Below are 72,089 nucleotides of genomic sequence, written 5' to 3'. Positions count from 1 at the left end.
TAAAGTCTACTAATAAGGTGTAAATTATATTTGACTTGTACTGTTGGTATATAATAAGAATTCAATGGTCAAGGCAAATTGATCTGTATAAAAAGTTAAGAACTCATAAAAATAGCAAATGACCCCTTCTCCCTCTATGCGTTCTTTGATAAGCCATAGGGAGTTTTAGGTATTCTTTCTCCCCTGCCTCCAAGGTGTATTTTGTTGTAAATTAATTGTAGTGGAATTATTGATGAACAAGTCTATCTGCTCCTTTCACTAGCTGACCTTTATAATCAGGGATTGTCTTTCTACCGTAGTGTCTTCTGCGATTACTGGACACAGTGTGCATTCAATAAGAATTTGCTCAATATTTTGGTATTGTTTTGATTTATTCTGCATGCAAAGAGAAAAGTCAAACAAATAAATGATCTTGCTCAAGTCTTTAAAGCCCTGGACAATAACAGTGGGACACTTATAAATCAAAAACTTAAAAGACAGACAACAGCCTGGGAGAAAATATTTGTTTCATATATTATACAATAAAGGGAATATTCCTAGGGGGGAAAAAAACCTACAAAATAAGAAAAACAGCCAAATAAGAAAATAATAATAATTGAAAGATATGAACAAAAAATACAAATGGCTACTAGCCATGAAAAGATGATACACTCTACTAATTATCAGAAAATTCAAATCAAAACAATACTGAGCTATCATGTTTACTTGTTTTATGGAACAAATTTTAAAAGGTTGATAATAACAATGGCTAGTAAAAATGTGGAGAAATTGCTACTCATATATTTTTACTGAGAGTGTAAAACAGTACAGTCCATTTTGCGGGAAGGATTTTTCAATTTCTAAACTATTAAAATGTAAAACACATGTGTCCTTTGAACTAGCAATTTCACATCTTGGAATTTACCTTAGAAAAACACTATACAAATAAACATATGTATGAATGTTTTTGGCACCATTTGTTATGTTAATGAAAAATTTGAGGCATTCTAAATATCTATTAATAAGGTGAGGGTTAAATAAATTGTGGTCTGTCCATCTGCAAAAATCTGTAGTCATTCAAAAAAATATGTTGAATATGTGTTCATTTACAAAGAAATATGTCTGTTACATAGCATGGTGTAAAAAGCAAGGTTTTTTTGTAAAATATATCATCACAACCGGTATATATAGCACGGTGAGGCAGTCAGAGACTTTCATTTTATTTTTATACATTTTTACATTGATGTTTCCACTTGATAATTTTTAAAAACTTAATGTTTTAAAACTATGAAATGCAGAGAGAGGACTTTGTGTGCTTAAAGTAAGATCTGTAACATTAAATATGTATTTTCTTATCCTAAGTAGTTTTAAAAAATATAATACATACGCATGCTTCAAAAAAAATCACACAATATAGGTGAGCTTTATGTAGCAGTGTGGGTACTTTGGGCTAAAAGTAACAAAAGACTTGAATCAACTGACTGAAAAAAAATAATGCAGTTCTTATGTGACATTACAGTATGTCAAAGGGAGAGCAGCAGGCTCGGAGCCTGGTTAATTTAGCAGCTCGCAGTTGTCGTGAGGAACTCGAGTTCTTTCCAATTCTCTGCTTATCTCAGATGGCTTCAGTGGCCATTCAAATATGGCAACATCTTCACGAAGAGGACAGAGGACATAGTTCTTTAAGAGGACAGAGGACATAGTTTTTTCTAAGGAGTGAGAGGTGCTTTTCTGGGGGGAAAAAAAGTGCCTCTTTTACCTTGGGAGCCTTCCTTTTGCATTCCATTTACCAGAATATACCATGCAAAGGAAATGTGAGTTTTACGTAGACCTGAAGTTAGGGTTCCCTTAGGAAGAAAGGAGTGAATGGGTGCAGGATAGTCAACCAGGAGTGTCAATTAGAGGGTATTATGATAAGGAATAACCCTTTCCCTGTTTATGACTTTTCCATTTCTAGTCCCTCTCATGGGAACAACTTTTAACTCCTTTAACTACTCCTTGGATAGCTACCCCTATATCTCTAAGCGATATACTTATATTATTATATCTTGATTTATGAATTTTAGGGTCCACCTATGAAATTTAACAATTTATTTACATTCTCCATCTCTAATGCCCCTCTTCTTCCAAACATAATTGTCATTATTTTTGTTTCCTCTAAATATTTCCTTTGTAACTAACAAAAAATATATTTACTTTTTTAATTTCTTATTCAACAACCAAAAAGCAATTTTGTATGACTCCACACTTTCTCAGCTGAGATATTAGCCACTCCCACCATTTCCTTTGGCTCCGTTCCCCGACTACAAATCTCCCTATTTCTATCATCTATAATTTGATTTTTACACTGACATGTTCTAAACATTCTATTAACATAGTTATGTTTATTGTGCTTTGGATATAGATTATTTCTAAAGGTGGAAAATTAATAATAATGTTTATATTAGTACAATTATATAAACATTGTTCACTGATGTTCCCTCTTGTGTAAGCTTTCTTTTGATACTTTTGCTTTTTTTGTTCTTGAACTATTTGCCTTTATTATATTCTCAATTATTATCAGATTCTTCATTTATCATTTATTCTCCGTAGTTTCATGGCTGCCCCCTCAGTGTGATCCCTTCAGGAGCTCCTTCCTCCTTCCATCAATCTGGTTGCTCTGTGGGCAGCTGAGCTTGTGGGACTTTCTTCAGTGGTTCTCCTGGCTTAAATCCTCTTTTTACTAAAATTCATGCCTTTCTCTTTTTTTGGTACAAATTCATTCATTTTGCTGCAGAATATCCTCAAAAACTCCTGAGAAAATTTACTTGGGAGGTTGAATTTCTGCAAAGAGTGTTATTGTGATACGAGGCTTGTTTGATAATTTGGTTGGGTGGCATATCCCATTCCCAACTTTAAAGACGTTGTTTTATTGTCATCTAGAGTTCAGAGTGGCCATTAAAAAGATAGGTGTTGTAATTTTGAATAAGAAACACATATGCACATACATGTAGTTTCTCTGAAAGCTTTTAGAGACTTCTCTTTATCTGCAGTGTTTTGAAATTTCATACGGATAGTCCTAGGAATGTATTTTTTATTCATTTTCTGTAGATGCTGAACCGTTTCAACCTGAATGTCCATGTTCTTCTGCTACAAGAAATTTTCTGCTGTTTAATATTTTTGATAATATGTCTTCTCATCTGATTTTATTGTTCTTTCTTTCTGAAACTCATTATTTAGGCAATATACTTGCTGGATTGATTATCTTTTCAAAAAATCCACAAAGTTTCTTTCTTATAGTCTTTTGATCTGTATTTTCTCAAATATTTTATTTACTTTCTCTTACAAACATTGTATAGTGTTTTTTTTTAATTTTAGCAACAATTTTTAAATTTCAGGAGCTTTTTATTTTCTTCTGTCCATTTTTTATATCATTGTATTTTTTTCATGGATATAATGTCTTCTTCAATCTATCTAGGATGCCATTTAGAGATTTTGTTTGTTTGTTTTCTTTTGTTTAGTGAAATCTCATTTTTCTCTGAGGCTAATTTTTGTCTTTACTTTTTTCACTCTCACACTGCAGGCTTTCCACAAATACCTTTGTTTTTCAGTTGAAACATAAAAGTTCACTATGAGTTCTAGTATAGAGACAAGTATTCTCGACCATCAGTGTTTTCCCCCTATGGCGAACTGGTAGGGGTTCGGCTCTGCCAAAATGGCAGAATATAAAGAGTTTTGGTGTGGATTGACAGCTCCCACACCATCTATCCTAATTTCTTTTAAATAGCTACTTCAGTTTCTTTGGTTGTAGTTGCAATAGTGGTGGTGGTTGTAAGTAGATATCTTGATGCCAGTCATTTTACTTGAGATAAACTAGGTTTTGCTCAGAATTTAATTTTTCTGTTGTCAGTCCCATAACTTTTCTCTACCTTCAATAGTACCTGCCATTTCTGAGTCTGAATCCCCTTCAGGGTTCTTCAGAGAAGATAAGCTACAAGATGGGCCATAAGTTTTTCCACATGAACTGATAGCTGTGTTGTCCAATGGCCAGCTTCATCAGCTACCAGCTCTTCATCCCATGTTTGTCTTCCAGAAATCTATTAAAATCTCTTCTCTGTTGATTTCTACGCCCCCACACTATTTTCTTATTGTTGTAGGATTTTATCTTCTTTATTCTCTACTATTATTTTAGTGGGGTTTCATGGGGGATGGGTAGGAGAGAGAGAAACATGAATTCCATCACCATTCAGAACCAAACATCACAGAGAAACTTCTGAAGATAAATTTTCATCTCCATTTTGACATTATGTTTACAGAAAACCCATTATCATGCAATATTTGTTAAATTTTGCCACAACTTCATGAGTTGGACAAATTCATCTCTAATTTACAATTAACAAAAATCAGATGCAGTAAGACTGACTTCCTCAAGGTCAAAACCCTAGTTAGAAACACAAAGCTAAGTATTGTAATTCTACCACCAACCAAACAACTTCAATGAGAGGTCATAGCTTTAGAGATGTGCTTTCAGTCATTGACATACGTATTTCAGAAGGTATGATGGCATCAAATAAAGAGGCTTTGGCCAGAAGAGTCAGGAGGCCTAAATCTAGTCTTATTTCTTCTAACTAGTCAACTGCACCTCCATGGACTTCAATTTCCTCATCTGTAAAACAACAGGGTCAGACGTGATGACATTTCCAAAGTTCTTTCCAGCTTTAATGGTTGATATTTCTATAACCTTAGACAATAGGTATGTCCCTAAGTTACATTGTTTGGAACTTAACAAACATTACCTTAGAAGTGTTTTTTGAGCATGTTGCTGTGGATTTAAGTATACAATGCCCTGCCTTTAGTGGGATGGGCTTCATTAAGAATTTTCCCAGGGCAGCAAATTAAGTCTAATAATATTTAATAGTGAGGACTCTTGCCTAATTGGAACAGTCATGCTCACTTAACTGAGATGCCTCTAGGTGATTGTGTGCCATATCTACAGAATTTGAGGTGACAAGAGACTGTTGATGCTTTGGGCTTCTTCAAGTAATTCTGTTAGTGCCAAGTCATCAGAGCAGAACAGAGAGAGAAAACTCTTCTCCAGAAACATCATCTCTCCTAAGTGAGAAGAATCAGTTCTCTCAGGAAGATTACTCTTTAGTTCTCTAGTAAAGATCAATTAGTAAATGACACTCTTGCTTCTACAAAGAAGGCTACTCACCAATAGGCTGGTCTAGTATGTTGAGTGCTTGACATAAGCGAGTATGATAGCAAACACAGTTGTATGGAGTCTGCCAGAGTGAATCTTATTATCTGCATTAAAAGACAAACCTGCATGGACAAAAGAGACAGGAGTTGAGTGTGAGGCTTAAGAAAAGGAAAGATTTCAATACGTACACACACATACACGCATGCTTCTTTGCTAAATTGAAAAGGAAAGCACAGGGTCATGGTTTCTTCTTTACAATCTCTATAACCTCAAAAGAAGATGCTGAATTTAACACCTGACTGTTTTTAGCCATCAGTCTTCTCTCTCTTTAGATTAAATAAGGTCTCTGTTTCTGTGGTGTCTTAAATTGTTGCAATATTGAGGTTTGTTGCCGTTATAGTATAAAAATCTTGACTTTTTTCAGTGTAGTTCATTCTATCTCCTCCACTTGGCAATATTTTCATTATAAGTAGCATTTAGGGACATTTTATAGAGAACTTTATTATTTTAAGATCTAAAAGAAAGCATATTTAAGTTTACTCTCTCTCTTTTTTAGACACATAGACCTTTGAATTGTGAATTGATTACTTTCTGGAGAGACTGTGGCTTTATCTAATATATGTTTATATCCTATAATAGTGAACAGGTCCTAGAATAATCATAATATTTCCTGAGTTGTTGAACACTCCACACATACAATTTGTTCTTAAGACAAATAATCCCCAAACCACATGTCCCATATAATCGTTATAGCTGCTAACAGCAGACTCACACTAGTTAATTTATTTTTCCAGAGGGGTGGAGCCTTTAGATCATTTATTCAACGACGTTAAAGGTGTAAGTTTAATTATTGCTTTCCAGCAGCTTACATTACATTTGGGCTCAGTAACATCATTGAGATTTCTTCCACCCAAAGCAGGAATGTTCCATGCCCTTGATTTAACCCCTCTTACCACTGCTCACCTACACTATTATTAGGAAAAGTATTTTACAACTCATTGCTAATGTGGAGGGTTACTTATCTCACTTAGGCACTCGCTGGAGCAAGAGAAGTGGAAGTTAAAGGAGCTACTAATATGCTGAACTCAGGTGGATTTCAGCACCTGAAAGAGACCTGAGTGACTCTTTAACAGGAACAAGCATTCACTTAGGACTCCTCTTTCCTTTCCCTTTGGTACCTCCTCACCTCTATGTCTGACCTGTAGTGAGGAGTGAATTGACAGTTTTCACTCCAATGGCATTCAGTAATTTTGGATATAATAAAACATGCACTAGCTTGTTAAAACAAAAACAAAAACAAAAAAACAACAACACAAAAAAAAACTATGGTTTTGATTTTTAAATTTTATTAATTTGTCCTTGTTATAAAATCTTTAGTTTATGAGACAATGAAGGTATGTTTCATACTAGTTTAAAATATTTTAAAAGACATCAGAAGATTGTCTCAATTTGGAAAGCAGAGTAATTATGCCATTTTCTTATTCAAGACTGTATTCCCAGTAAGGATTCAGTAAATGACAATTATTGATTAGATAACTGCTATAAATGTATTTTATAAAATAATTCATATAATACTTTATCAGTATTCTGATCTATCTGAAGACTGTTAAGAATGACAACTTTAAGTATTAAATAAATTGCTTCAGGCCAGAGTTCAGTCTTTCTCTCATGACTATATGTTTTACATTATTTATTCTTCTAAATAAGGTCATCCTATTATCTACTGAATTCCTAAGAATTTCCACTTTGAAATTCAGATTTATTGGATCAATTTATAAGGTCAAAGTTGTGCCACCACTTCACAGGCACAAGAATTTCCTCAGCTATAGGCTTAGATTACATGTTGTATGCATTCCACAGAAGAGTTTTAAATTTAATTTTGGACTTTAAAAGAACCTGGATAGGAGCAAGAAGGATTGTGGATAGAATAATGGGGAAATCAAAGTGAAGCGAGACTCAGAAGGCTGGTTAAGTTTAAAGAAGTGCCTCAGTTACTAATTTGTCTGTGACCTTGGTTTCCTTAGAAACAGTATCTTTAGACCTCAGTTTCATGAGCTTTATAATGAAGGCACTGAAATCAGTCTCTCTGGCCTTATATTATGGTGTCAATGATTTTTGCTCTACTCTAAGATCACCTTATAAAACTATGGTGATATGAACCTAAAAGTTGGTAATGCAACAGAGGTCATTTTGGGATTGATGAAATATTTAAATATATTTTATAAATATATTTAAGTCTAGCAAAGTAAAGCAATGATATGAAAGCATTTTTACCTTTAAAAATCTAGCAAAAAATATAAAACTCAAATCACATTTAGTTACACGTTCAAATAATTGCTTTATTTAGAAAAATACTTTTAAGACATTAAGAAAATGCCAGTAAATCTCCATATTTATTTTCTGTTATGGACTAAATTATACCCTCAGAATTCATATGTTGAAGCCCTAACCCCCGATGTAACTGTCTTTGAAGGAGGTAATTAAGGTTAAATGAAGTCATAAGAGTGGGGACCTTATAAGAAAAGGAAGATATCTCTTTCTCTCTCTCTCTCTCTCTCTCTCTCTCTCTCTCTCTCTCTCTCTCTCTCTCTTTCTCTCTCTCTCTCTCTCTCTCTCCTTCTCCCTCTCCTCTCTGTATGCACACAGAGGAAAGGCCATGTGAGGAATCAAGAAGAAAATGGACGTCTATAAAGTAGCAAGGGAGGTCTTACCAGAAATGGAGCTGAGACAGTCCTTGATCTTGGACTTTCCAGCCTCCAGAACTGTTTAGTCATGAAGTCTGTGCTATTTTCTTATGGTAACCCAAGCTGACCAAGACATTCTCCATATTTATTTAAATGCATAGAAATGAAAATAATATTATTCTGTAGAGGTCCATATGAGTCCTCAGAATAACTCTAAAGCCATTCTGCCTGGAATGTTTGGCTAAGTGGAAATAATGGCATTTCACTGGAAAAAAAATGACTCCATTGGGTTGTAGGAGGGAAGGTCTGACTCTTGTAGAGCTCTTATTACCATAAGACTTTGTGGAATTAATATTCAGGTAATGTATACCACATGTGTTATTTTAAACTAAACAATGGCAAAGTCTATCTGTTAACAAACACTCAACATGATCTCTTAAGGTTCATTTTGTCCAAGAAAGAAAGGTGTATAGGTGTTTCCTCCAGAGTGGAAAGTACTATGGATTCTCCTATAGGGCTGCAATGTTGTCACTACTGGGTTTCTTGAAGTTGCCGAAGTTGGTCTGTCTTCTCTCACAGCAAGTAAGCATGGGACAGCAAAAAATATTACAGAAATCAGAGATGAATGTTACCTTCCTAATTACTAGAATCAAAAGAATGTAACTGAGTCATCCTCCACAAGCACAGAGAAGCTAAAGTTTAAGTGACTTGCCCACAGTGCTCATTCACAGGAAATAGAGAATGAAAATCTGAAACCAAGTCTCTCGAATTCCATTGTTCAAACTCTTATCCAGTTTACTACACATAACTCCTTTCTCTACATGTGGAGAATACTACTGGGCCTGAAAAATGTGTGCCACAAATTCCATGGCATAGCAAAATGCTTTATACTGTCCTATCTATAATGGGGTGCATATTACTCAATGGAAAACAACCTGAAATATGAGATATTTTTTTAAAATAATAAGGCCATTTCAAGAAACTGCAGGTTATGGGGTAATTCTTTCCCTTTTTTTGTCAATCATCTAGGTTGTGGACAAGTCAAAATGTATGTCCAAGAGAAGTGAAGAAACATATTTACTTTCCTTGGCTGGTTCTCATTTTGTTATCTTTTATGGAAGTGCAATCTTGAAAGAAAAATAATGATTTAGTGTGTGATCTTTGTCAAAATCATTTGTAAACACTCTTCCATGATGGAAAAGAATCACCCTTGAAATAAACTAAAACACAGTTATTTTTCTTAACTGAAAGTATTTGCTTCAAAAAGAATTTCAATTCCCTTTCAACAACAAAGATGCTATATTGTTTTATTTGTAACACAGGGTCATTTGGGGAGAAGATAAGTAACAACAAAAAGCAATCTCCAAATGTCTAAGATCATTAAGCTTGTTCCAAGCTTGTTTGTCTGAAATTATGTAATACAGATTTTAATGTTACTTAAACTTGTTTTCCATTTTAAACTCTTTGTCTTATAAACAAAATCCACTACAGGTAATTACTTTTAATTGTAGTTTTTCAGGTAGTTTCTAGTATCGAGTTTTTTACTCCCCCAACAAACTGGTAATAAATTATTATTTTGAACAATTCACAACTTGAAACTTTAAATTTTTGTCACAGTATTTATCAAGAAGAATTCCATTTATAGTTGACAAGTAATATCATACTCTCCAATAGATCTTGTGCGTATGTTGTGGTCAGCCAAGGGAGTCCTTAGGTAAATTGTCTCAACCTAATACCACAACCCTATAGCTTACAGTAAAAGATAAAAATGGCAATAGGACAGTAAAAGCTCAGCAAGGATTCAGCTCATTCTGGGAATGATCTTAGATGGCACATTAAATAACAAAAATATTTAATTCATTTCAAGTTCTGTTTCTCTTTCTTGGAGTGAGATCTTGAAAGAAAATAATAAACAGGAAAAAGTAAGAAAAAATAAAAATATCTAGTATGGAATTTTAGGGATCTTGAACAAATACTTTGTTTACTCCTCTGATCAGTAGAGATTACCACTTTGGAAAGGTGAAACTATATCCTATTTTTTTAAAAAATAAAACTGCTGGGGAACAGATATTATAAGTTACCACACTAATAGGTAAAAATTCTTCCTACATGAAATAGTTCCCTTATGTGTTTCCTGAATTCCTCCTGTTGCACCTTCTTGTGTATTCCTCTCATTTAGTTCTCAGTGAAATGAGGTCCCTTGTTAGAGGAGATGAAGAGTGTCTAGTCACCATGTTTTAAATAAAAATTTTTCATAGTCTTGATATTAGGTATTGTATCTAATTAAACATTTTTTGTCTCCATAATTAATAATCTCGCTTTCCTGCATCTTTCCTCATTTCCCATTTCAAAATCCCTAATTCACTTTGAGAAGTGGAAGGAGCAATAGAAAGTGATTAATAGTTAAGTCTCTAGTCACAATTCTGCCACACAATAACTGTGTGCCTTTGGATAAAATACTTCAAACTTTCTGAATTTATCAACAGTAAAATGTGGAGTTTGGACAGAATTATCTCTAACTATTTGTGTCACTCTAAAACTAAAGTTCTGATGTTTCCCTGAAATCTATCTAGTTTTCTAGATTAATTAGGGAATCTAGGACTGGACATAGCATACTAGTGCTAAGTGTAAAAGTTTTGTCATCATTGTGACTTGCTTTATTACTATTTCTGAATCTTAGTCTCACAATAATATTTTTAAATTACCGGACTTCGATGGTAAAATAATCATTTTATTATCCATGTTAACCTCAAGGCTTTTTGTCCTGTTAATCTTGCTCTTGTTTATTAACTTTGAATATTTTAGCTTTGTTTTTAAGTACCATGTTTCCCTGAAAATTAAGACCTAGCTGGACAATTAGCTGTAATGCATCTTTTGGAGCAAATATTAATATAAGACCCGGTATTATATTGTATTGTATTGTATTGTATTGTATTGTATTGTATTGTATTGTATTGTATTGCATTGTACTGTACTATACTATACTATACTATATTATATTATATTATATTATATTATATTATATTATATTATATTATATTACATTACACTATATGATATTATATAAGACCCAGTCTTATTTTACTCTGAGACCAGGTCTTACATTAATTTTTGTTTCAAAAGACGCATTAGAGCTAATGGTCCGGCTAGGTCTTACTTTCGGGGAAACACGTTATATCAGCTGAGGATATAACTAATTAGCATTTTGTTTGCTACTGATTATTCCTCCAACATATCATTTTACTATCATAATCTGAGAAACCATGGACTGACCAACCTGTTCACCCACCTGGCAATACATCATTTACTCCCTTAATTATTATTCTCACAAATCACTAAGGAAAATATTTAGCAGTATCAGGGCTGCTGCTGGCCCCAGAAAAGTACCACCAGTGTTGACACAGATTGTCTAGTAAGTTCTCTGCATAATGACCGTGAGTTGTGTGATCCATCTAGAACCTATTTTCCCAACTGGCTTATTTTCCATTTGCCTGTTTATTTGAATTATACTTACTGTATCTACATTCTGTGGATCTTCTTTCCTTGAGAGATAGAAAAGCATCCCAAGCTGAGAGGATGACACCTAGCAACCTACTTAGATGATATATGACAAAAGGAAGCTTACCATGGAAGGAAAAAGAAAAAAAAAGCAACGAAAAAATCATAGCAAACTGAACTATATCAATCAATATATTAAATGTAAATGGGTTTAAATCTCTAACTAAAATCAGGGATTATCAGAATGGATAATAATACAAGACCCAAATATATGCTGCCAATATGAAATACACTTTAAATACAGAATCACAAATACTTTAAAAGTAAAAAGATAGAAGAAATATAAAAATACTAATCATAAGAAAGTTAATGTGATTGTATTTATATCAAAGTAGGCTTCAAACAAGAAGTATTATCCAAGATAAAGAGGAATACTTTATAATGATAAATGATTGAATTTATTTTCAAAACATTACAATTTTGAATGTAATACACCTAATAACACAACTTCAAAGTACATGAAACAAAAATTGACAAAAGTAATGATGAAATAGATAAACTCACAATCATCACTGAAGAGTTTAACAGGCACCTCTCAACAATTCATGAGAGTTCATTTTTAAAAATCAATAGCAATATATAAGGTTTGAACAGCACTATCAACAAGCGACCTAATAGACTTTTATAGACTAGTACATCTAACAGATGCAGAATACACAGTCTCTTCAAGAAGACATGCAATATTAAACAAAAAGGTCAATGTGCTAGTCTATTAAAAACTCTCAATAAATGTTGAAGGCTTGAAGTCATAGAGTATTTTATCTGTCCCCAATAGAATTATATTAAAAATCAATATAAAAAGACATCAATAAACTCTTTCAAATATTTTGGATATTAAGCAACATACATTCAAATGGCCCATTGGTCAAAGGAGAAATCATAGGGAAAGTTAGCAAATATTTTGAATGGAACAATAAAAAAATACAACATATTGAAATTTGTAAGATGCAGCTAAAACTGTGTTTAGAAGGAAATTCATAGCTTCAAATGCTGTGTTATTAGAAAAACAAGAAATGTGTGAAAATAATTATTTACGCTTCCACTTTAAAATTCTAGAAAAAGAAAAGCAAATTAAGCCCAAGTAAATGGAAGAAAGGAACTAATAAAGGTAAGAGCAGAAAACAAGGAAATAAAACTCAAATAAGAAACTTAACATATTTGGAGGAATCAAAAGGTGGTTCTTCCAAAAATTTAATACAATTTATAAACCTCTATAAACAACTAATCAAAAGCAAAAGAGAGTAACAGAAAATACCAAAAGCAAGAATGAAAGGAACTAGCACTGTAAGTCCTATACACAGTAGAAGGATAATAAGGAAAATATTATGGACAGATCTAGGCCAACAATTTTGAAAACATAGATGAAATGGAAAAATTCCCTGAGAAACATTATTTCTAAAACGAACACAAAAAGAAATATATAACCTGAATAAGAGTATATGTGTTAAATAAATTGAATTTGTGATTAAAAATATTGCCACAAAATTTTTTCTGGCTCAGATACCTTTGAGGGTGAAATGTATCAAACACGAAAAAAAAGTCTCACACACAATTTATTGGAAAATAAGGGGTGAGTGGATATGGGATACATCACAACTGGTTTTATGAGGCAAAATAACCTTGAAACCCTAATTTGAAAAGGACACTACAAGAAAAGAAAATTACAAACCAATATTCTTCATGAACACACCAACCCACATAAAACCTTAACAAATTCAACAATATATAAAAAGGATAATGCAGCATGAACAAATAGGGCTTATCCTAAGAATGCAATACTGGTTTAATATTCAAATATTTATCAATTTAAATCATTGTATTAACTGAACAAATGAGAAAATCACATAATCATTTCAGTAGGTATAGAAAAAGTATTTGACAAAATCCAACAAACTCACAGCTAACTAGAAATAGAAGAAAATTTTCTCAATATGATAAAGAAAATGTATGAAAAACCTGGTTGAACATCATACTTAATGGGGAAATACTGAACACTTTCCACCAAGGTAAGTATCAAGTTAAAGATGTTTACTTTTGCCAATTGTCGTCAATATTGTATTGTTTATAACCAACACAATTAAGCATAGAAATTGGGAAAGAAGAATTAAAATTGTCTTTATTTCAGACAACATGATTTTGTATGAAAAAAAAATCTAAGGAAATTTAGAAAAAAAATCTACCTAATGCAATAAATGATTATGTGATTATTATCAAAGTCTCAAATTTTAAGATCAATATACAAAAAACAATTTTATTTCTACATACTACCAATAAATAATTGAAAATGAACATTTCAAAACAATAGCAGAAAAACTTGACATACTTAGGAATACATTTAACATTATATGTGCACAACCTATACCTTGAAAACTACAAAATATGTCTGAGAAAATGATATACCTAAATAAATGGAGATGTAAGCCAGATTCATGGATTAGAAGGTTCAGTATTGTTAAGATCCCCCAAATTTACTATAGATTCAATGCAATTCCAATTACATACCCTGCAACAGTCTTACTTTTTATGTGTGTGTATGATAAGTAGAAACTAAAATTGATATGGAAATGTAAAGGGCCTGGATTAAGTAAAACAATCTTGCAAATAAAAGAAGAAAATTGGAGAATTTTCACTACATCATTTCTTAACTTAATGTAAAGCTCTAATAATCAAAAGTGTTGTAAGGATAGATAACGGATTAACAGAACAAAATAGAGTACAAAAATAGATCATATGTCTATGGGCTAAAGATTTCTTTACAAAGGTGCCAAAGGAATTTAATACTAAAATAGTTTTTCCCAACAAAAGATGCTAGGTAGACTGCATACCATACACTTTTTTACATTATACACAAAAGTTAATTAGAGAAGGATTACCTAATGTAAAAGCTGAAAACTAAACCTATGAGGAAAACAACTGGAGAACATCTGTAAAATTGAGGTAGGCAAATATTTATAAACAGAATGTAAAAAGTACTGTTTTTAAAGGAAAGAGAAATTGATAAGCAAGACTTACCAAAATTCAAGATACCATTAAAGAAATGAAAAGATAATAAACCACAGGCTGGGATAAAATATTCACAAAGCATACACCTGACAAACAACTTGTATAGAGAATTGTTTTTAAACTCCTACAAATCAACAATAAACATATAAATACCCAATAAAAATGGGCAAAAGTTTTTGACAGATACTTCATAAAAGAGAATATATAAATCACCGATAGACATATGGAAATATGGGAAATACAAATTAAAACCACAAAGCTATATCATTATACATCCGTTAGAATAGCTAAAAGTATTATAAACATACCAAATGTCAGAAAAAAAAATTAAAAAGTAGGGCAAAGGAATCACTCATACATTGCCGATGGGATAACAAAGTAGAACAACTGCATTGAAAAGCTGTTTGGCAATTTCTCATTAAGTCAAATATGCACTTAACCTTTGACCCAGGAGTTCCCTCCTAAGTATTTACCCTCCCTCTCAATGAAGACAGCAGTCCACAAGAAGCCCTATATAGGAATGTTCATTGTAACTTTATTCATTATAGCAAAAAATTGGAATTGACCCAAATGTCTATTAACAGAAGCATAGATAAATTGTTGTACTTTCACACAATGAAAAACTACTCAGCAATAAATACATCCAATCACATAGATGAATCTAAACAATATTATGTTGAGCAATACAGAAAATTCAGAAATAGGCAAAACCAATCTATGGGGATAAAATCAGAATAATACTTGTTCCTCTCAGAAGAGAGATTGACTGGAAAAAGACATAAGGAAGGTTTTAAGAGAATGTTTTATCTCTTATTTGTAATATTGATAATATGAGCATATACATTTGTCAAGCTTCATTCATTTGTACATTTAAGATCTATACTTTTTGCTGTATGGAATTATACCTCAATAAAATAAAGGGGGGGGGGAGTCCCCAAACTAAAAAATCTGTATGATACTTGTCATATCATAGGCATGTATAATATGACATCTATAGTTATATCTGTATGCACACATATAAAGTAACCGGTTCATTTGATCATATGGCAATCTACTCTTCTGAACTGGATTTGAATTGATTTTCTCAATGTCTTAGAAATTATACGATTTAGACGGGACAGAGATTAAATGCCTTATTGGCCAATGGCCTCAACTTATAGTTAGATTCATGAGACCAAATATAGAAATGCCTGTGGGAGATCCAGGTCCTTGAAAATTGAGATAAGTGCCCTCCTACACCTGAGAACCTGGGTGCTGTAGGCGGATCTAAGGCAAGCAGTGGAGGAAGTAGTTCTTCCTACTGACCTAAAACAAAAATCTGAGTCATAGCCCATGACATTTTAGAGCGGCACGAGATCTCAGAGGTCATCTAGGTCAGCACTCTAATTTTACAGGTGGAGAACTTGACACCCAGGTAGGTTGCCCAAGATCACACAGCTAGTTAATGGTAATCAAAATGTCCATATTCCCAAGACCATGTGAAGTCATTATATCTCACACCTATAATTATTTTCAAAGTAAAAGTGAGTGGAGCATCAGGGCACACACACTCTTCAATCTAAACGTTGCCTTTTGAGCCTCGCTCAATCCTTTTAAGGCTTCCTTTGATATATATTTGAACGAGATTTATACCAGAAAAGAAAGAGCGAGTAACTAACTGTGTTTGCCTGAGCCCATAAGGCTCTAAGGGTGGCTCATGACTGAGAAACAGTTTCATTTCAAGGTTTAGTTGCATTTAGTCACGCAAAGTTTAATTGCATTTCAGTTTCTTACAGCAACTTCTCTGTAAAGGTTTTAAGATCAGAAAGGGGAACGAAATGCATCAGGGAATTGAACCTACTTCGTTCATTAATTTGCATTGAGTTTAAACATAGTAATTTTATGGGGCTTTTCTAAAAATGTAAGGATTACTTATATGTTTAAGATGTAAGCAAAATTTTGCTCTCTAAAATATAATCTTATTGTTTTTACTCCTTGTAATTTTAGAAAACCTAGAGTTCTTGCTTGTATCCCAGATTTCCTGTGGAGACTGTTTGCAGTCTAATGCTCTGTTCGTATTTTAATTCAAACTGATTTTTATCATGGTGAAGTGAAGGCTTTGGTGGGTTTGTGTGTGGGAACAGTGGATATCAGGGACCTGAAATTACCCAAATCATTTGCCCTTGGAAGGGCTTCCCCAGATATTTTGGACTATTACAAAAAGGTTTTCATGGTTAGAATTGACATTCCTGGGGTCTCTCTATTCATTCTCCTGAGTGTGTTTAAGAGCTCGGTGATATAGTCTGTCAGCATCACTTTGGGAGGTCTCAAGATATCTTGCAGTCCACTTGCACAGTAGGTGAGTTCCAGAGAACGGCAAAGTCTTCTGATTCTCTTTTCTCCAACTTTTGACCTGACTTTCCAGGCCCTCTGATTGAAAGGTATAGGCCAGGTATCACTCAACAAGACTCTTAAAAATATCAACTGAGAACTCTAGGGGGAAATAAAACTATAAATTCATATTTATGAAAAGCATCACTTAGGGAAAGTTTCCATATATATTAATTGGGCAACAGCTAGTCAGATTTTTCAGGAAATGAATCAAAGTTGAATATCTCCCACTGTAAATTATAATAAATAAACCTCTCTTTAGGATGCTAATGTTAGCCTTTCTTTCTAATTTGTGGCTTTTAACAAAAATAAATGCATCCATATTTCCTTTTTTTTCTCGCCATGCCGAGATTTCTTATGTACTACAAAATTTGGTTTCAAATGCCTGTTTTAATTGTATATGAACCACTGTAAGTGCCCTGGTACCGACACGTTAAGAGCCTTTAGTGACCTCGAATAACATTGACCTAGAGTTCTATATGTGGACTTGATGACATGGGGTACTCTTGAGAGCAGTCATTTGATTGATTCATAGCATTGCTGTGACAACGTAGAAACACATTAGGGCATTTTCAGAGGCAGCATGGAGACTATAAGCCAGGACAAGTGTACTGGCATAAATCCTCAGTAAATATTTATTAAGATCAATGGCTACATACAATGTGCTGATGGCAGCCTTTTGCTCTGAGTTAAAATTAAGATGAATTATGTTATTGGTAAATTAGGACCTCCTCTTTGCTTTTAAAGCATAGGGCAGGTTTGGGGGCTTTTGTTTGTTTGTTTGTTTTCACATAACTTACATATCTTACTTGTTACCAGACATTGCCTCATATTGCTTACACGGTCATTTAACCTATGGCCGCTCTGTGGTGGTTTGGTGACGATGATGTTACTGACAGAAAGGTCTTGGATAAGGGCCAGGATCAGATGGTGGTGAGTCATTGGACCTCTAGGTATGTGTCAGTTTTCAGGCCATAACAGTCAGTTCATAATCACATTCAGCAGTGTTCAATGAGTAATGGCAAGCGCTGTAAAAAGCAGTGCCTTTTAGGGAGGGTTCTTTGGAGATTTGAGTGGAGAAGGAGGGGATCAAGGTCCATCCAGACTACAAGATATGTATAGAAGGCAAAACTCTTGCTGGCTAGGGATAAAAGACTAATTTCTTCTCCTTTATATAAGTTTTCAAAAATTTGTAGTTGCAAAGCCTTGTCTGGACCTGCATTATCTTAGATATTCTTAGGTGCCACTTTGAGCCCTTGGGGTATATTTTCTAGGATGCCTCCTTCCCCCAATAGGTGCCCTTCAAAGGAAAGAGTAAGATTGAGATTTTAATGTATAGCCTGGCTTTAAAGACAATCTTTTAGGATAAGCACATAAAATATTTTGAATAATGAAATAAAGGCAAATAAAATAATTGTGCTTCTATTTCTGCAACAAAAGAAAGAAAGAATATTTTCACATTTTCTACAGTCTTTCACAGATAAGCCATAAACTCTTTAGTAAGTGCTACCTGTCCAGCAGAAAATATGATCTGAAGTATTGAATCTGCTCTGCTGAAGTCAAATTAGCTGTGTCAAAAGGAAACATTTTTTCCCCTTAAAAACTGGTCTGAGGTGGTGATTTTCAGGTTCCTGTTTAGAATCACTAGTGATCCATTCTAACCCTTGTTCGTGGATCACACAGGATTCAGATTCTAACATAACCCTATTTAAGGCATTCAACTTTTAAATAAATATTATAGATAGAGTATAAGACCTAGATATCTCTTTAGAGGTTTGTCATCAAAATTATTGCAACCTGACCTCTAATTCTCAGAGAATGACTATGACTCATATCCATATTTTCTGACATAATGCCTGTGAAGGTATCCTGCATGTTATCTTGTGTTTATGTCATTGATTTGCTCCATTGATGATGCCTGTAAGAGACCCGCGCTTTCTCCTCACGGTGCACCTGCTCCTTCCAATACTTCTGCTGCAGTCTGAAGAGAGGTAGGCAACCGTGAATAAACAATTAAGATGATGCCTTATGGTATTCCGCTATGAGGCGAGATCTCCATAAATACACTGAACCTGAAAAGGGGGTTATCTGGAGTGTGTTTCTAAAGAAGACTGTTCAAAAGTATAGGGCACACGATATTTTAAGCAGACTTATTGTGCGTCTTAAAGGAGGCAGATATTATCATTCTCTTGTAAGGATGAAACTGAGGAAAATAATTCAGTCAGTATTTGCCCAAGATCAGGCAGTGCCTTAGGTTAGCCTGTACTAAAACCCACATTTCCAGACTTGTAGTCCGGTGCTCATAGGAAGAATAGAGCTATTTGATCAGTCCTATGCCAATCCCTAGATGGTGATTCTCTCTCAATTCTCCCTCTATCCAGGCCAGGGATCAACCCTTTTTTGTGTTGGGTGGTATGCAATTTCTATGCGAGTTGGAACTTCTCCCTAATATTAAGTAAAGGGTTAATGACAAAGGGAGAATTTTTAAGCTCAAACCTCTTCAGGCATTTGAATGCTGAATACATACAGTTTATTAACTAATCCATGTTGAAATGTTTGTTATTTTTCTCTCATCTCTTGAATTTAGGAGTAAACTAGAAAAAGGAGAGAGTAATAAGACAAAAGGAGACAAACAGAAAGACTAACAAAAGGAAGAACATTGGGTAATATTGAATCCCCTAGATAGGGCTTCACATCTTCCAAACAAAATGTTTTTCTTAGGAGGAAACCCCTCATTGCAGTCTAAAATTTTGGTCTATTCTAGGACATTAGGTATCATTTAGATCTGAAAATCTCATTGAAGAAGAGCAATTTCATCAGGTTTCACAGTTAGGGGACAGGTGCAGACCTAGAACTGAAGCCATTCATTCATTCGTTCGTTGGTTCATTCATTTATTCAAATAATCATGTCACTACCCTGCTTCAAGCCCTGCTGCATCCGACTTCTTATTGCCCTTAAAATGAAACTCAAATTCTATGAACATACCTCCCCTGACTGGTTCTCTCTTCACTCCTGTCTATTTTCTCCCTCCTTCAGTGGGCCCCAATCACTCTGGCTTTCTTTCTGTTCCTCAAACCTGCCAAACTCTTTCCCTCCACACATCCTTTTCATGTCCCTTGCCTTCCCCTGGACCTTCTCTTGACTTATTTCTTCTCATCATTGAAGATTCAATCTCTTTAAGAGAGGCATTGCCAGGCCTCTGGATCAAATCCCCACCCTGCTATGCTTTATGATGCAGTCTTATTTTTTTCTTCATAGAGCTTAGCACATTCATTCTTATTTGTGCTTGCTTCCTTATTTATTGTGTATCTCTTGTCTGGAATGTATGAGCTTTGAGAGCAGCAAACAGGTCTGGCTTGTTTACTATTATGTTCACAATTCCTAGAACAGTGTCTGGCATATAGCAGTTGCATAATAAATATGTGTTGAACTAAATGCTAAATTAATTTTTTAAAACATATATTGAAAATCCACACACATGGAACACTAGAGATTCAAATAAGAAAAGGAAAGAATTCTTACCCTAAAGAAATTCAAAGCCTGGTGACGTCAGGCAGTTGATTTTCTACTCTATTACACATCCATTAAATTTCACTCAGCAACTAGCAGACTCCTGGAGATTCAGGTAACCTGATTTCCAAAAATAGTCATCCACTATGATTCCAGATTATTCACTGGGAAAGTAATTATGCCTCTCAATTTGTCTGGGATAGACCCTGTTTACAACTAGTGTATTGACAGAATCATTTTGCTCTCAAAAGTGTCCCAGCCTATATGATAAACTATACGATTATCCTATTCCTTGTCAGCCAAATATTAATAGTTGATAATTATTGCTAGTTAGAGTAGTTTAACCACAGAGACTACATCAATTCAGGAATGTGGAAAGTCAAATCATATGTCTAGAAAGGGGTAACATCCTAAATTAAAAATCTGAGGGAAAAAAGGATGGATCTATTCTTCAGCTCCAATTAGTGAGGCCAGAATTTCCCAAGTTATGTTCAGTAGTTCTGAGAAGTGCAAACAAGAGTTACATGTGACATATAAAATGCATCAATGATTCTTTATTGTGCCAGAAAATATTCTGCAAACTTCAGTTACATTTCCTCATAATTACTATTATGACTCATTTTACAGATGATGAAATTAAGACTTAAAGAGGTTAACTAACTCCTCCAAAGTCACACAGCTAAAAAATAGGAATATCAGACCGAAATACACCTCTCTGTGATTTTTGTCCCCAAACCACTATGCTTATTGCTTCTCAGACAAACAAGTAAACAAATAAGTAAATAAATTGATAAACTCTTCCTGTACTTGAGTAGATTTGGGGGATGCGGGGTTAAACCATGTTCAATAGGCTACTTCTCTACAGCCTTTTTCCTGTCTGTAACATGTCAATGTGGTTGGTACATCTTCAAGGGGTGAGGTGAGCACAGTGTCTCCATCACTAATTGGGCCATGGCACCCTTTTTTGTGAGGAGGACTAAAGTTCTGCAGAGCAAACTTTGGTTAATGCTACTTCAGGAACCCGAGCAGGGCCAGTTATCCCCTTCTCTGGGGGTCAGCCCTCTGTGTGCGTAAACAGAGATCTACACACTGAATCCATGGGGGGTCTTCCTTTGGGGTACTCCAGTTTTCTTAGCTCTGAAAGGAAGAGACCATCCTTAGACTCCTGAGGCTTCATGGTCATAGCGTCCAATACTTACCTCTGTGCTTTTTACCTTTCATTGTGACTTTTCACTCCCCATACTGAACTTTCTGATTTTTCACCTCCTCTTCTTTTCATTGACAAGCCTAGAAGTCTCCCCATAGCGGAATCTTTAAATTGGATTTAGCCAATGTCCTTACTACAACTTGATAGCTGAAAGCTCCTGACCATTGGAGCACAGGAGACAAAGATGGCAAAAGAAGAACTTTTCATAAGAAAAAGAGAACAAATTCATGGGCCAGTTTAGGTCCTCTCTGAGACTTTTGAGGTAGGTGGGTAGGGGGATGGATGTGGAGGAAGAACAGCAAGAGATGGAGGATTGCACATTTTTCAGCTAAGCATAATTGTGTTTTCTGGGTCCAGCCTAGGGTGCTTCATTCCCAGGGAAGGGGAAGCTGCAAATAAAGGAATTAAAGGGCAGGAACAGAATTCCTCCTACATAGTGTCCTCACTGCAGAATGGGCTGTGGCTAATCTTGTATGTTCTGGTTCCCAGTGCAGTAGAGTTGAGTTTCCAATGACTTTTTGCATTCAGTTATGAGCAGCCTCCACTTTTCTTCTCTGCTCCCACCTTCCCTACCCATTCCCCAAATCTTTCTGCCTCCTCCTGAGTGACTGAAACTGACAGGTTTCAGAAGCCAGCCTATTACTGTGACCCAGGCAAGCCAGTTGCCACATCTGAAATAACCTGGCTTGGCTACGTTCCATGGCCTGTATACCTGAGACAAATGATTTTTCAATAAAATACAACCACTTAACCCTTCCCCACCCAAGATTTGCTTCCTGTGTTTTATAACTATGTCTTAACCTGGATAACAAATTTTTTGCTTTCATAAATGTTCATGAGGTTCCTTAGACCAGCCCTTATTAAAACGATTTTAACGGAATTCTAAATAGTTAAAATCAGTATGCACACAGATTCAGTTTCCCATCTTCTGCTTGGCTTATAGCGTCCCATCCATCAGCAAAGCGTCCTTGAGGTCTTGAAGTTGTCCCAGAGCCTTGGTCTGGAAATAGATCCCGCACCGTCACCCTAGAGGGCGCACTGTTTATATTTTCCGCAAGTAACGAGATAGCGCTCGCTCCCAGGCTCCATAAAAGGGGAGGAGGCGGATCAGTTTCTTTCTCTCATTGAGAAAGAAGAGGATTGGAAGGCCGAGCGTATAAAGCCGCGCAGAGAGCGTGAAACAAAGCAGTCGGATCGGAATTGGACTTGGGAAGCGCGGTGTGGAGTCAGGCATAAAACTTGGTGGAGGAGAGTAACGAGCCTACTCCTCCAGCTCTCCTCGTCTGGGCCGCGTTTCAGGGGTTCCCACCAGCCTTGCCATTTATTTTTGTATCTGCTTTTTTATATAGAGAGAAATATATATATATATTTTTTCCTCTAAAGAGAAAATTCCTGTTCCAAGAGAAAATAAGGCAAGATCAATGAAGGAGAGAAGAGCCAGCCAGAAATTATCCAGTAAATCTATCATGGATCCTAATCAGAACGTGAAATGCAAGATAGTAGTGGTGGGAGACAGTCAGTGTGGGAAAACCGCGCTGCTGCACGTCTTCGCCAAAGACTGCTTCCCAGAGGTGAGTGTGGCGGGCAGGAGACGCGGGATCCCCCCCCCCCCCGTCTCCAGGTGGGTTTCCCTTTTGCTTTTCCCCCGTTTTTTCTTTTTTAAAGCCGTCTTTCTCACCCCTTACTACTTTGTCCCTAGTTATACTCCCGGGAGAGGGAAAATGGGCTGGAAGCGTTTGGGATTGGGATGTGCTTGCACATTCCGCTGTTAGCTTCCGAAACTTGTCGGATCCTGTGTGCAAAACCTGGGGTTGGGCGATTTGAACCCTCCTGTCTTGGAGAGCCGGGTGGGGCGAGTCGGGAGTCAGACAGGAGTTTAGGTAAAGGTCCCCCGTATTTAGCGTCTGACCTAGTATGTGCCGGTGTTTTTTTTTTTTTTAAATTGAGTTGGAGGCAGTTTTTCAGAGGGGGTTCTGCCTGGGTCGTGCATTTTAAGGTAACGTCTTTGCCCTCTGTCCTTCTGTCCATTTTGTCCAGAATTACGTCCCTACAGTGTTTGAGAATTACACGGCCAGTTTCGAAATCGACACACAAAGAATAGAGTTGAGCCTGTGGGACACTTCAGGTAAGAGAGTCGTCGGACCGCGTGGTGCTGGCGGCTGATTTCCAGCCGCTCCGCGTCGCTCGGCGGGTCTCCGGACCTCGTGCCTGGCGCGCTCTCAGCACCGGCCCGCGCGCCGCCCGCGTTCAGCGTCCCTCCGTTAACATTGCCTTTTCCTAGGGATTCCCGAGGTCCCTGCTTGGTGATAATTTTGTCCCTTCTGGGTGGGGGCGGGGTACGACAGTGGGAACGGGGTGAGGGGTGGCAGTGGGGAGTCAAGGGCGCCGTGTGCCGGCAGGGTGACCCCCGCGGTGGGAACCGCTTGTAGCCGGGTGGCCACCGAGCGGTTGGCTGGCAGGGCTGCGCTGAAGTCTCCGCGAAGCTGCCAAGGTGGCTCTCTGTTGGGGTCATGCCCTCGCCGCCCCAGAACCTCTTGGCTCCGGGCGGGCACCCCTCCAGGATCTAACCTGCTGCTTTTCTGGGCGGCGGGGGTGGTGGGAAATGGGAGGTGGGAGAAAATCCCCGAAGCGACGCAGTTACGTGTGGATCCCGCCCTTGGGGATGGGGGGAGTAAAGCGAGCGCAGGCTGTCTCTGTGCTGGTGACGCTTCCAGCCAAGAATGCTCTGGCGGCTTGGGCAGCACGCGGCCCGCCGGCCCGCCAGCGCCGCCCCAATGCGGACCTGCAGAGCTGAGCTGCCTTCTACTCGCCCCCACCCACAGTGATCTGCCGTTTCCCCCCGCCCGTGCCATTCCCCCTTGACCCCTATTGCATCACCCTCCTCCAGCCTACGAATTCGCAGGCCGCACTATTTGCCTTTGACCTTCCTGTCCAGTTGAATTATTGGCGTCGTGATGAATTATTTTCTAGGGTCTGGGGTTCAAGGCCGGATTATCGCCTTCCCACGCGCCCACCCATCCACCTGGCGTGTAGCGGTGGGGAGGGCCGGTGACCCCCCACACACACACAGGGAGAGAAGACTTACAGCGCGCGGCTATTAGGGGTTCTAGGGCTTCGGCCTGGGTCTAAGGCGGTGAGGGCGGAGGGCACTATCTGGAATCTGGGTCTGGGATCCAGGCACCCGCCGCTCCTGTCTGCGGCACCGGGGAGCTAAAGAGTGCCCCTTGCAAGAAGGATGTTGCCACTGGAGGAGGTGGAGCCACCGGGAAAGCCGGGTGAAGAGCCCTGTGCGTATGTCTGGGAGTTTTTGCAGGGAGCTGGGCTGCCGCGGGTGAACCGAGCCAAATCCCAGCGAAACTAGCGCGAGTGCCAACACGCAGGTTTTGCTGGTAGGCGGGGAGGCCCCGATATGGAGCTGCGCTCTGCTGGGAGTGGCTTCATTGAGGTGCTTATTTCTGGGCAATACGAGCTCCCCACAACCCTGGTCTTTACCTTCTGGAGCCCAGGAGGGACACGGGTTTTGAGAGCACAAGGAAGGGGCCGGGCTGACAGGGTCGCCAGAGGCAGTCCTTGCACAAAGACAAGCGCGAAATCTCCCACGAGCGCCTCTCTTGGTCGGTGCCAGATGCTGTGAGTTCTGCAGTAAGAAACACCGATTATGTTTCTCCCTGGAGAGTCGGGCTCTTCCTGGAGCCTCGCCAAGGGCAGCAGAACCAGAACCTCACCGTGTTTTGTATTGGGGATTGCAGTCTCACAATTATAGGGAAGGTGTTGATAATATTCTATTGTTTTCTTACTTAAGTATTTCCCATCAGAATTCTTACAGAGCCTAGTACTTAATGGGTTCTAATTTCCTGACATGTCATGGTATTTGTTAAACCTAGTGGGCAGGACAGCTGGTTTGGTACCAATAATTAACACCAGTACTCCCCCTCCCAAGCCCTTCTTGGACCCAGTGCATAAGTATTTAGGCGTGGGGTCTGATCCAGTCATCGATACAAAGCTGTGTTTAGATCTTAGCTACTGGTTACCACGGATTTCTGTGTGCAAATCCCCTACCTCCCTGAGTCTCATTTCATTATCTGAAGAAAAAAAAACAAAAAAAGAGGAGAGAGAGCCAGATAATGTGCAGGATCTCTTCCAGCTGTATAATTCTTGGCTTTAGCACACTGGACAAGCCAGTCTTTTTGTTTCCCAGGATGCTGGTTGGCTTCAGCTCTTAGTCCCAGTGGCTCTGGCATCCCATGCTGGGATTTTCACCACCCACAAAGCAGGCCAGGTTCTGAACACAGCCACTGCTTCCTGGTGGATTTAGGAAGGAGACTCATTTGGTGTGGGGGGTGGGGGGCATGGATGGGCTTATAGGAATGCTGGGTTATACACATACCATCTCCAGAGTCACAGGACCACCAACAGAGATTTTAGATTAGGTGCCCAAAGGCCTAAATTGACTTTTTTTTTTTAGAGAGAGAAAAAGGCACATTGTTTTTCAGAGGCTAGAAAACAAAAATGTGGGCAGTTCATAGTTGTAGGCTATGCTTCATATGTGCAGATGAATATCGCTTCAGATATTTTCAAGTATTTAATTCAGACTCTACGGTTTGTAGTCTCTGCATACATAGCAGCGTGCCTTACACACAGTAATCACACAATAAAATCTGTCACATAAACAAATGACTAATCACATCCAGTTTCCAAGGAGATGAGATTCCTGATATTTATTATCACTGAATTACCTGTGCACAACGAATGGCAACTTTATAAACATTGCCTTTCATCAAATTAAAGATAATCACCTGAAATGAAGTCTGCAGTACGATAATCACTTGCATTTTTATTTAACGACACAAAACCTATGCATGTTTAACTAAAATATAAAGGTTTGGAAAAAACTGTGATTAAGAAAATATCACCGCAAATTATTCAATAATGAAATCTTAGTTTGAAATTAGATTTATACAAATGGAAAAAAGTCATTAGGGAATTAGAATCCCATTATGATAGTGAGGCGAAATGTTAGTTAATTAAACACAGTCACCAAGCATTGCTTAAATTCTAAGAATAGATTGTTGTCACCAAAAAACGGTTTGTCATTCATGAGCAAAATACATGTAGCAAGAACCATTTCATCAGCAGCTAATCATTTCAAGTGTCTTTAACATTTTTCCATTGCATCTCAATGGAAAATTTCTGAACAGGATTATTTTTTTGATAAATGTGTGACATTTTCTTTACCCGCTAAGACATTTGTTTAATTCAGGTTATGAAAATAATTGCATATACCTGATGCCTCTTGAAGCACTTATTTTTTCCAACTGCTAGCAGTTTAACTCGAGATAAGATCTAAGACAAGTCTCTAAAGTCCTAAATGTCAGTTTGTTTTTTTCTTTCTAGAACTTCGTAAAAGTTAGAGATCACTATGGGAAAAATTAGGTGTACCTAACTTCTCTTACATAAGGCGAGAGATAACATAATCTTTGTCCTTTGAATGGCATTCACGTTCATTTAGCCGCCTAGCAGAGGGGCTAACATTTAGGAGACAGAAGTGGTTCTTATCTGGCAGCTGTACTTGGAAGGCTTCTCCTAAGGGGTCTCCTCGTCCCTCCAGTAGTCATAGGATATGCACAGATAAAACTGCCAATTCTTGTATAGGAAAGAACAAGTACAAGTAGGATTTGTGGGGCCTCTTTGCACCAAGAGAAAAGATAATTCATTCCCCACTTTTTGAGGCCCAAAAACTTAACAGTGCCGCCTTCTTCTTCTTCTCCTTCTTCTCCTTCTTCTCTTTCTTTTCCTCCTTCTCTTCCTCCTCCTCCTCCTCCTGCTTCTTCTTCCCCTTCTCCTCCCTTCTTTTTTTTTCTGCACCTGGTATGTGCAGCCCCTGTGTCAGGCCTTAGAGATGCAGTGTTAACTAAAATAGGACCTGCCCCCTAGGAGTCTTACAGTCCAGGTGGGGCAGGGAATGGGGAGAAGGAAACTCTTCCCATTTAGTGTAGCTCACATTCAACCTATGCTGAGCCAATTTTGTCAAGTTCTTGAACCCAAGTGCCCTGTTCCACCTGGTTGTAGTGCATTTCCATTGTCAGGTATCCCTAGTGGCTGATAGACCCTCCTCAGACAGGAAACAGCTCACCCCTCCCATCCCCAGTGCACACACCAGTTAAAGCAACCACAGTGCCACTTGGCCAATTGACTTCTGATGGCAGCTTAAAGTCATGCCAGTGACTTAAGTAAACAAAACCTTTTACCTATGTCACCATAAATGTGTGTGTGTGGGGGGGGGTAGGGGGGTTAAAGATAGTCTTTGGATACAGATCCATAATTTCATGATTTTAATGAGAAATATTCCTTTTTAATGGTAAGGTGAACATTTCTATTAATAGCTGCAAAAACGCTCTGAATGATTTTAAAATTCAATGAGTTTCTGCAAAACTGTGGGTGACAAATTAGACCAAAATAGTTCTAATACCACGTGCTTCAGAATTTGCCACATTTGCCAAGAATGGAGGCAATTTGTAGCATGGAGCCAAATGCCTACTAAAAATAGAAACTCTGTCATCTAAGGATCACCACATCTTTTCCTAAGTGATTTGATTGCAGTGTAATTCCAGCATGTGTGATGTAGGCAGCACTAATCGTTCATGCCAGCTTTTTAACCAAGGCAAGTTAATGCACATTTTATTTAAGGCATATTATTAGTTTTAAAATACTCAATTCAGCTGCTAAAATTCTGCCACAATAACTGTGCTATTGCCTCATGAACACTCTTTTGAATCTTGTCATGATACAAGCTTCTTTTAGGCCCTAAGTGCTAAAGTTAGCACTTCCTATATTAATTTTTAGCACTGTTAACAGAGAATGTTGTATTCTTTAAGTTTTATACTTAAAGAAAAAGGGAGGGAAGAGAAAACATTAATTACTCATGGTCTGACTTTAAGGACAAACTCCTCTACAAACATAAGTCTAACTGTCGTGTTATATTTGTAGCTTATATGTTAAGTTTTAAGAATGGTCTTGGTGACAAGCAGTTTATAGACACATTTCTTAACAGGGATGGTAATGTTTCAGATGTGTTGGAGATTAATATATAAGTAATTCAGAAAAGGAGCTTCAAAAGCCATCACAGATGCCTCATGGTGATTTAACATGTAAATTAACACATCAAGGCAAGACATACAGAAATGATTACAAAACTGGTAAACATTGTTTAGGGCCTTCTCTCTGTGCATGGACTCTCCTAGATGCTGTGGGAACAGGGACAGAACAGTGCAAAACTGAGCAAGACCAGCTTCTGCCTTGGATAAGGTCCTAAGAGCCTTCTCTGTGGTGCTATAGTGCTTGTTTATAGGAGAGTGAGTCCCCAGGTTTTACAGCTGGTTTCACCTAGCAACTAGAAGATGCAAAGAATCCTGGAAGGCCACAGGGCCAGCCCAAGCCCCTGACTGACTCACTGCTTATTGAAGCCCACCACACTTCCTTCCCTATGTCTAGAAGTTGACTCAGTTCTTAAGTCTTTAACATTCCTCCCACGTGCAAATAGGCTTACTTTTCATGGCTAACAGGGAAACAAGATTTTTAAAGTTGAAGAATATTAACCCTTGGTAAAGAGAGAACCAGGGCAAGAATTTACAAAGAAACCAAAAAGACACATGGGTGCTTGTGATGTGACTGACTATCAAGGGCAAAATTGCAGAAAACCAGATAGATAATAAGGTTGTAATGATCCCTAAGAGCTTAGAGTTTCAAAACCAGGTTCAACTCTCTGAGTTTTTCCCTGAAACTCTTTTAAGAGGTATGGATTAAAGCAAAACAGAAAGCTCTGATATTTGGATGGAGATTTCCAATAAGCAGTACATTAAACAACTTGGTTTGGAGATGTGTCCACCATGCAACAATTTCGATTTAAACTGGGGATCAAATTTCTAAGTCTACACCTGTCTAGATTTTTTTAAAAAAATTAAACCCCATTTGGTGCTGGGTTTTCTCCTATCTAGTTTCTTATTCAGTTGCACATTTCAGTGAGGCATCCAGATTGGTCATTCTGATGCCACCTGAAATAACCAGATGTTTTCTCATTAATCCACCTCTTTTGCATGTAGAGAGGGCTCTGAGGACCAATAGGGTCTCCAATTAGATCACGGTACCTGGTGTTCTGTGTCAAATGAATTAGTTGTGCCTCAGCCATTTTCTGATACCCTTTAAATGTCTTCTCAGTCGCTATATATTGGCAACTTTACTCAGAGACAACCCCCTCCCCCACAAAAAAATTCCATTATCATGGAATGTAAGCTGCCTCTGAAGTTTGGCCAGGTGTTGTGCACATTGGTTTTGAAAAATGAGCCTGATGGCGTAGTACGTGGCAAGGCAAATTTATTCGTGCAACTCTTCTCCATGGACTGAAGTATTATGTGGAACACAAAAATCTTTCATCTGTTACTCAATGATGTAATTTAAAAGAAAAGTTACGCATATCTACTCTTATTCCTAAAGTCCTATGTTTTATCATGGTTCTACTTTAAGTAGGATATTTGGATAAATATCTCAATAAATTGACTAGGAGTTTAAGTATGACTCACAGCTTTATTTACAGCCCAAAATAGAAATCTTACTTCTGCCTCTTTGACTTTCCAACTATGCATACCTGCACTGCCTCCCCAAAATTGGAAACAGTGACTCTATTTTTATAGCAACACAGAAATGCTCCCCCCGCAAGTTTTCCTGAAAGCTGTTCATAATTCCCATTAATCTGAATTTATGGAAGCAACAAACAAAATATCCTTCCTGGGAATGCTTGTTGCATATTTGCCGGCATGGCATTTGTAGGACAGACTGTTTGAAAAAGAGTTGAGCAGAGTCTAGGTCTGAGCCAGACACACAAGTTCTGCCCAGACTTGATTCACATTGTTGAGATTGTTGCTAATTTGAAGCTTTCACGCTGAATAGAGGTGACAGGTGGAAATGCAGTCCTGTCCTAACTGCAGATCATTCTGTTCTTAGGTACAGATGTTCTCGTGGTGGTCCCTAAAAATACCAAAAGTTAATCCATTTTCTCTGCCAAAAATACGTAATATTCCTAATTTTATTGTTCTTGTTAGGAATTTCTTAGGGGGGAAAGGGACGTTTTCCAATTTAAGATTCAAGTAAAAGAAGTTCTATTTATGTAATATTCAATGAGAAGAGATTTTAGTTCTCCAACTCCTATAGAGTTTCACAGTGTTTGAACAGGTTTTGTAAAAGGTTCTACAAAGCTTCCCTTTTGGGCATGAATCCTTTTACATGTATATACATTTCATAATGTACATATATGGTATGTTCTATCTTTGTGAAAGGATGACGGAAGCAGGCAGGTATGTGTCTGCAGAATTAGTTTCTGGGTGAGGCACTTTGTGACTGTTCTTGTGCTGGAATTACTGCTCTCACTCAGAATTCATAACCTTGAAGACAAAGATGGGTAGACCTGAAGTTTCAAAGACTTTGAGAACTTTGCTGATGTGTGCCAAACTTGAGGAACTCAGAGAACCACAAATGTGCACTTATTCTAACCTACTCTGGAGCAAAGAGCAAAGCCCGTTAATGGTGGGGTGTTTTACAAATGTGGTGTAGTTGTTTTCTTTCCAATATGGAGTTTTCCTGAAGTTTTCCCTTGATGGTCTGATTGGTTAATTTAGAAAGGACTTTGGAATAGTGCTGTTTGCTTTACTAAAGTTTCATTCAGTACAATGAGAAGAAATGCTTCATCTGAGATTTCCATATGTGTGAAGCCTATTCCATATGCGGAGATAGTGTTTTTACTTGCAAAAGCTCAGTACCTAGACTTACTACTGAATTTGGCTGTAGGATATTCTTGGGGACTAGGGTATACATATCAGTATCTACTGCAGTTCAAGTTCAGTACTTTCCTACATAAGAAAAGTTCAGTGCTCTTTCTTGTGTTTAGTTCTACAGTTACCCTGAAAGCTTTTCACGTGCATCTTTGAAAATACATGTACAGAGAGAGAGAGAGAGAGACAGAGAGACAGAGAGACAGAGAGACAGAGAGACAGAGAGAGATAGTTAATGTTTTGCTGTTTGGTTTAACAGAATGTTTTAAGACTTTTTCTGGAGGTCTGGAGGGATATAGGCATTAAGGGCAGGTATTTTTCCTCAGTTTGGTGTCACTCCTGCCTCCCCACATTGCTTCTCACTTAACGGGCATTCCTGGAATTTCTTTTCATTTTTTCCTGGCTGGTGAGTTATCCCTCACATGCCTGTGATTACACTGTGCCCTCTCTGGCTTCGCTTTCCTTTGTGCAGTAGCTTGGGCTTTGTAGAAGAGAAGAGGGAGAATGCAAAGTGCTTAAAGACAGTCAACACTGTTAAATTACACAGGATTTTTTTTTTTTCCTGAAGATTCTGCTTAGCTGATGAATTGTTAAGTTTTTTTCTGGTAGGACAGTTATTTTATAATTCTGTATTAGTGGTGTGTGTGTGTGTGTGTGTGTGTGTTTACTATGACAAAAATAGAGACAAGAGATTTTTTTAATCCAAAAAGAGTTTTAACTTTACTCCATCAAAAATATAATGAATAAGCGGTCTTGTTATTTTTAATGACATATTACTCTTGTAGTTAGTGGTTAGACAGATTAGGCTTATAACTAATAAATGTGGGGACCGGTTTTATTACTACCTTTTGGTACTCCTGTTGATCTAAAAGTCTTGTTCATTAACAAAATTAGTAGAGCAGGATCATTCCTAATGAGATCTTGTTAAAGCTCCTAAAAATGTACCTCTTTACCTCAATAAGCAAGGTGGTTTATTTTTCTTGAACCTTTGCATATGTGTGTACTTTCATTCAAAATATATCAAACCAAATAAAAACACAAGCAGAAACAAACCTCCATAAGAATGTGGTGTAAGTTGCAAATAGTTTTCATTTTAAGTCTGGCCAGTGTCGAAATTTTGCAGATATTTGGGTGTACTCACTAAGCACTCAGGCAGATTGCTTGATTCTAGTAAGCAAGGAACACAAAGCCAGATCCCCTTTGTGGCCATAAAAATGCGGGAGGGAGGGAAACCCAGCGCACAAAGGGAGGGAGGGGTATTCTCTGCAGCCACGTGGTGACTTAAATGTGGGAACCATTTTCTTGGTAGTCTTAATTTTAATGACTGTATTTTAACACCTTTATCATTTGCCAACTGTCTTTCCTGAATTTTGTATTTGGAAAAGATGGTTTCCATTATTAGGCAGAGTAGTCATAGATCTGAGATTAGCAGTGAGGACTGGTGTCTCTAGTCATTGAGCACAAGTCACAAGTCCTTGTGTCCTGAAGGAATAAGGCCCCTGGAGATGCTTGTCCTCCCAAGTTCAGGTCTGATTGAGACTGAAAAGGAACCACAGCAAAGTAGTCTTTCTCATGTGAATGATTTCCAAGAAAGGAGGTCTCTGAAGACTCGGTAGGTTTCTGACAGTCCTCATTGTTGGAAAGTTCTGATTTTATGGATTTGGGGTCAGCTCATGTCCTGCTAACTTTGAAGAGCAGAGGAAATTCCCATGTACATAGGTTTCTACTCTGATCTGGAATGTTCTGACTTTGTGTTTGGAAAGAGATTCCCTAATGTTTACAGCAGGATATGTGTCATAGTTAGACTTTGGACACTGAAACAGGAGAGGTTGCAATTGAGAAAGAACTTCACAGAATACAGAAATACTGGTACATCCACCATATATAGTGATAAGTCGTGTCATTTCTGATGCCTCTCAATAATGTTTAAATTTGTGAATTATTTGTGAATTATTCTCTTAACCTGAGATTTCTTTAAGTGACTGAAATGGGAGGAGCCACAGCTTGTCATTTTCAGAGATATCCTCATTCTGATATGCCTTAATGTTTAAAATGACATTAAAAAACAAACAAAACTCTAAACCCTTTGAGCTTTTGGAAAATGTCTTTCAGTTGTCAGTCTGCTTCATCAGGGTCCTGATTCCAGATGTGGGTAGGGAGCTACTGCCGCTCATGAAAAATTTTGGCTTAGATTTTTTGTGCCTGGTCACACTTTTTTCCTTTCTGATTCCTAGAATATTCCCTTTTTCCTTGCTTGGTAGACACACCTGGTATGAAGTTGTCACTCTCTATCTCTAAAGCAATTAGTGAAAATGCCACGGTGATCCTTGTCCCAAGTGAATGTTAGGGATCCAGAACATACTGGGAATAGAAGATGATGCCCCCTAACTACAGTAACTTCTAGATCTCAAGGAAAGTGTTGTTTTGATAGAAATGTAAAAGATTATTTTAAAAGCTTCTTTAGTCTTTCTCTCCTTGTGACTTTTACTATTGAGGTGTTGATTTATCAAGAGACAACATGTCATGTTTTTCTGCTAGAAATGGAAGGTGATGTCAAAATGAAATTGTGTTTCAAAAAGATTTCCATGGCTTAGGTTTTCTTTCTCTACTCTGGAGTCAAATACATATATACATACATATATATCTTTTCCCTAGTAACATTATTTTCATATTATGCCCCTGAAATGTCAGTGTACTGAAAATGATTTAAAAAAATAGCATTGGCAAGCTGTATTTAATATTATAGTCACATCATTTTATAATAATCGGCCTCATGTAATTGCTAATCCTTTGGGATTCCTAAAGGAGACAGGAAGAACTTTCCTAAACAGAGGATTCTGTGGTTAAATTAATTGACCAGTAACTTGAACCTTTAGGGTGCCCTCGATTTAACTCAGGCTGACATCCCTGGATCATGCCTCTTGGTGTCTTTCCCAAAGATGGAGCTGTATAAAAAAGTGACATGATCCAATATGGCATTTATTACATGCTTTGGTTGTAGCAGGAAGAGAGTCTATATAAAGTTTGGGGGTAAGTTTAAGTAAGGAAGCTCAAAGGTCAATGTAACTTTGTAACTTGTAACTTTGACAGAGTGGCACAGATGTGGTTTACTGCTGTTCTCTTTGTTCAGCTGACCCCACCCTTTTCCTCCCTCCCCCACTCACCTTCATCCTACTGTAGAGCAATCCCAAGTTTTGGTCTCTTTCCAAACAAGTAGCTCCATTTATGGTGCATATTACCACTCAGCTTTTAATAGCAGCAACACTACCATAACCATAGTTTATCCCTTACCAAATGCCAGGCCCTGCCTGGGTTTGTTTAATCCCCGGTAGATAATGTTGTCATCTTCATTTATGAATGAAGAATCAGTGCAGTCTTAAAGCTACCCTGCCCCCTCCTTTAGTGGTGGAGGTAGATTAGCCCTCCAGCCCATCTGGCTCCAGAAACTTCTGTACTTCACCCAGGTGCCTTGGGCTTTACTCATTGAACTGTGCAAACCTCAACTGAAGAGTCTGGCTCCTCCCCTTGAATTCCTGTCAGACACCAGGGAGGCTTCTTTCCTCTTCCAGTAGAAATGAATGTGTTACCACTGGGCTTTTGTTTGTTTGCATTCATTCCCAAGAATTAGACGAGGTGGGAGTGGGGCCTGCCATGTGACATTCAAGGGATTTAACTGAAAACGGGCAGTTAATGGATGACAGACAAAAGGGGATTTTCATCTGAAAACTTGTATATCTTTGTGTCTTCTCAGGTTCTCCTTATTATGACAACGTCCGGCCCCTGTCTTACCCAGATTCAGACGCCGTGCTGATTTGCTTTGACATCAGTAGGCCAGAGACTCTGGACAGTGTCCTAAAAAAGGCAAGTGCTGGGGGATGATGACACAGTTCAGTACTGGCTCCTGTATGAAACAGAAACATGGTTGCCTGGGGAGGTCAATCACTCGAGTTAATGTGCTGCTTTGTATTTTCTTGTTAGCACACTGCAAAGGGCAGTCACACAGTCATGGGGTTTCCACACATGTGTGCCACCAGTTTTGATGATGAAATTTTATTTCATTTTAAGAAACAGATACTCTATTAAAAGCCTCTGTGTTTATCCTTTGGCTGGAAATGGGGAAGCTAAAAATAATTATATCTGATTACTGACAAGCATGTCTCTCATTCTTCCTTCATTTACCCTATAAATTGTGCCTTAGTTTACAGGTTTACATCCAACCTCAACTCAGATAGTGAAATGAATGCAGTAGTACCGTGTTTCCCCCAAAATAAGACCTAACAGGAAAATAAACCCTAGCATGATTTTTCAGGATGACATCCCCTGAACATAAGCCCTAATGTGTCTTTTGGAGCAAAAGTTAATTAAGACCCGGTCTTCTTTTCGGGGAAACACGGTATCTATTTTAATAAAGAAGCTGTGTTTCAGTCGTGATGTTATTTGTTAGAAACCAAAATAGAACTAACATCGAGGAATGAGGTGTATGTTTCAGATATTCGACGGGTGTGTTTCAGATTTGTGATCAGGTAGATGTCAGATACTGACACTGATAAAAACAATAGTTATAATCGTGTTCTGGATGATAACACGTACTACCTGGTTTCTGGAGGCAAAGGCAAGTGAGATTGTGCGGGTAGAGAAAGGACGTGAGGAAGCTCTGGATGGAACCAGGGGAGATGGTCAAGAGGAAGGGAGACTGTTGCAGGTGGGTCCCGGGTCGTGAGGAGGCCAGTGCTTCCTCAAGGAAGGAAGAGCTTTCTTTGGCCTCCACCAGCCTAGGACTCCACCTCTGGTAGTAGTTACAGAAGGCATATGCTTGTCCATGGATCAGCATGTATTAGCCACTAGCTGTTTTCTCAGTCCTGGCCTGGAGTGCTGTGGGGGTTTCAGAATCAGACCTTCCTGTAGAGCCCCTCTCTTCGTGCACTAACGCTTAGACAGAGGATATAGTTGAATGCAAGGCAGTTTCTTTATATTTTGTTTTTATTAGTTTATGTTTCCCTATCGTGTTTGACTGCTTGTATTTTGTGTCATAAAATTAGAGTTTGAAGGGTGAATCGGCACCCGTCTCTTTACTAAACATGACACGCTTAGTTCAATGAAATAGGAATTTCGTACAAGATCAAAGGCTCTTTTTTTTCTTTTGCTTTTTAACTCAATTTTGAGTAATGTGTATCTAACGCAAGTGATACTCATGTTTGTCAGATACAGGTGGGAATACACCTTTTCTGTCTTCCCTGCTTGTAAAGAATTGCTGACATGCAGAGGGAGGCCAGAGTCATTACACAGCTGAAGAGCAACATAACATGTCTAGTGCTTGTCTGTAGATAAAAGAGTTAGCTTATTTACTGGAGTTTTTACTTGATGTAGCATCAGTTTATGCATAATTTATGATGAAAAGCCTTGCTCCTGTTTTAAAATTTTGCTTTCGTCTTCTAAGACCAAAATGAATAGTGACTCTGGCCTTAAAGATATAATGAGTGTGTTTTACATTCATGTGAAGTTTAAGGTGTGTGATAACCCTTACCATGGTTTGTCTTGATTAATTGAATCCTTTAAGCCTTGAATATCAAAGGGGTTAGAGTGGCTTAAAGTGGCATAGATCATTTTTTTTTTCAATTCACCTTCCAGTTCTTACTCCAGTGCCCTCTAGCACATGATGGATGCTCCTAAATAATTGTGGGAGGAAGGGGAGGAAGGGGGGGGGGCAAGGGAAGCAGGAAGTTGGCGGATAAATTAGGCTCTTATGGAAAGTATCACTCCCTTCAATCCTCTGGTGTACTTCGGACTAGAATTCATTGCTCACAATACACATCTAGAGCTGGAAATGTCTCCTCTTAAGTTATTCCTGCAGAATGTCCCTCTTATCTAGTGTTATATATACATGATTTCATCACCCCCACTCTTCTGTGAATTCTTTCTGGAAGGCACAGTTATGCTTAATCGTCTTTGTGACCACCACAGTATGCAGTACAGCACTTAATACCTATTTGTGCATGTGGGAAGGGAGAGTCAGGCATGGATTCCTGGTCTCAGCCCCTGTGATCCCTCCTCCTCGACAGCCAGAGCTCTCCTGTGAACACTCTGAACTCCCAGCTCCCATCCTGATGGTCATCTCAAGCTTGAGGAAGTAAAACCACAAAAAGTCGTCTGTTTGCTCTTTAAGGGAACAGTTGGAATTCCCTGCCAGACATTTTTGGAGGTTCTAACAATCCTTGTTAGATCACAAAACAAGAAGCCAGATTGGACTAAATTGAAATATTTAACAACTTATGTAACTTAAAACTAACTCCAGATGCCTTCCTAGTAACCCAAGAGATGAGACTTTGCAATGCTGTAGTCTTTGTTGATTCAGTCACTCGAATGGAAGCTCCTTTAAGATAGGACGTTATTTATTAATTTGATCTCTAGTCCCTGACATTTCAATAGAGATCTCATATGGAAGCTGCTCCATATTTCTTTATGGGATCTGTGAATGCATACCTACCTGTGCTTCTGTTGGCTCTGCCTTATTCCCAGCCTTCTGTGCTGGGAAGTGTCAGCTCAAAATATCTGAGGATGTATTCACTTGTTAGAATACATAATTATTCTTAAGGCACTTTTATCTTTCAGAGATACCCCAATAATTAAGAAATTATTGAAGCTACCTTCTGACAACACCCAATGAGTCTTTTGCAGTAGGGACAGATACTTAGTCGCAGAAATATGTGTGTGTGTGTGTGTGTGTGTGTGTGTGTGTATATATATATATATATATATATATATATATATACTCCCTCATGGACCCACTTTAAAAAGTAGTAAAACTTAATACCTACTTAGAAGATAATTGCAAATTTGCTTCTTCATCTGAAGTGACACTTTCTTTTAAATGTCTTATATGAGTCCCATTTACAATGTCTGCCAGTGGAGGAATTGTTTTCCATTATATGGATGTCAGCAACTTTGTTAATTTTTCATCTTTTTCCCCCATAGTGGAAAGGTGAAATCCAGGAGTTTTGTCCCAACACCAAAATGCTCATGGTTGGCTGCAAATCTGATCTTCGGACAGATGTCAGTACATTAGTAGAGCTGTCAAATCACAGACAGACACCAGTGTCTTATGACCAGGTATGTATGTTGTCAGCATGCCAGTGAGGATTTTAAAAGGAGTGACAGAAATGGAACATTACTCATAGTAAATCAAATAAAAAGTAGCCACTTTTCTGAAGGCTCAACCAGTGGACAACTCCACGTGCCAAGACCCGTTACTAAGATACAGAATGAGCATCATGTGTCCAGGTTGTGACCTCTGTAAACACCGATAAAAACTCGTGGTTTGGGGCCTATGCCTTCACAACAAGCATCTAACTAAGCTCCTTCACGGAAGTCCATAGCTTGGATTAATATCAAGATTGCAATGTGAATACCAGAGTGGTCTGGGGCAAAGTTTTGGCTGAAATTATAGTGATGCTTTGATGTTGGACTCTCTCAAAAAGCTTCCAGTATTTTTAAAGTGGTTTTAGTGTATAAGGATTCATATGTGTATATGCATAAATAGGACAAGTTTGGAAAAAATCTTATAAAATATGAACACTCTCTTGATTTAATAGAGTAACCATATTGTACTTGACTATAGAGGATATAAGCAGTGAATGACATGCTACCTTGTATATCTCTAACTCCCATTGGAATTAAAGAGAATGTGGTCAAAATCAGTAATACTCTTTAAGAGAGAGTTCGTTTTACCTTACACTCAGAAGCACAATAAAAGACTAAAACAAAACAACAACAAAAAAGTCATTGCCACTAAAATAGAACACTCCATAAAACTGTCTTTTACAGAATCATCATTTCTTCAGGCATTTCCCCAAAGTATTTAGAAAGGACAAGAATTGGTTTCAGAAGTTTATTCTCTTAAAACCTACAACAAGATTCTATAAAGAGTTCATGTTGAAGGTGCTAGAATTTTTTTTAGTATTCATTATTTTAAATACTACAGTCTTCTTTGTCCTACTTCTAATTAACAAAAGTTATTATTTCATAAGCTGTCTTGATGCACATGTTCTTATATACACTGAGTTCTATGGTCCACATTTAGAAATCACATATTTTGTGTTTACTAGTTACTGATGTCGTGACAGTATTATTCCTTTCCTTAATTTAATTTGGAAACTTAATTGCATACATTTCAAAATTCTGTATTCCATCATTTTCCCTTGCTTTTTGTGTAGCCTGTTGACTAGTCTTGAGTGCTACTATATACATACACTCAAGAAAAGTTCCATGAGGTACTGCAGTTAGGGTCCAAATTACACCTGCCAGAATCATGTGCAAAATGCAGCATTTACGTTTGTGATCTTCAGCTGACTTTTTTCCAACAGTAAGATCCTCTGGGTAATTCTGTACTTTACTGTGACCTGGAAGACCTAGGTGTCTAAATTATTCTTGGTTACAATCGATAGTGAAGGTGAATCATCTCGCACTGTTTGATGATTGCGGTCCTCACTTATTGATGACCCAATGATGCTAGATCAGCTTTTATCACCCCTGGGATGTCAAGTGTTATCTACCAAGTGATGATAATTGAGCATCTTAGGGTTGGGTCTTGATTGCAAATATTTATGAAATAATAAATAAGGCAGTTCAAATTTAAAAACTGGTATTCTTTGCAGCAGTACTTGGAAAATTCTGTTAACTTACTAGAAACGTTTTGCGATGCATTATTATTTTGTGGTATTAGAAGGCACTTTATAACTTTCCCCAAAGACTTACTGCTGATTACACTCCCTTCTTTTACTTCGCAGGGGGCAAACATGGCCAAACAGATAGGAGCAGCCACCTATATTGAATGTTCAGCATTACAGTCAGAAAATAGCGTCAGAGACATTTTTCACGTCGCCACCTTGGCATGCGTAAACAAGACAAATAAAAACGTTAAGCGGAACAAGTCACAGAGGGCCACAAAGCGGATTTCACACATGCCCAGCAGACCAGAACTCTCAGCAGTTGCTACGGACTTAAGAAAGGACAAAGCTAAGAGTTGTACTGTGATGTGAATCTCCTGTTACCTTTAATGAGGACAAGGAAATCTAGTGTAAAAAGAAAAAAAACACCAACAGCAAAACAAACAAAAAGGTGAAGTCTGAATGAAGTGCGCAGCCCAAGTCACATATTCTGGAGGCTTAGGAGGCATTTGAAAGGATGCTCATCTTTTTGGAATCCTGTCCTTAGGTTCGGTATGTAGAAAAATGGTGAGAAGTGAATACATGGAAGAGTTCTGAAGTGTGACTTAACAAATATGCCAAAAAAAGAGAGATTCAAATGGGCTAAAGGTAGATGAGGAGGCATGCGAGTACTTCCAAGAAGGAAAATCCAGCTCTGAATGGTGCTTGCGTTATTTTCTTTGTTGTAATCTAATCATGAATCTCTACTTTGATTTGATTTTGAAATGTTTTAATCTCCTTTACAAAAAGTATATATTAATATACCGTCCTCATTGGGGAACTGGCACTGTGACCTTAGCGTTTAGTTTTCTAGAGGATGTGATCTAATTTCCTTCTAGCTCATCATTAAAATGGAAATTGTATCAGGACCCATGGGAGATCCAGAGGAAAAGTTTGTGAGGCTTTGAAATCTTGCCTTCCTGAAGATAGATGAGTGAGATGGTTCTAAAGAAAGGCTTTTGCGGTCTTGCAAGATATGCAGATGGGCACCACAAAGATTGAATAGATCAAATAGAAAAAAAGTGTCGATTTTTATTCAGTCTGATGGTTCTGTTCATCATTGTGATTGTCATTAAAAAGTGGTAAATTGCTCAATGTAATATTTTTGTGCGCTGTTTAGAAAAGAAGTTGTGATTTATTTTTTTTTATTTTTTTTATTTTTTGCCATCGTTGATGAAAATGCAAAGTCAAATAAAAGGTGTCTTGGTTTGATGTCATAGAGTGATCCAAGGGGAAAAACGTGTAGGTACTATTTTCACCTGAAGAGATAATGAATGAAGGAATAGTAGCAGAAAGCACAGTTTGAGTAAAGCTGTCTGGAATTAAGTACAAAGCAAAAAGGCCTGCTATTTGGGGGATGAAACTCCGAAGCTGGCAGCATCTTATCTGTTGTTGGTTTATTTCACTTTCTTTAAAATGAACAGGATAAGAGAAGGACTCTCTTATCCAAGCTTTAGAGAATCCTTAGAGGAAAATTATGTAATGTTTGTTCTGACACTATGCTAGCCATTTCTAGAGAGTGATTGCTAAACCTCACTTAACCAGATTCTGCCAAGGCCCATGTTCAATACTTGATTGCTGTTGTTGCATAAAATAATCAGCATTTAAAATAGTTTACAGATGTTTTGTGACCAGTTTCTTTTAGAGCTTCTTTCCGAGAAGAAACCAGATCTGACCTGTTTTATTGTTGGCGCTTGTTGAAAACGAGCTTTCTTTCCAATGATAAAGCTTCATTTTTGAAGTGTTGAAGCTGTGCTCCCATTACATTGTGGCAGGAGAGGAGATTAAGGTAATTACAACACTTAGTTCTGTGTCTTACAAGCACTTTGTTTTGTCTCTGCAAGAAAATACCATTCCAGTCATTTCCCACGAAATACAGATGTTTTACCAACATAATATGCTTTGACTGATGCAGCATTATGCTTTGGGCAGTATTACAAAATAGCTGGCAAGTGCTTTCTGTATTTAAATATTGTAAAAAGAAAATAAGTTATAACTGTTAAAAAGCAGAACTTTCGTTGCATTTTTTAAAATGTTGAAGTCAATTTGTATGTTTGTTTGGTCAATGTTTCCACAGTATTTATTAAAACATACTTTTTTTTTCTTCAAATAAAAAAGTAACCATGTCTTTATCTAAATGTGATCTGCCTTCTGTTATCTACTTTCTGATTTAGGTGTTTAGTTTTGGTCTTTGACAGAGATGAGTACAGAATCTGGCCTCACATTTCCTGACCTAGTGGGCTTGGGGATTTTTTGATTTTTGGCAGTAGAGGTAGTTTCTTGGGAAAAGATAAATCTGCATACATGAAGGGTATTCATGATGATTTCAAATCACAGGAAGAAAATGGAGCCACAATTAGACTAAGTGATTTGAACGTAGATAAAAGGAGCCATGATACTTTCTGGAATGAACTTAGAGAAAATGTGGACATTCCTTGAACACTTTAGCAGTGACACATTATGATGCAGTCTCAGGTCATAGGTTTAATTCTGATGTGAGCCTAGTTTGCTTCCCTGCCCTTTGGGGCCCCAAGCCTCAGTCTCTAACCCAACCATCCACCTTGCAATGCATGTTGTTTTTCACAGAGGTCAATTGTATGGATGACCCAGGTCCCAACCATGGCAACGATAAGGGGGGAGGGAAAAAAAGCAAAACCAAAATGGCCTTGTTTATAGTAGCAGCATCTCAGTAACACAGGACAAGATGATATAGGATCCTGCAGTGATCTGAAAGATGTAAAGGAAACATGAAATAGCTTAGGACCAAGGGAGACCTGGGTCCTCATAAACCCAGTAGGTTCTGTCTGTAGCTAAAGCTCTTACACACATATAAATTTTACATAAATGTCCAAAGATACTCAAAGAGAGACTTTAAAACTCAGCTATTCTTTCTACACAGTTAAGTCACTTCATATGAAAACTACATCCTGTGGCTTTTTTTTGTTTGTTTGTTTAATGGCTTTAGAAATCATTGAAGTATAGTTACTTGCTTGGAAATAATTCTCAGAAGCAAAAACCAAAGGGAAAACCCAAGGATCTAGCATGAGCGAATTAGAGCTCTGACATTATAAGAGAGCCTCATAAAATTTTTAAAAGCACAGAATTACCAAAAATGTTTGTAACTCATTCTTGTCAGCAAGTAGTAAAGGAAATAAAAGTACTTTTTCTAATCCTTGGCATTGAGTAACTTCCAAGTGTAATATCTAAATCAGCCTTACAAGAAACTCGTTTCTCAACAATGACTAGCACAGGGGGAACAAAAAAAACAGCTGAGGTTCTGCTGACCTTGGCAGTATTTTATAGGTTGTACAGTAATGTTTCCCTCTGGTGTATTGTTCCTTTCCAGCAGCTTTAATTTGTTAAACCAAAAGGAAAAAAATTTGCCTTCAGCCCTGGGCACATATGCCTTCCTTTTCTCCTCTGACTTTTTGCTTCAGCAAACATTTATTCTTAAGCATTCTGTGAACATTCCTTTCTATTGATTAATGATCATGATTAATACCTCTTTAAATACCAAAAGGTGAGTTTCAAACTCTGAGGCTTTGTGTCTCTCACTTCCATTCATCTTTTCCAGGAATAGTTGCTTTGAAGATTCTAGTTTTATAGGGAATGTGCCTCACGTGCAAATTTAGAAATAATCCTGGGAATTACGTTTTATTAGGAGGAAAAAAAAGAAAAATCACCTCCTATAAGGCTCCTGAAACTCTTAAAACTGCACATCCTCTTTTTGATGGATTATTTTGACATGAGCATTCTGTTCTAAATCTCCCAGTTTTTGTTTTGTCATTCGTCCACTGACTACGTATTTTTAAGTACCTACTATGTGCTGGCGCTTTTCTAGGCTTGACCCATAATCATGACTACAACGAAATCTCTGTCCCAGGGAGCTTATAATGTAGTAGAGAGAAATGGTCACAAACATGCCACAACGTACCATGCCGGGGTGGGATCTCCATGGACATGAATTGAGTCACAGATAATGGGGTTTGTGGTAAGCATTCCAATATGTAGTCAGGTACACCAATGCAATAGCCACACATGTTACAGCGCATTTATAATGCTACAAAACAATGGTGCAAGAGGAATTTTCAAGTGCATCCTAATGGTTCACTTATGGTGGTTGTGGAAGAGCAGTGTGAACAGCAGTGGCCAGTCACTATATTTGTATAATCTTAGATTTTTGTAGCAGGTTAGAAGTTTATTAGGGGAAAATATTCCTACACATCCAGACATGAATCAATGCCCCCCATTCTGTTTGTTATAAAATGTTGCTGGAATAGCTGTAGATTTGTACTTTCTGTCTGTGAAATCCTCAATTATTGAACGTGTTGGAAAAGTGAAAGTGGAATATAGTTTGAAATAAATGAAGTAAACTCAATTATAAAATGAAGTTAACTCCCAGGAGATTACCAAAAAAAAAATGATATTTATATAGCACTGGTTAAAGACAGAAAACCCATTATTTATCTAATGTTGAAAATATGTTTAGTGGGAGTCTAAAAGATCTTTTAGAAAGTATTCACTAACAGTGAATTCTGAAGCTCTTAGTCTCTGCCCCTCCCTCTGGAATACAGGAAACAAATTCTAAGGAACCCTAAACAAAAATCTGCAGGATTGGTAAACCCAATTCACTCTTTGAAATTTTTTTTTTTCTTTTCAGATTTTGTTTCTTTTAAAGGGAAGCCATTAGTGCCTTTCTTCCATGAACACTGAGGTACTGACAGTGGGTTTCTGTTTTAAAACAATTAAACTTTAAAAAGGCATTCCACAATGAGAAGTGAAAACTAGGTCAGTATATGATCAACTCCACTGTGAAAGTAAGAGTTAATACTGAAATTGCACAAATTATGTGTCAGGCACTGCCCTAACTAGTTTATATAATTATTCAGAACTCTATCAAAAATACATTTGGTAATTTATGTACCATCCAGTTTCCTATTTCACAGATGTGGAGCCAGGTATTTTCTTCAAGGTCATGGAGAAGAGTTCAGGTTGGAACTCAGGCAGGGCAGTCTGGCTCTGCAATCCCATGCTGTCTTTACCACGATGCCATCTTGCCATAGACAAATACTTCATGTCTGCAGTGTAGTGTCTCAGGTACATGAAAGCTGCACATTACGGCCGTACTTCTGCTTTCCGAGTCAGAGTGTGGCTACATCCACCCTCATCTCCCCAATCAGCACCCTTCTAGTCTTCTCATGAGTCCACCTACTTCCTGACTCCCCTCACACTCCTGTCTCCTCTCTTCCCTCTGCCTTCACTTCCACATGTGCCTTGTTTCTTGGGTGGTGAGGGCATTCTGAGGGGACAATGAAAGGACCTGTCTTGGTCTGCTTGTGCTGTCAAAACAAAATGTCATACACAAGGTAGCTTAAACAACAAGCATTTATTTCTCACAGTTCTGGAGACTGGAAGTCCAAAATTAAGGTACAGGCCCATCGGGATCCTGGTGAGAGCTCTCTTCTCGGATTGTAGAGAGCCACCTTCTCACTGTGTACTCACATGGTCCTTTCTTCAGTGTATGCGCGGAGAGAGAAAGAGAGATATCTCTTTCTCTTCTAATATGGTCAGTGTCGTGCAGGGGACCCTGCTCGCTGCGCCATTTGTCATGCAGGGTCTCCTGCGGGGTTTCCTGCAGGGTCTCTGGTCCCGCTCCCCACATAAGAACTCAGAAAATGGTGAGGCCAAACAGGAACACCGAGGGAGCCATAAGTAGGGGAGTCATATCACTATATTCTCACCGGAGGCATCCGCCTCTCTGCAATCCGCTCTTGCTAGCCCCCATTCCCATTCTGCTAGAGTAGCCACAGCAGTTATATTAGTGGCCAACGGCTCACTGGTTACAGCTGACGGCCAACTAGCCACAGCTGATGGCCATCTGATCACAGTTGATGGCCATTTACTACCTGAGCCAGCACCTTTCTATTGTGAGGCTGAGAGCCTGGAAACTGCTTTGGGGGGCTTTGTCCCCACAGTCAGCAATCCTGGTGGTTTAGGACTCCACACTTATGATCTCATTTAACCTCAATTAGCTTCTAAAAGCCCTATCTCCAAATATAGTCACATTGGTTGCTAAGGCTTCAATATATGAATTTTGGGGGATACAATTCAGTCCATAGTAGGAGCCATGGAGGGTCGACGTTCACGGCCTTCTATAATCCAAGGCTTCTTGAACTGTACTAAAACCAGAAGGTTTCACAGCCATAGTTCTAGAATCCTTCAACCTAAAATGGACACTGGAGAAGCTAGCATTCAAATTAAGACTGCGGAATGGAAAAAGCTTTGACACTGACTGCTGGGCAACAACTCAGGTGTGTCTAATTCTTTTCTGAGTAAGACAGATATAAATGATAGTATACATGATGATGAAAAGCAATCAGCCATATTAACCACATTCTCCTGATGGCACATTCCTTATTTTGAGGAAGTCAGAGAAGGAATCTCCTTTATTCAGATACTTGACGTTTGCCAAGGACGCACCCGCAGCAAATTTCCATGAAGAGTAGCCTAGAATTACTTCTTTCACAAGGGACTGACACAGCTCCAGGCAACAAGGCTGGACAGAGAAAACTTGACTTAATTCAAATAATGCAGCAGTTTCCATTTGACAGATTGTCATCAGAGTGACGATTTAACCATCAACAAAGCTGAGAGAAGTGCTACATACACCTGTCATCAGGATTATGTGCTAAGGGTTTCTTCTTCTTTAAGTGCCGTTGTACATGCCTGCAAAAGGAATTTGTTCCACTTGTCTTGCTTATCTAGTTCCCAACCTGCTCAGCTCCTGCCCTCTATCCACTCATTGTCCAACTGGGCCAAGCAGTCGTTTTTAATCACTTGTTCATCCCTCTTCAAGCATATCCTGTGGAAAGAAGGCCAAAAGCAATCAGCCAAGGTGACTTGTAAGGTCTTTTTATCATCGTCAAAAGCCTCGAGGTCTGGATTGTCTTGGTCACTTTGTGCCCAGCTTTTCTCTAATTGTTAAGTGTGGACCTCTCCTTCTTCCTAGATAGCAGAACCTCCAGGGTGTCTTGAAATGCCCTTGACTCAGTCCGCAAGGAAGGGTCTGTGTTTTTTTTCACCAATGTCCACCCATAACTTGCTACAGTTGGTAGTAGGTTAATTAATTAATAATCAACTTGAACCACCAAAAGAAAGGGTGCTGTTTGAATGGCTAAGGCCTCACTTGAACCATCTATTACACTCTGGATTAAGCAGAGTTATTAGGATTGTCTCGGTAGTCCTCCAAGAGGCTTATTGGGCCTGGAATTACCCTAAGGGGAGGACAAGACTACACAGGAAAACTTGTGTATGTATGGCCATCTGGTATATTGTCACCCCACACTTTGGCCCCTGCCCAACTGCACACATCTTTACCCCCAGGAAAATATCAGCATATGAGAATGTTATAGAACGTACCCATTTCATTTCGCTACACTGAACAGCTAATGCATTATTACAATATCATTACAATATATTGTATATTATTATTTGAAAATCCTCTCCATTTATGTCTTCCCCATAGAAAGTGTAGAAGTAGGAGATGTGACAAATGGCTGGTGAGAGGAGACTCCTTCATTTTAATGTACCCCAGAGGCAACTGGTGACTTGTTACAAACTTTAGGTTCCCTTCAGCCCCAGGTGCGTAGTTGTAATCTTTTTTCTTACCACTTGTTTATATGCTTAGCTATGTAATTTCCCTTTATGCTGTTTTCTTCTCTGGATATAATATCTGTGAACATTGCTCTTCCTACCAAACTGTGGCATAATAATAGATGCAAGCAAATATAATGTACAGTCGTCCCCCTTATCCATGGTTTTGCATTCTGCAGTTTCAGTTACCTGCAGTCAGTTGAGGTCCAAAAATACTAAATGGAAAATTCTAATTTATAAGCTTTAAATGCACAATTTATAAGTTTTAAATCGCATGCCTTTCTGAGTAATGTGATGAAATTATGTCTCCCTTGGGACATGAGCCTTCCCTTTGACTAGCATATCCATACTGTATATGCTCCCCACCCATTAGTCACTTAATAACCGGCTGGCTGGGTTATCAGATGGACTTTTGCAGTGTTGCAGTGCTTATATTCAAATAACCCTCATTTTTCTTAAGAAAGTACAAGAGAGCAATAGGAAACTAATACAAGTGGCCAGCGTCAGTGGCTGGCAGCCATCGTGAGTGGCCGGCAGCCAGCGACAGCTGCCCGTGATGACCAGCAATCAATGGCCTCAGCCAGGGGGGGAGCACAAGGCTCATAATACCAGCATGGGCCAGAGAGCTGTGTCCTACGCAACTACGACTGAGAAACAATGGCTTGAACCGGAATAGGGGAGCGGAGGGGAGGTGGAAGCAGTGTGGGGGGGAGTGTAGAAATTTTATATCAAAAGTTACCTATTCAAAAGTTTCTTAAATGCTTTTCAAGTTATTTGTCTTTAAAAACTTGATGAATCCTTTATCTCAAAAAAATGCATAATGCATATACCCATATACACATAACATTTTGCATATCATCTTAGGAAGTTAACAGGCTTGCCTTGGTATTTGTCCATGAATCTATGCTCTCCAGGTTAGAAATTCCAGTGTCCAACCCCTCTATTGTACAAACAAGGAAACAGAAGCCCAGTTACATTCAACGATTTATCTAAGATCACTAGAAGTAAGCCAATGGCAGATACTAAACATAGGCCTTCTGATTCCAGAGTCGCTATTCTCTCAGATCTTGACCAAAGAGCAGGCTATTGCATGAGGAGGGCCGATGGTGTGTTTTGCCATTTGATGGAGCTATCATATGTGGTTTCTTCCAATTCTGGATGTAGCAAATGCAATGCAACTTGTCTGAAAGTGAAAAAGAACTCAATGGAAATCATTATTTGGATGGTGCCTTTTGCTTTTGTGAACCCAGTTATTTACGTTGTCAAGCATAATTTTTGAGTACTTTCTATGTATCAGACACTGTGTTCTGTGCTGAGCATAGAGAAAAATGAGTTTGATCCTGTCCTTGTCCTTTCGGATTCTAGTCTAATGAGTGAGAAAGACAAATACAAATAAAATCATAATTCAGAGTGATAAGTGACATTGAAGAAATATAAACCGGCATACTTTCCTCTCTCTGTTGTTGTTTTTGATGTATTCTGTTCTTGTCTTAAATCTCAAAGACACATTCTTATATGGATTAGATGAGATCAGATTGCTAATGGTTGATATTTTTTTCTCTGTAACTCTATGGAGAACAATGACTACTTCAATTCTGTCGATGAAAAAAAATGTGTTCCTTTGTCCTCCAAATGCAAACTCATTCTTTTCTTGGGATTAAAAGAGAGAAAGTTCAGGTGTTCTTTTATATCCCGTGCAGTGAAGCAGGAAGGATATTACTTTTCATAATCAGTGAAAGGAGCTACATTTTTTTTTTATTAAAGACGTAAACACTACAACATGATTGTGCATGTATATATATTATGATATATATTACGATATTACGATACAATTAACTTCAGGAGCAAAGTAGCAACAACGGCTAAGTTGTCCTGAAGAACAGAATTCAACAATTCAAACCCAAATTCTTAATTGCATAATGAAGGGCAATGAGAGCAATGTCTTTTCTGTTCATACCAAGCCATTTTTCTGTGTGAGACTTTCATAATGCTCACCTAGGGATTAGTTAAACTCACCTTAGACAGGAGTTAGTCATCTCTGCTGTTTTAGATGGTGGGAAATCCCTTTAATGTTGACTTAATTATAAAGAAATAGGTGTCTGGAGAAAAAGGAATGGATTGCTTCTATTCTTATAGTCATTTAGATTTATTAAAGTAAATCTCCCAGCTTTGTAAGTCTGGATGAGGTTGGCAAAACAAAGTCGCGTAATGAAGCTGTCAGCCAAGAGAAACCAAAACTTGTCAAGTGGCCCTTTCATATCATGGCTACTTTAGTCACTCTCTGATGTCCTGCTGAGATGGAAATAAAATTGCTTTCTGGATAGAATGTTGCCAATTTCCTTGGCATCTCTTGACATCACTCAAGAGAAAAATTGGGTTGGATTTCCAGTTCCTTAATGACACAAAACAGGTTGAGGAAAGGTGGATAAATGACGGCAATTTGTGGGAGATCACAGCATGCTAGAAAATAACAAGCTTTTAGTCAGTTGACCCCAGATGTCTGCATTTTTTGTTTATGTTACTCTCTTAAGTCCTGTCCACAATTAGATGGTGACAAAATCTTTTTGATGATATTTAAATATGGTTTTATTCTGGGGACTCATTCTCTGAGTTTATCCACACTTTCTTCTCAAGTGTGTGCTTTCGTTTTCAATAAATTGCTTTCATTTTCCTGAATCTGTCTCATTCTTGAATTCTGTCTTGCGTGGAGACAAGAACCTGACCAGGTTGAGTCCCAGTTGAGTCCTCTCTTAGACATACCCATGAGCTTCTGCCAACATCTTTGACGACTCAGATGGGACTTCTCCAGCTCCTGGACTGATGTTCCCAAGGAGTTATGGGAAATTCCACGTGTATACCTGAAGACTCACCACTTGGCTGCATCTTAAATAACTGGAAAAAATTTTAATTCGGCCCTAAAGCAAAAAAAAATCTTATTTCCTTTTGCAATATGTCATGGCCCCAATTTAAACTAGGGGACAGAGCAAAGTAGCCTGAAAATGGGATCCTAAATTCTAACACAATTCTCCTCTTCTGTAAACAAGAAGGAAAGTGGACAGAGATTCCATATGTACAAGCCTTCATAGCCTTCTATCGAAACCCAGAAATAAAGGGGCTCCTGTAAAATTTGTTATGCTCACACTCCCCCTGGCTGCCCCACTTAAAGATAATGCTGACCTCCTGGAATCAGGAATACCACTGTCTCCCCCACCCCCAGGAAAGGGATCCAATAGAACAACCGGGTCCAGGGCTGAAACACCCAATTTCCTTAGCCTCTCCCTTGCCGTCTCCTCCACCTACAAGTTCTCCTACTTCATCTCCTCCCTATGCTCCTCTATACACAGCCCCCCGCCCCCAAAGAGATGGCTAAACCTAGTCCCGCAGGACATACCCGGAGTGAAGCTTCTTACCATCTGAATTCTACCAAGCTTTGTCTGCTCAGCAAGGTTGCAAATTGAGATGCAGGGGCCATTAGGATCCATGTCCTATTATCCATGACAGACATGCCCATTGCAAAATTAAGCTAGGGCTCTTTTCTGAGAACCCAAGTTAATTTACTGATGAATTCCAGGCTATAAGGATGTCTTTTGATCTAACCTGGAGAGAATTCCAAATAGTCATGTCCACTTGCTGCACTCCTGAGGAAAACATAGAATTTGGCTCGCAGCCCAGGCACTTGGAGATAGGATGGCTGCCGCCCAGTCAGATAGACATCCAGTGGGAGCAACTGCGGTCCAAAATCAGGACCCTGCCTGGAATTATCAGTTGGGGCAGAGAGATCTTGTTAAAAGGGACCATATGGTGCTTTTGCCTAATTGAAGGTGTGAAAAAATGTATAGTCAAGACAGTCAATTAGGAAAAGTTCAAGGAGGTTACTCAAGAATGGGGGTGGGAGGAATCCAACCTTGTTCCAGGGTCAGTTGGTTGAGGCCGTCAGAAAATTTACCAATATTGACCCTTCCTCTCCTGAGGGACAATCCCTGCTTGGCCAGCATTTCATCAGTCAGTAAGCTTTTGATATCAGGAGAACTTCAATATGGCCCTCTGACTCTGATGGCTCAATTGTTGGATATGAACTTCGGAGTCTAAAAATCAAGACCAGGATGAGGAGGATAAATTGACCATCATGAGATCAGACAGGCCAAGGGACAGGCTCAAATGGTATCGGGTCACTGTCAGCACACCCTGCAACCTCAGGGTCACCCAATAGAGATCAAGGACAGTTTAAAGGGATATTCCCTGCATCCCCAAAGGGGGTCTGCTTTAACAGTGGAAAATCAAAGCACTGGCACAACCAGTGTCCTTATCTCAGGAAGGGGCCCCCTGGGCCCTGACCTCAATGCAAACAATCAGGCCACCGTAAAACAGAATGCCTCCAGTTCTGAAGGAAAGCAGGGGGAGGGGGAGAGGGTCCCTAAACCCATAATGGTCCTACCTATCTGAGGAAGACTGAAGGGACCCATGGTTCCTGGTTGCTCCTCACGGAAGACATCTCGTAACTATGGAGGAACTTCCAGTGATTTTTGAAGTAGCAGGCAAGACAATAGATTTTTTAATTGATAAGGGAGACAGCTACGGATGATGCGGGCCCTTGACCTCTAAAGCTGGCACCATCACTGGAGTAGACCCCCAACTCAGAAAAGATACTTCACTACTTTGCTGTCACCTGCAGACTGTCTAGTTTCTCAGGAATCCTTTGGTCTGTCAGAGTATCCCATTCACTTAATGGTAAAGGATTTAGTGATGGCTCTGGGCACAAATATCCAGCTTCTTAATTCGCTCTGGGAACCTAATCATTAATGCCCCTCTTGGCCTCAGATCCTGGCCCAACCAAGGCTCCTATTGATCCCATCCTGGCTCATGTACGATCAGTTATAAATCCTATAGTATGGGATAAGGGGGATGTCTGGAAAGGCTACTCAGGTGCCTGTTTTAAAGATCAGGCTAAAGGAAACAGCAGGATACCCACATAAGCACCGATACCCCTGAGACCAGAAGCTCAGAGGGAACTAAAACCTCTCATTGATAAATGTATTCATCATAGGCGGATAATGTCCTGTCAGTCCCCCTATACTGCCTGTAAAAAAGCCAAATGGAGAGTACTGTATGGTTCAGGACTTCAGAGCTAGCAATGACGCTGTGGTTCCCGTTCACCCTATAGTCCCAAACTCTTATATCCTTTTGACTCGAGCTCCCTATAATGGTTTAGTGGTAGAGCTCTTGCCTTCTACATGGAGGCCTGCTTTGATTACCGGCCAGTGCATGTGAGATGGTGGACAAAAGACCTGAAATTATTACTTTCTGCCAGGCATCAATAGAAAATTTGGCTTGGTAATTGCTATTTTCTGCTTGGGTTTCTCTTAGCTCTTATTTTTCTTTTCACCTGTACCCCTCCAGACACCCCACTTGATAATTGCTTCCTCCGCTACCAGACTAAACTGCCAGCATGATTTTAATCTTTTTTGTCCTATTTCATTCCCAGCCTCTCCTGGAGGGATTGGTAAACCAACAACCTCGTAAACTTTTCTAATATGTATAATGGCTGAGGGCAATGGCCTCTCTGACTGCTGGATATGTGATAGACAGCACTTCTGTGACAAAAGTCATGAAGCAATAAGAAAGAAAAGGAAATACTGTATAGTGCAGGATCTACAAGACAGAGCAGGTGTGGAATGAGGATCGGGAGTGGAAAATCCTGCCAGAGCCTAAAATAGGTCTAACTGGTCACATTTTGGGTGCAAAGATCATATTGTAATGAGAAGTATAAAGTGAGAGTGAGGACTAGAGTAGGAAGCAGTAGTAGACGAGCTCTTGAAGCCCCAATTTGGATGGAATTAAAGAACTTGGGTGATAGGAAGGTTTATAAGGAAGCTGAAGAAGGTATGAGTAAGGCAGGGCATTAAAGAAGGCAAGAATGAGGAACACTGGAAAATGGCAGAGTCACATAGGAAGTACAGAGATGTGAGCTAAATAGAGAGAATGTGAAGAGGAAGTGACTAAATAAGAACTGGCATTAAGACGGGGTACCATATGGGAATCTCATTTGAAGCAACAGGTGTGACCAATAGAGTGAAAGGTTAAAAGAGTCTAATGGCATGGATTTCAGCCATGGCCAGTGATAGGATTCTGAAGGTCTGGATTGAACTGAGAGTGTAAATGTATTCAGAAAGGTGTGGAGGAAACAAGGGGGATGTTAAAATTATATATGATCAAGCTAAATGGCTTCATGATTTCACAAAGGGAAATCCAACAGCTGACGCTTCTGGTAAGCTGTAGAAAGTGTTTTGCCTTCCATAACCTGGTTTCCGCCCTTGGTAGGGCCCTTGATCTTTATCCTACTACTGCTGTTGTTCAGACCCTGTCTCTTCAACCTCCTTGTCAAATTTGTCTCCTCCAGATTATAGCAGTTCCACATGAAGATGATGGTCCTCCAGGGATTTAAACCATGCCCTCAACAGAAACCATGTTGGATGGAAGTTTTAACCCTTTAGATCAGACAAATAGAGATTTTCAGCTCAGACCAGGTAGGGTACATGACCTGTCTCAGCCTAAAGCAGAAACAGAAGTCTGACCTCCAGTCCCTCAACAACTTGTATGATTATGGGTCCAAAAATCTCTCAGGGGGAATTTATGAGACAGGGTAGATAGCCTAGGAAACAGACAAGACCTTCCAGGGTATAACTGAGGTACTTTACTACTTACATAAGTAATAACTGACTGTATATATCACCTGCAGCTGGAGAAAAAAATAGAACCAGTTCCATCCAGCAAGGCTAATCCTTATGGCTGGGAACCTAACCTTTAGCTAATTTTAATGTCATTATAATATCATTTGCATTTCAGTTACTATGACTCCATGACGGTTCCAGAGGAAACAGATAAGAAAGAAAAAGGAGGAAATGGAGAGTCATGCCCAGGGGAGGAGATGAATGAACTATGTCAATGGGATGTCATCCATTCCTCACCTAGGGATAAAAAAAAACCCTGATTGTGACTTCCTCAGAGCGACTGGTTCTCTGAGTTCACCCACACTTTTCTCTCAAGTGTGTACTTTTGTTTTCAATAAATTGCTTTTGTTTTCCTAAAAAAACAAACAAAGTTTTATTCTAATCAAAAACTACCTAAGAATTATCAATGGGGCTGTTTCTCACAAAACTGGGCTAGGAGAAAATATCATTTCAATTTATTTTTATTACTGTTAGTTTTAGTTTAATGGGGAGCAAAGAAAGTGACAGGAGGAAAAGGGCAAAGGGGTGGGTGGAATACAATGCCTGCTTCCCTCCCTCGGGAAGCAACAAAAATTGGCTTAGAACTGTGGCTTCCTATTACTTTCATGGTCAGGTTCTACCATCTTTCCGTGGTTTAGAAGGTCCAGGCCCCTCTGCTTCTTGTCCACAAGTTGAGCCTCATCTCTTACCACTTTCTCCCCCTCACTATTCACCGCTTCACCCCTTCCTGTGTCTGCTCCAGCCTTAAGGAACTTCTTTAAATTCTCCAAAATCTGTGATTCCCACAGTCCAAGTACCACCAAACAGGTCTTAATTTGATCCCAAAGCTTATTGGCAACTATTCTATAAGGAAATTAGTTATATAATACGATGTATATAAGATATAAGCATTTCTCCCAAATAAAACAGTAAATTATAAATGTATGTTTTTCTGCATTTCTTAGTTTTCATAAAAATTAAAAAGGAGAGACAAAGTGAACCCCCGTCACTGTGTTCTCTGATTTTTACATATGCTATTCCTTCTGCCAGAAATACTCTTCTCTCTTCCCATGGTTGGCCATGGTTCCCTGGCAAACTCATTTTGATCCTACTAATCTCAACTCAGATATCCTTGATCCAGGTATATTTCTAGTGACCTTACAAATTGGGTTCGATGTTTCTGTTGTCTGGATCTACGGGACATCCCATATCATAGAATGTATCACAGTGTAAGAGGGTCATATCTTCCTTATTCACCATTGTAAACAAACATTTGGCCTGGTTTCTGGCACACTAAGCTTTCAATAAATATGTGTTTATTGAATGAACAGCAAAGCTAATTCTTCTCTTTCATTCTCCCTGCCAATACTAGCCCACTCCAGTAGAAGGAAGAGAACAAACCATGGCTATACTCATCTAAAGCCAAGTGATTGAAACTCAGTAAGCACATGTGCTGAGTTAAATATAGTGTTGGTAGGGGGTGTGGAAAACCATAAAAATAGGATATGAAACATAATTAACTATATTTAAGAAAATAATCTAGGATATTTTTAATATGACCCCAAGTGAGTATACAAAAAAAGTAAGCAATTATATTTACAAAATATATATTCAGTCTTGAGTGGGGTACAACAGTAAGGGAAAAAGTTTTCAGGAAACCTGGATCTCAACTTCACTAAATTTTCAGAGGCACTTAGTCAATGCAAAGCATGACACTGAAATCAGGCCTCCAAAACGAAATAGGGATTGACAGGGTCCAGAATACACATCATTATACAATTTAAGAAAAATAAGAATATTCTAAGTACGAATAGTAACCTCAGTGCTGCTTTCAAGTAATCCATGTCATTTCATGATAAGAAAATGAAGTAACTAGACTTGTGTTTCAACAGTAACTCATGGAATTCAGCTTTACTGTTTTGGTGTCATTATTTAATATGAGAGAGTACAACTGACATTTTTCATTTTTGCTTTGGAAATAAATAATAGAGGCTAACGAAATGTAATTAAAATACAAATTTCTCTCTAAAGAAGAACTTGCCAGTGGGGAACACAAAGTATCAGAAAAGACACTGAGAAAAATGCTGAAGCCCAGGAATAGACTTTCACCTGTTCGGATGTGAGGTGGATGAAGCCTTCCCAGAGTAAGATCGTTTGTAGCCCTTAGTTCCATGATTCTTGGAGTCATTTGCTCACTATATGCACCTCAATGTGGTAGATAAGCACAGAAACATAGGTTCCAATCCTGGCTCACCCACTTCTTCATTGCTAAGTATATCGGAGACTCAAGTCTCTCTTCTGAGGTGGATATAATAATACTTACAATATAGGTTTGCTATAAATATCTTAACTGTATTTGTTTTTCATTCATTAGCTCATTTATCATTTATCCTTTTTAAATTTTATTGTGGAAAGAATACTTAACATGCGATCTATTCTCTTAATGGATTTTTAAGTGCAATAGTGTTGTCGACTATAGGTATAATGTTGTACAGCAGCTCTCTAGAGCTTATTCATCTTATTCGACTTGTTTTAGATCTTAGCATCATTAGCACTATCCCAGGGAAGCTATTCTTACTCATCCAACAGTGTCACTTTGCCCATCAGACACTCTCATAGGACTGTAGACCCTTCCTTCTTAGTACTTACCATACTACTTAGTACTTACCAGAGTTGTAAGCTTATATTTGTATCTGTAATTCTTTGATTAATGTGCGTCCCTGGTACCTAGCCCAGTGCCTGGTACCCAGTAGATGTTCAGTGAATGTAGGTTGACATATGAATAATTGAATGAATGAATATATGCATGAATAAAGATTAAGAGACATAGTATGGTGCATGCTTAGTTCAGTGCCTGGCCTCTAGGATGATGCCATATCCTTGGCTAGGAAAATCCTCTCATTGTATCTGCAGGAAAATGTCACCAGAACTTTTTCAGTTTGTTTCTTCAGACATGCATACAACTTCCACATCAAGCTAATCCAGGAGACATTTGGGGATGTTCAAGAGCTGGAAGACTTCATAGTACTGTTTCTTCTATGTTTTCTCCCCAACAAAATTTCTCTTTCTTTGTCCTCCTAAACCCCCTCCTAAGCTCCCTGCCTAAAATCCCGCCGACCCTGCAGACAAACTTGCCTCAAACAAGTCTATCCAAAACCACAGGGACCACAGCCTTAAGTAACAGATAATTACACAGTAGTGACTTTTTTTTCTGGCTAGCTTATCTATAATTTTTCATCCTCCCTGCTTTTTTTCTCACTGTTTCATGGTTCTTGTCCTTTTAACCCAATATAGCTGCTTGAGTATCACCCTCCATAGTTTTACTTCTCCAGAGATCATTCTCATAGGGTACTGCTGAGGTTAAATAAAGATCATGAGTGCCTTTTTCCAAAATTAAAGAAATTAAAAGTTTTTTAAAAGAAGAATGGAACTAGATTCTTGAGAACATAGTTCTCTAAATCTGAATATCTTTGTGAATAACTTTCAAACTTTGTCATGGGTGTTGCTGTAAATAAACACCACTAAATTTGTTAAGAGAGTAGATCCTAAGTGCTCTCTCACAAGGAACAACAATATTTCTTTCTCTTTCTTTCTTCTTTCTTCCTTCCTTCCTTCCTTCCTTCCTTCCTTCCTTCCTTCCTTCCTTCCTTCCTTTCTTTTTCTGTTTTTTTGTACTATTGTGGGCACAGAATGGGGGGTGGGGGTGGGGTGGGTAGGAATCCCAGGTACTGCCTGCTTAAGCCACAGGACATGGTTCACTGCTCACCAAGCTGTCCTCAGCCCTGGCTGCCGGTGGGTGCAAGAGACACCATATACCCATGTTGCTATTTAAAATATATTACAGCCATAGTGTCAATGATAATTAACCATATTGGTCTATAACTGGAATTTTATGTTAAAAAGGGCATCCTTTTTAAATGCATGCTGGGTACTTACAGGAAAATCTTTTTGAATTGCACTTCTTGTATATTTCATACTTATAGAAGGAGCCTATTTTAACCAGGCAAAGTATTTTTCCAGTGATTGTAATAAATTGTTTATTACCTTTGAGTCCTATTTAGGACACTAATAATAAAATATTGGATATATATAATATATATAACACACATATATATTATATATATACACATATATATGAGATAATGGATGTTAATAAAACTTATTGGAATCATTTCATAATATATGTAAGTCAAATTATTATGTTGTACAGCTTAAACTTATACAGTACTGTATGTCAGTTATATCTCAATAAAACTGGAAAAAAGTAAAATAGTAAAAACTCCACTAAATTGTAAGATCCATGAACTTAGGTGTTATATCCCAGCAACTAACACAGTATCTAGTTGTGGGAATAGAGTCCCAGAGAGCAGTTTACAGACTCTGGGCCTCACGTGGAAAGGTGCTGGCTTGGGTAGTAGATGGCCATCAGCTGTGGCTAGTTGGGCATCAGCTGTAACCGGTTAGCCATTGGCCACTGATATAACTGCTGTGGCTACACTGGGGTGTTGGTTGGTTGGCAGAGAAGCGGACGGCAGATCACAGATCCTGTGGCTCCTGCTCCCTGTGTCTCCAATCCAGCCGCCAGAGTCCTAGTGGTAGGACTCCCCTATCTATGGCTCCGTTGGTGTTCCTTTTTGGCCTCACCATATCCTGCATTCTGGTGCGGAGAGCAGGAGCTAAGACCCTGCATGACACTAGTGTATAATGATTACCTAATATGTATTTGTTAAATAAACAATGAAAGTAATTTACATACTGAAAAAATGATCCTTCTTTATTTGAGGTATATTTTAACAATGAAATACACTTGGATAGAATTAAAAATGGACCCATTTATGTTTTATATAAATTAGTCAAATTGTAGTACAGTGTAATGTAGTGTAGTGTAATATTTTAGAGATGAAAAGGAATTTTGGAGATTCTCAGCCTTAGGCCCTCATGATGAGCAAAACAAAGAGTAGTACAGGGAGGCAAAAAAACATACCTCTCCCAAGAATATAAGCAATTTATGTAGAAATTTGCAAGGGATGTAAACTGATATTAAAATGATTAAAGCCATTACTAAAATTAGAGCCTAGAGGATTGATTGACATTGCCTGATAAGTAAGGCCTGTGTTGTAGTCTGCTTTGTATCCCATCACAGCATCTTTCACGCATGTTTACTCAATATTGGTTTATTGGTTGATTGAACCACTAATGCAGAGGAATTTCCCTGAATTGATTTACCCACTGTTTTGTCTCCTACATCCTTATTTCTTCTGCTTTTATGAACAACATGATTTGGTGGAAACCATTAGCTGACATTTCCCCTTTAGGGGAATGGTTCCATATGGGGTTGTTGCAGAATCAAAGCCAAATCTTCCATAGTGTCAATGTTTGCTCACACATTAATATAAAATACCACTGAAGAAAGTCCTGGATTTTTCTTCTTGCTATCTAGATCTTTTTATAAAGCTAGACAGAAAATTAACCCAGAAGTAATATTTGCATATAATTCAAGTTCTCTGTATTAAACAGGTAGGACTGCTCTTGAGTTTGATGGTTCTGAGAGAATTCTTTTGTGTTAACATACAGTCTTTTTAAATCTTCCTCTTGCAGAGGAGATTCATCAAAATCTAGAGTCTGCTTTAAAAAATAACTTTTTTAGATCAGATTTATTTTCTAGGTGTCATTCAGTTTTAGAAGACCTAGTTATGTATCTATACTAAGACACTGTGGGTTAACAGTTTTGAAAATTGGTGATAATCAGTTTAAGATGTAAAGTTCCTGAGGACTTTGGAGAAAATAAGTTTCAAGCTATTACTAAACTGCTACTTATGTAATGATTATGATGTAGGTGAAATTTTAAGATGTAGAAATCCTAGTCACAAAGTTTGCTCTGGGATGTAATCTTCTCTGGAAAGAAATTAATAAATTATTTTAGGGAAATAAGACATAAAAAACAAACTCCTTTATAACACCAACTCCATGCCCATTCTCTGTTGAGGACAGGAGCTTAAACTCTTGGTATTAGGGTTAGAGAATCAAATCAGAAAAAGCTTTAGAAAATTGTAACTTGAGTCATTTTAATGTTTAATATTTATTCTAAGATGTCAGTTACAGTAGCAAGGACAGAATTTTTCTCTTAGATCCTTTAATACAGTAGTATGTAAACTGATCTATTTATTCTCCATGTATTGAATACATGGCACAAAACTGAAATACTGAGTACTTTTAATTTCATGGTGACAGAGGATATGTCCAAATGTATGAGGCAAAAATCCTCTTCATTCTTTGCTCCTGTAGATAATAACCTAATGTCTAGCCTAATCTGTAATTTTGATGAGTGCAGGAACTTTGATTTTTCTTATTCTCTGATCTTAATACAGTGTGTAGCACCATGTATATACTTGGTAAATGCCTGTTCAATGATAAAATGTATGATTGTATGACTGAATCATTGAATAAATAAAAATGGTAAGAACTCAAGCAATGCTTTATTCCACCTAGGGGAGAAAGCTTGACTGACCAATAGGATCTCAGTATTGCCCATCCAGTATTTTTTGAAAATCCTCACCTTTGGTCACTAGTTTGAATTTGGTAAGTTATTGAACTATGGTTGTTACCTGGTGTCAATGTCCTCCACACAAACGATCAGCAAGAACACACCTATGGCAAACAAAGTTGAGTTTATTTATCATTGGAGTGCCCTATAGGGAAGCTCAACAAGAAAATATTAAAAACAATGTATTGTGACATCTAAGTTTGTATTAAGTGATTTGGGGAAGGATTCAAGGAAGAGGAAGTTCACTCTGGATTGAGTGCTGTCAGAAAATGGAGGTAGTTCTATGACTAAGTACATTAATAAATTTTAAGCAGAAAAAAAGGAAGAATTGAGGGGCATTATAGCTATCATTGCCAAATAAGCAAAAGTCATTAAATGCATATTAGCTGTCGTGTTCACAGTAGTCTTTTGTTTGTTTGTTTGTTTGTTGCCTTGATTTGTCCTGATTCCATGATCCCAGAGTGGTTTTGTCTCATATTGATGTTTTGTGAAAATTGTTGATATTTAACAGGAGAACATCGAGACCTAATTGTAAGTGCCAGAACAGCTCCTAAATGTCAGGGGGTCCTTTTCTCTTTCTCACTGAAAACGCAACATAGAATAATATTACCATTTATTCTATTTAAGTTGAATCAGTTTCTTAGTTTCCTAGCAGAGTCTAGTAATTAAGAAATTAATCAAAGATGGGACTGATTTCACAGTGAAGGATGAGTGATAAATTTAGAACAGAAAGAAGGCAGAAAGGGATCCCTTATTAGAATAAACTCTGGGGTTTAGGGTATTTAAAGACACATGAAGAATGAGAAGAAAGAAAGTAGATCATAACCTTTACTTACTTTGTGTTTTGAATTGTTGAGACTGAATTTTCGAAATGGGATTTTGTAAAATTATGACAAAGTTGGAATTTTTGTGTTTACTAAATTTATAAAGAAATAGGATTTTATAATATGATGACACATAAGAAGTTAGACTTTCTATTTTTATTAAATTTACAAAGAAATACAATTTTGTGACATTATGATATATTGAAAGTTGGAATTTCTGTTTTTACTAAAGTTATGCAACACCATTATTAAAAAAAATATATATATAATATACATGTAGCATTTATGTAATGTATATGTAATATAAATGACAACATGGGACTCCATCTTTTACACAAAGTGCTCTAAAATTTGTCACTTTTATTTTAAAATATCACTTTAAAGATAATTAGATAATTGCATTTTAAGTGACTCATATGCTCTCTGATTAGATAAACAATATCACTGAAAACTAACCATTATTCTTAGATATTAAAATACCCGAGGTTTTTTATATTTAAAATCTTTATTTATAAAAGATCAATCAAGTAACCCAACGATTATATCTCTATTCTTTACATATTTTTAAATCATCCATCACATCCTGTTGGTGATGTTTTTGGCTAGTTCCCAGGACCTTTAAGAGGCTTTCATCTTCAGAAACTCAATTGCTTCCTGTATGGGTAAACTCCAGAACACAAAACCTGCCCTTCCACTGATTTGGTGGTGAAACTTGTAGCATAGCTTATGCATGCCTTTTTGCAGAAGACATGATTATCGTTGTAGCTTCTCACACATCAAAGTTCCAAAGTCTCCCATCATTCTCATCAAAGGACGTGTTGCCAGGAAGAGCTCTAAGCACACAATTAGTTTTATTTTAGTCTCTGAAGTTTCTTTCATTCATGTGTGTGGTCCTCTTCTTTCCACAATTTTAGTACAGTATTTCTATTTTTCACTTAAAGGAAAACACACACATCTATACAAACATTCACTGTATACAATTGAGTTTAATTCTTTGCAAGGACTGAAGCATGCCATTAAAAATAAAACACTGCTCAAAGATGTCCCTGAGCTTTCATCTACACAGTCTAATCAAGCAAAGATTTGTTCATTTTTTGGTTAATTTAAACATTTTTCAATTTGGCTGTCTGTATTAGATTACAATAATTAGACAATGGCCAAATCTTTACTTCATTATGTTAGGTAGGTCTGCCAGATTTGGCACAAACACACTGCGGCTTTGTAAATTTCTTCTAGCATCAATTTGTTTTGGTAGCAAATTAAGTATGCCCTGTTTAGAGTTGAAATAATTATCACATAACTTAAATAAAACGCTACTGTAAAACAATGTAGTTACCTGTTATTCTTTCGACCTGTATAATTTAAGTTCAATCAATTCTCTGGCTCGTTGAAATTGTTGAACTTGTTTAAAATACAACTATACCAATCGTGCAAGTCATGAGTTTGGTGCAGTAAAGATTAATTGAAAAGTTCAACATTTTGTTTTATAGTAATTTTTCATAATTGCAGGTCATTTACATTGCAAATCTGTGCTTACAGAAAAGACAAGAAATTGAAAAGATGAATTCAAATAGTCAAATGCAAACATTGATGCAGATGCCTTGGTAGACAAATTATTTATTGAGCTACTTTATATTTTAATATTGCTCCCAATTACTTCCTACTTTCTTTTATGTAACTAATGTTTTTTTTGGTTGTTGTTGGAACTTCAAATGAGCAAAACAATGTTAGAAACTCCAAAATAAAAACATGGATAACAAATATGGATAATAACAATAATTGTAGTTAGAGGCTCCTTTTCATCTGTTTTCCTTCTGTTACAGTCATTCTACATGCGCTTGTGTAAACTGAAGGAGATAAAAGGGAAAAACTATTCTTACTTGTTCAGGTATTTCAAAAGCAAGTATAAATCTTTGCCTTTATAATTTCCTCTGAAAAGCCTGGGTCTCATTTGAGCATTATTAAACAGAAGGAGGCAGCCAGGTAGGGTTTGAAGCTTGGTTCCAGATTTTCTGGAGATCTGTTTCACTGAAGCACATGTTTGGTAATATTCCTACCTGCAGTAATATAGTATATACGTCCTACCTGATACTTTTTTTTAATTTGTTTTGCATAAAACATCTTCAGAATTCTAAATTGCAGTGTTGACTTTTATAAACTAGGTTTTTCAGCTTCAATCTAAAAAGACTAGTAAATTACTCCAAAACCCATTTTAGTGAAAGCAATTCTGCAGAGTGTACGGATACTGTGGCTTGGACACACAGCTTATTGTTGGTCCAGCTTATTCCCAGAAAGTCCAAAGATCATTCCCAAACTTCTTAATACATTTTTCGTAAAGTACTTGGGAAGAACAAAACAGAAATTGAAAACTTAAAACATCAGAAAACATAACTGAAAACTGGCTCTCTACCAAGATCTTAGGTAACTGACATTAATTATAAAGAAGTAAGATTGAGGGAAACTTCCTTAGGCTGCAACTCATAGCAATAATAGCAAACAGTTATATGATATTTGCTATATATGCCTGGCACTGTTCTAAAGCTTTCCTTGTTCTAATCCTTTAATCTTCACAACGAACCTATGACTTTGGTTACTATTATTTTTTCTATTTTTTAGTTGAGGAAACCAGAGACACCGAGAAGTTAAAATGACTTTATAAAGCTAGTAAATGGTGGTGTTAACATTTAAACTTAGCACACCTTTACTCTTAATCATTATAATATGCTGCTTCTTGGTATATCACCATTTTGTTTCATAAAAAAGGGATAACTTGGAAAAAGTAGACAAATGTTCACAGCTCTCCTAATACATCCCTATTATTTGAAGAATTAGAAGCTGTAATAGTAAAGAACTAAGCACCCATCCGAAAGTGCTTTCCCACAGCGGATTGTCCTCATTGCCAGCATCTTTCTGTGTATTTGCAAAGAACATACAATTCAGGGACTAGCTGAGAAGAAAGAGAAGAGAGGTACAGACTGGTTATGGTATGACTGCACAACTTTCACCTCAGTCCAGGATAAGTATGGAGAGAAAACTGGCTATTAGCGGGGGGGGGGGGGGGGGGATTTTGTTGAAATAAAAGGGAATCATAAAAAGATATTCAAAATAAGATCTTGTCTTTGAAAATGATTGTAGCCTTAAGACGAAAATTTTAGTAAACACCTGGCAATCTAACAAATTAGTGAGAAAAAATATGTCTTCTACAAAGCAAGAATTGACAATTATTAAAGAAAACAGTTTGAAATAAAAAGGCATCTAACTTGGTGCAGCCGGATGGCTCAGGTGGTTAGAGCGCAAGCTCTTAACAAGTTTGCCGGTTCAATTCCCACATGGGATGGTGGGCTGTGCCCCCTGCAACTAAAGATTGAAAACTGCGACTGGATTTGGAGCTGATCTGTGCCCCCTGCAACTAGACTGAAGGACAATGACTTGACTTGGAGCTGATGGGTCCTGGAAAAACACACTGTTCCCCAATGAATATTTAAAAAAATTTTAAAAATTTAAAATTTAAAATTAAAAAAAAAAAAGGCTTCTAACTAAAGTGAAAAAGAAACTGGATAAGTAAGTAAGCAAGGCAAATATATATATACACACACATATATAAATCAATACATATTAATGTATGTTAGAATTTATATTACTATATACTGGAATTAATACCACAATCGAAGGCATCAAAAAGCCATTATCCACAAACAAAATGGAAATTTTCACAGAATGGAGAACAAAAATACGAGAAAAATTAGAGGGAAAAAACGATTGTGTCAGTAAAGATGAAAACATTCTTACAGGATATAAATAATCAAGTAGAATAAATGAGGGTTAATGAAAAAAGTAGATGCAATGGTCTGAGTAGGGTTTAGGCAAACCAGCAGATTGATGAAGCATCTAGAACTAGCAAATATTGTGGATGAGTTACCACCCCCAGGTCAAAGGGGTGAATGAGCAGCAAGTGACGAAACCTGGAGAAAGCAGTAGAAGAAAACCTATAGGAGCTGCAGCTGGAGGTAGAAAGATTCAGGCATTGTCTGGTCTTGACCCAGCAGGGAGGAAGTTGAGGAAATATCCAACTTTTCCAGCCCTCTAATCTTCTGAAGATGTTTCCCATTGGCCAGAGACAACTGGAAGGCAGAGGCCCAGGAAAACCAGTTATACAGTCAGACTCCCAGAGCATAGAACATGTGAAGAAGGATGGAGAATAAATCTGTGGGGTAAATGGAGAATATCCAATCCAATAAATTAAGTGGAAGGAGAAGGGCAGAAAACTAGCTTATGTGTAATTGCGTATGAAAAAGACAAATGGAATAGGAAAATAATTAATAGGAAAACCATAGAAGAAAATTTTCCTTAGAAACCTGCATAATGAATGGCATCACCATGCTCTAGGCCACGTCAATGAACAAGACTTACACCTAAATGCATCTTGGCCAAAGTATAAAGCAAAACCACACAGTGTTCAAGGAAGACAGTTTATTTGCAAATGAAACACAAATTAAACTGCCAAAGTAACAAAAACAATCGTAACAGAATTATATCTACAAGGTTTTGAAAGAAAACAATTTTAAGTCGAGTTTCATACTCTATCAACTTGTCGTGTGCCCTCATGTGTAAAAAATCAGAAATGCATACTCATTTATGAGTAGGCACAGAAAATATAACGTGTATATCTTCCTTGAAAAATATTTCTGAAATATAAACTATGAGAGAAAATAAAATAAGCAGATGGATAGAGAGATCATGTTATAAAGTGGTGCTGGTTGTCAACATTAAAGCAGTTTAAACACACACACACACATAGCTATAAGTTTACATACAAAACAAAATAGGAATGTCAAAATATGTGAAGGAATTTTAAAATAAAAATCAATGCCATAATAAAACCAGTATAGATTTCAAATCTAACAACACTATGTAGATTGCAAATCTAAGCTTATATAAACAAAGAGGAAAAGAGGATAGAAACATTTTGCTAAATTTTTTACCTAATACACAGGAATATATTTTTCACTCTGACATTAGGTAGTGGTAGTAGTAATAATAATCATCATCATAATAATACCACCATCTTTTATTGAGTGTTCACTATATGCCAGGAACTGCTCTGAATAATTTATATAAATTAATTCATTTCAAACTTAAAATATAACTCTATTGGATAGATTCCATTGTTACCCTCATTTTATAGTTAATAGAAACTCAGGTTAAATAACTTGGAAATCATCTGGTTTTTGAGTCTGCTTTTTTAATCAGTATTTTATATTAGACAAAAGGATGACAAATACTTTGAAGAAGATTCTTATGAGGAAAAACCTGTAATTCTAGAAAGTGAAGTGAAAGCTGACCTGAAAGCATTGAGAAGAAATAAATCACCAGGTGTGTATGGGTTACAAAAAGAATTATTTCAAGCCATGGAGACTGAATCTGTCAAAATCCTAACAAGAATATGTCAACTAATAAGGAAAACAAAACAATGTCCTACAGACTTGGCAGCATTCCATACGCATCCCAATCTTCAAGAAAGGAGATGCCAAGGTGTAGGGTAACTATAGGGCTGTTGCTCTCATTTCCCATGAAAGTAAGGTGATGCAACAAAGGCTTCTACCTTATATGGAGCAGGAAATGCCAGGTGTTCGAGTTGGATTCAGAAAAAGAAGAGACACTTGAGATCTAATTGCAAGCATTCACTGGATACTGGAGTCTCAAAAAAACTTCAGAAGAAAGTTAGTCTATGTTTTATAGACAAAAGTAGAACTATTGACAGCATTGATCATTAAAAACTGTGGGTTGCCTGAAAGAAATGGGCATGCCTCAGCATTTGATTGTCCTGACACGTAACCTGTATTGTGGACCTGAAGCCACTATCAGGATAGACTATGGCAAAACAGAATGGTTTTCTATAGGTAAAGGTGTCAGACAATGCATTTTATCTTCCTATTTGTTTAATCTGTATGCAGAACATATCATGTGAAAAACTGGGCTAGACTCAGAGAAAGGGGTAAAAATTGGTGGAAGAAATATCAATAACTAAAGATATGCAGATGACACCATCTTACTGGAAAAAAAAGTAACAATGATTTGAAATGATTTCTGATGAAATTGAAAGGAGAAAGTATCAAAACAAGATTGCATTTGAACATCAAGAAGACAAAAATCTTGACTGTATAGGAAATATACAACTTTAACATAGACAATGAAGACATAAAAATTGTTAAAAAATTTTGCTTGCCGTGGATCAGTCATCAATTCAAATGGAGACTGCAGCCAAGAAATCAAGAGAAGGCTGAGACTTCAAAGGGCAGGAATGGAAGAATTAGGAAAGATCATCAAGAACAAAGACGTGTCATTAGAGACCAAGACGAATATCATCCACACTCTCACATTCCAAATTTTTACATATGGATGTGAAAGTTGGGCAGTGAAGAAAGCTGATAAGAAAAAAAAAAAAAAAAAAAAAAACAACAACAAAAAACGTGATTCATTTGAAATATGGTGCTGTAGGAGAGCTCTACAGATACCCTGGACCACCAGAAAGACTAACAAGTGCGTCCTAGAGCAAATTAATCTTGAAAATTCCCCAGAAGCAAAAAAAAAAAAAAAAGACAAAATTGAAGCTGTCCTACTTTGGACACATCATGAGAAGGCAGGATTCTTTGGAAAAGACAATCATGCTGGGGAAAATAGAAGGCAGCAGAAAAAAAGGAAGACCAAATATGAGATGGATTTGCTCCATGAAGGAAACTATAGACATATGTCTACAGGAGCTGAGCAGGGCTGTTGAGGACAGGACCTGGTGGACATCACTCATTCATAGGCAGGCCAGGAACCAACTCAATGGCATGTAACACACACACACACACACACACACACACACACACACACACACACACATTCAACAATAGGAAATTGGTTAAATAAATCATGAAATGTCTGAAAAATGGACTATCTTCCTTGATAATGTTATAAAAGTACATTTGTTGATATGTAAAGATATTTATTTTCAATCACATGTAAAAATATTTACCTTATGTTACATAGTAAACATTTGTTTTTGCTCACAAGATATACCCCACAGAGTTGTCTGAAGTGTGAAATGAGACACTGGACAAAGCCGTCTCATCTATCAACCTTTCAGTTATAAGAGTCAAGCAATTCCCTCTTTGAAGCCATATGGCATTGAATGGCCTGTCATTTGTGACTGAAGGAGTCCTAATGATTCATATTTTTAAGGTAAATGAAAGTTTCCAAATTATATGATATCACTTAAAACACCGATACATAAATGTATATATACATAGTGCTTAAAGTCTATGATTATGATTAATCATTGTAGGTAGCAGTTATAGTTGGATAATAGGATTGAATAATTTTTCAAAATCTGTATTTCTAATGTTTCCCGTGATAAAAGTGAACTGACGACATCTTGGGATGCCTAACCATGGAGCTGGGAGGACTACGGGTAGATCTGCCCCCCTTCCCCGTTGACTCTCTAGCCCTGACTTCCTGTTGAACTTGATGGTAACTTCAGGGGGTGGGATGATAATAAGTAGAATAGCCACCTTGGAACCGGGCCATTATTTTCCTTCTCCCACAGGGCCAGTTGGAGCCCTGGGTTGGAGGTGCGCGTTTCCCCGCACTGTGGTGGTGGTTTTTGTTTCTTTCTCCTTTTTTCCTGAATAAAACATTTTTCTGGTGGATTTATCTGGAGAGTTATTTTTTGCCAGTCGACACCCTCAACAATTATGTTCTTATTGTGTAATAAAGGAACAATAAATACTATTTATGAAACAAGAATAAGGTGTCACTTCTCTCAAACAAGTTTCTTATACTACTTGTAGATCAGGCAATTTGAGGATCTTTTCTCTGATGAAAGTACAAATATTCACTGAATAAATGCATGCAAACATTTAGGAATAAATAAATGAGCGTCTGAAGGTATCTGGATGGGTGATTATCCACCTCCTCACAGAGATGCCTGTAAAGAGAACCTGCAGGTAAGGCAAGGGTTTTCTTAAGGTAGAAGTCCTGCCAGTTAAAGCCCATGAACGAATAATGATTTCTCTAAATTCTACAACTTGGAAAGTCACAAGACTATTTTATTAGAAAAAATGATTTAAACCAGTCATTACCAGTCAATCACAACTGCCTTAGAAAAATGTGCTGATGCTTCCATTGATTCGCTAACATGGTCATCTAGTCAAATACACTCACAAGAAAAGGAATTAAGTTTATTGTCTTTTCATTATTAGAAAATAGTTATTAAGTTTCTATGTTTCATGATCCTTTTCAATATAATAAAAATCAAATATATTAAAATTAGTAATCATTGGATGCCTACTATGTGCCAAGTGCTTTCCATACATTATTTCAACCCTTTAAATTAGATTTAGATGGGGAAACTGAAGCTCAAAAAAATAGCAATACCTCGTGTGGAGTTACACAGCTCATATGTTGGGAACTTGGTATTTGACCTCAGACCTGCAGATTCCCAAAAAGAAGGCAGCACTCTCCTGCCTTCTTCTCAGGCCATGGGCGGTAATGCTCTGCATTTAAGAAATGCTGGTGTGCACAGTCATGAGAGAATGAGTAATGACTGAAGTGATTGAACAATTTTTGCATTTCCTTCCTTTATACCAGGTAGAGCTCAGATTTCCTCATCATTAGCAGGGACCACAGGTGGGACTGCCCCACAAGGGTTCTCCGCTTTGGTGAGACAGCTGTCTGTGATTCTGGGACTAAGACCAGGTCACTTTTCTCCAAATTTCACTTAAGTTTTTCCGAATGACTGCAAAAGATCAGAAGAACCTAATAGACAGAACTATGCTGCAGTTGCGTAAACAGTAATAATAGGTAGTAAAATGAGAGGATGCTGATGTATAACTAGATCTTATATTTCTTATTACATGCTAAAAAAATGGAAAAAAAAATAGGACATTCTCTTTCTCATATCATGTTAATCTTATTTCCTATCATCCTAAATTATCTTTAAATACCTCAAACCTATAGTCCTACTTACCTTAAGTTAATTTTTTATAATTATAGATTGACTCTGGCATATACTAAATAAATACTAAAATCTATAAGTAAACCAATACAATTCACATTGCACTCAAAATTGAGGCAAAGTTGTTATTATAGAGTGATGAGAGAGGCATGGTCACTGATATTTTTTATTTATTAAAGATGCACCAAGAAGAGACGGATCTGATCAGCCATTCTCTACTGTGTGATTTTAGAATGATGCCATAATTAAAATTAGAACAGAGAACCTGGAATCTGAAGTAATTGCTAATAATAATAATAATAATAATAATAATAAATTCCCAAACAGTAAGACTATACCAGAAGCTAAAGGGTTAAACGATTTCATTGCCTTTTTTTCTTTTTTTTTTTTAAAGGCCTTGCTTTCCTGGTGAAGGAATAATTTAGTTTGGAGTCTAGGCTGAGGGTGTTTCTTTCCTGAGGAATCAAGTTTCCTTTTCCAGATGGTTTCTCCTCCCTTAACTCAAAAACAAAACCAAAAAAAATTGCTTTTATGGCTATTGATTTTGATTAATGGATTCTGTCATGGGAAACCATTTTCTTTTTCTTGGAAAGAATACAGACAGTTGTGATAAGGAAAAAGTTTAGGTTTAAAACCTTCATCTATCATTAAGCAATTGGATTGAAAAGGACTAGGCCTAAGAGTTTCATGGTTTGAGAAATCGAGCTTCATAGTAGGATCTTAATTTTTTTAAATCTTTTAATTTCCTTTCCATTATGTAGCTAGATTACAACGGCTGATGAAGAAAAAGCTCATGACTTATGGCCTAATTCTGATTCAGGAATATAATTAATGTTCGCAGGGTCAGACTCTGGCCTGGTGGATGCCCCATGGGCTTCCAATGGCTGAGCAGAGGAAACTAAACTGGGGGAAATCATCTCTGTGAGCCAGCTGGGCTTCCCTGGTTACCCCTCCCTGGCTTGGCTAATCCCACTGAATCCCCAGGCTCTGCTGGTATCTGCTATCAAGCAGAGCCAGAGAAAATTGATGGAGAAAGTGCCCATATCAATGCTCTGGGGGGCTCCCTCTTTGCCAAGATTAGCTACGAAGAAGCTGGTTTCATTCAGGGCTAAAGCTATTGATTTGCTCCCTCCCTCAGGCCACCCCTGCATTATGTTCCTTCCAGGGTCTGAGAGCTGTGTCTTTCACCAATATGTTTCTTTTGGAACATTCATTTACAGAATCAAAGAAGAACTCTCCTGGGTATCCTGTCATCTTGCCAATCCTGACCTGAAATACAATTAGAAAATGAAGGCAGCTTTGTAAATAACAAATCTGACCTTTATCTCTTAGCACTTCCTGGC

General features: G+C 37.8%; 1 protein-coding gene across 1 annotated transcript; it reads left to right on the top strand.

The window, feature by feature from the left end:
• The first annotated feature begins 22,610 nt into the window (after positions 1–22,610).
• On the top strand, positions 22,611–42,159 carry RND3 (Rho family GTPase 3). The gene is made up of 5 exons (XM_081052071.1): positions 22,611–23,065; positions 23,532–23,619; positions 35,067–35,176; positions 38,288–38,422; positions 40,099–42,159. The coding sequence occupies exons 1-5, from the start codon at positions 22,916–22,918 to the stop codon at positions 40,348–40,350; spliced, it is 735 nt and encodes a 244-aa protein (XP_080908197.1). The 5' UTR covers positions 22,611–22,915; the 3' UTR covers positions 40,351–42,159.
• The last annotated feature ends 29,930 nt before the right edge of the window (positions 42,160–72,089 follow it).

This window comes from Rhinolophus hipposideros, assembly GCF_964194185.1.
Source record: "Rhinolophus hipposideros genome assembly, chromosome: 6".
Taxonomy (NCBI): domain Eukaryota; kingdom Metazoa; phylum Chordata; class Mammalia; order Chiroptera; family Rhinolophidae; genus Rhinolophus; species Rhinolophus hipposideros.
This window is presented reverse-complemented; position numbering and strand designations above follow the sequence as displayed.

What these genes read in the sequence shown, in the direction of transcription:
- RND3 (XM_081052071.1), top strand. Translation starts at nt 22,916, where the DNA reads ATGAAGGAGAGAAGAGCCAGCCAGAAATTATCCAGTAAATCTATCATG. An exon ending in CCAAAGACTGCTTCCCAGAG is followed by an intron (nt 23,066 to 23,531) that starts GTGAGTGTGGCG and finishes CATTTTGTCCAG; the next exon opens with AATTACGTCCCTACAGTGTT. An exon ending in CACCAGTGTCTTATGACCAG is followed by an intron (nt 38,423 to 40,098) that starts GTATGTATGTTG and finishes TTTACTTCGCAG; the next exon opens with GGGGCAAACATGGCCAAACA.